The 72,089-nt window shown below is 42.8% G+C and overlaps 1 protein-coding gene across 3 annotated transcripts; it reads left to right on the forward strand.

Annotated features, from left to right (window-relative positions):
* The first annotated feature begins 15,997 nt into the window (after window positions 1-15,997).
* Window positions 15,998-47,197, forward strand: OTULINL (OTU deubiquitinase with linear linkage specificity like). 3 transcript variants are annotated; one of them, XM_005556602.5, is made up of 8 exons: window positions 15,998-16,115; window positions 35,838-35,997; window positions 36,085-36,116; window positions 36,223-36,314; window positions 37,057-37,206; window positions 42,141-42,269; window positions 43,579-43,848; window positions 44,649-47,197. In XM_005556602.5, exons 1-8 carry the CDS (start codon window positions 16,052-16,054, stop codon window positions 44,820-44,822), a joined length of 1,071 nt encoding a protein of 356 aa, XP_005556659.2. In that variant the 5' UTR covers window positions 15,998-16,051; the 3' UTR covers window positions 44,823-47,197. The 3 variants fall into 3 exon arrangements, with proteins under 3 accessions (XP_005556659.2, XP_045249486.1, XP_073849257.1); XM_045393551.3 differs by having other exon boundaries at window positions 43,579-43,737; XM_073993156.1 differs by lacking the exons at window positions 15,998-16,115; window positions 35,838-35,997; window positions 36,085-36,116; window positions 36,223-36,314; window positions 37,057-37,206 and adding an exon at window positions 38,619-38,776.
* The last annotated feature ends 24,892 nt before the right edge of the window (window positions 47,198-72,089 follow it).

Consider the following 72,089-nt stretch of genomic DNA (forward strand, 5'->3'; position numbering starts at 1 on the left):
TTTGGAGTAAAGATCTTCGAAAAGAAAAGAGACCTTTAGAATGTATTTCCTCCTGTGCAAGTGGATCCTGTGAGTTTTGTCTTTGAACTTAGAGGGCTCCAACTGACTGGAGGAGGCGGCCATAGGAGGGACTCTGGGATTGTGCCCAGTTTGCCAAAACAAGCCTGAAATCCACCCCCAAAACAAAGTTGAACTTCTATGGTCACTGACAGTTGTCCTTTTTTTTTTTTTTTTTTAAGCAAAGAAAGAAAGAAAGAAAGAAAAAAACCTTCATGCATAACTAGGATATTCGGCAACAGGACATAGTAATACTTACTCCAAAACTTACTCTGTTTTTCTTCTCTTTTTGTCATTGCTGAAATGTTTTATAAGACTTTGCTTCAGAGCAAACCAGTTAGAGCCAACCGTGGCCAGTTCCTCTCTGGTTTCCTGTAGGCCCGTCAGGGAGATCCCTGTCGCCTCTGCTCCCTCCCATCAGTGACACTCTTATCCTATTATAAACCCAGCCTGAAGTCCTTCATCTTTGCCCTGTGTTTTCTAGTGGTGGTGGGGGGGTAATTAGGACTCTTTCCTGCCCCACCTGCCATCTCTTTTGTTTGCCCAAGCTGTTCTCCTGGAAAACAGCAGATGGTCGGGGCAAGAACAATAGCTTCGTGCTGCAGAGGTGGCAATGAGGAGTGGAACGAACTGTAAATCCAGAATGGGCGTGGAAAGACTTACTTACCAGAAGGTAGAAGTTCACACTGCCACCTTAGAGTAGAAACCGCATGAAGCCTAGGTTCTACACCCTCCTCTTTCACAATCCGCTCAGGAGTGCCCATGTTGGGGGCAAGGTTGCTGTCACCCACTCTCAGTCTCCCCGGTAGCTGGGACTGACATCTCTTGCATCCTAAAACTTCTGTGAAATGTAAGCTGGTGAGAAATACATGGATTAAGGAAGGAATGATCTAATTTAAATGTAGGAAGGTTGAAAACAAGCAGGGTGGCCGGGCCTGGTGGCTCACGCCTGTAATCCCAGCACTTTGGGAGGCCGAAGTGGGCAGCTCACCTGAGGTCGGGAGTTCGAGACCAGCCTGACCAACATGGAGAAACCCTGTCTCTATTAAAAATACAAAATTAGCCGGGTGTGGCGGTGCATGCCTGTAATCCCAGCTACTCGGGAGGCTGAGACAGGAGAATTTCTTGAACCTAGGCACCGGAGGTTGCGGTGAGCCGAGATCACACCATTGCACTCCAGCCTGGGCAACAAGAGCAAAACTCCATTTCAAAAAAGAAAAGAAGCAGAGCCAGGGTACTGCTTTTGTGAGCTAAGAGAGGAGATGGGCACGGGGTGTGGTCATGGGGAATGGGAGGGTGTTAACTGTGCAACCTCACCTCCCTAAAGGGTCAAGAGTCTGGACTTCTTTGAGCCTTGCTTTATATTATGTGGCACCTATGTAAATATTGAGATTGTTTGCGTGTAACTGTTTTTTGAGATTATTGAATGGAAACGTGCGTGATTTGAGTCCATCCAATGCTGTAAAAGGATCCAGGCATTGATACTACAGACTGCAGACTTTAGTGGCAGCATCTGGGAGGAGATGAAGTATCCCTGAAGCCTCATGACCTCACACCTATAGGATGGAAACCAGGGCCACACCCTCGCTACTCTACCGTTTAGCCTTAACTTTAAACCAATTCATTTAGATTTAGCAGCGATATCTGAGTTATCAAGAGTCAGGAAAGGCTTCAAAATGTAAAACATAGGATTTGTTTATAGTAAAAACAGCTAACAATTACACAGTCGAGGGATGATCATGTGCCAGTCGTAAGTTTACATAAGTTAACTCCCAACAATCCTATAAGTATGTACTGCTATTATCCCCATTTTGTGGAGTTAGAAACCGAGGCAATAAGAAGGTAGAAGGGGCGTCGGGTGCAGTGGCTCACGCCTGTAATCCCAGCACTTTGGGAGGCTGAAGCGGGCAGATCACGATGTCAGGAGATCAAGACCATCCTGGCTAACACAGTGAAACCCCATCTCTACTAAAAATACAAAAAATTAGCCAGGCCTGGGGGCAGGCGCCTGTAGTCCCAGCTACTTGGGAGGCTGAGGCAGGAGAATGGCGTGAACCCAGGAGGCGGAGCTTGCAGTGAGCCGAGATTGTGCCACTGCACTCCAGCCTGGGCGACAGAGCGAGACTCCGTCTCAAAAAAAAAAAAAAAAAAAAAAGGTAGAAGGGCAACGAAGCTCCCTCTGGCTTCCTTTATAGGAGCACAATCCCATTCATGAGGGCTTCCCACTCCATGACCTAGTGACCTCCCAAAGGGCCAACCCCTTAAAACCATCACTTTGAGGGTTAGGTTTCAACATGGATTGGGGGCAGACACAAATATTCAGACTATAGCAAGGTGTCTGGCACATGGCATGGTCGGGGGGGCGGGGGCCTGCTGATTGGAGTGCTTACCTGAGCCTCTCCAAGTAACCCAGCCTACTCCCAGCATGCTCGCTGCAGGTTCGTCAGGCTTCTTACAATATGGCTCAGCAACCCAAGTGCCAGTATTCTAGAAAACAAGGTGAAACTGTATCACCTTTTATGACAGCCTCAGAAGTCACATGGCATCACTTCCTCAATACTGTGTGTATTGTCAACATAGTCACCAGCCCACCCAGATGCAAGAAGTGGGATTAGACTACACTTCTTGATGGGGGGTGGAGAGGAGGTGACCAGGTGGCATTGTAGAATGGCATTGGGATGGGAGATAGTGTTGCACCATTGGAAATGTGTCATGGGTCCGAGAAAATAAATGGGAAATACAGGATCTACTTGCCTGCTAAGAAAACCAATGGCCTTAATACCAAAAACAAACAAAATCATTCATTAAAATATTTGGGGAAAAGGCCAACTTTCCTATATTCTGACCTCTGTAAGGTTTTTTGTGAAAGCTCATAGAATAGGTAGAACAAGAGTTACAGAAATACAGCTAATGAGGCCCTAAAATATGTACTTTAAGCAATTGCAGACAGAGAAACTGAGAAATCTCAGGCCACCGTATTGATAGGAGAGAGCTCTGTAGATGGTGTGGAACATGGTTGTGTGAGAATGAATAGGAAATCAGAAAATGCCACCGGGTCAGAATGACAAAAGATGACAGTCTGAAGAGGCCCAGGATCAAGGTGTGTTCCTGGCCCTGGATTTCACTGATTCTCTGGTAAGGAGTAATTATTACTTAATACAAGAATAACACTATTAAATATGTAATTATGCTGACTTCATAGTATGCTTAAGTTATATTTTTTAGGACTACATGGATTTCTGTAGTTTCTGCTTGCCCATGATACCTCCCTCTTTCTTCTAGTAACAAACTGGGCTGTCCACTTGGGAATTGTTGATTGGTGAGCTGTCAAATGCAGGGCCCACCACTCTCCTTCTCTAAGTTCATGATCCAGGCTAGCTTCATACAATGGTATATGCAATAATTAGTTCAGAATTATATGTGTGTGTGTGTGTGTGTGTGTGTGTGTGTGTGTGTGTGTGTGTGATGTTTAACGGGGGAACAGAATCCTTTCTTGGGGATTACCATGGTTGCTTGGAGAGAGAATCTTCTTTTTTTGAGAGTGTGTGTGCTAAGGGTCAGAGGAACCTGGATGTGTTGAGAGACAGAGACTGCGAGAGTAATGACATGACATTGTCTGAACTTTGGGAAACAATTATGTCTGGAGCCAGAGCTACCCCTTGGACTTTCCAGCTAATCGAATCAATGCATTGTCTTTTTGACCTAGGCTAGTTCCAACTGGGATTCTCTCACTAGTATCCATATGGTCCTAATTTCCACATTACTATATAAGCAACACTCCACAGTGTGAATTCTGCCATTCTCATTCAAATCATTTGCCCTCATTGGTTTCTCCTCCTGGTGTAGTGAGACATGGTGCCCTACACCAGTGAGTTCCTATGTCCTAATGCCCGCATGATTCTGGAGTTCAGCCTGAGTAGAAAGGCAAGTTGCAGTCCTCTCTGAGGGTTCAAGCAACTCGAGAATATGTTCTTGGCCTTCAGGGCTGAGCTGATAGTATTACAAACGTCCCTTGTCTTACTAGCAGGACTCTAGAGGACTGGGATGATAAGGGGTTATGGGAAATGGTGGTAAGGAAAAAAGACTTGAGAATATCAAGTTCCTTAAAAATGGAAACCGTTTTTCTCTGGTGTTGATCTATGCACTCACATTCAGAGTCATTATTTTAAAGATGTTTAAATTTTTATGTAATGAGGTATCAGCCCTGCTGTGAACATGATGTACAGGGTATGAGGCTGACACCTGCCTCGGCCGCCTCCCAGGCTGCCTCCCCATCAGCTGGCAGTTCCAGGGCCACTGTCGCGATAAAGACCTCTTCTTGCATTTCTATGAAGCTGCAAATAAGTGGCTTTTAATAAAAGCTCTTTATTTCTTGCCTTTTCTTTCCTCTGTATCATTAAGTTTCACTGTATGTGCAGAGCCTGGTGCTCGAGGGAGGCATATTTTGGTTCTTATGCTTATCTGCTGACACATTTTAACGGAGGAATAAGATAATTGATTTATTCTTAAGGTCATGGAGGCCACTCCTAATTTTCTGTTATGTTTTTTTCAAAATGCATACTTTTTGAAATTTATATATATGTCTTATGTTTATATATACATAAATTTATACATATAAAATAATAGTACACACGATTTTTTAAAACATCTTTTTTTTTATTATACTTTAAGTTCTAGGGTACATGTGCACAATGTGCAGGTTTGTTACATATGTATACGTGTGCCATGTTGGTGTGCTGCACCCATCAACTCGTCAGCACCCATCAACTCGTCATTTACATCAGTTATAACTCCCAATGCCATCCCTCCCCCCTCCGCCACAATAGGCCCTGGTGTGTGATGTTCCCCTTCCCGTGTCCAAGTGATCTCATTGTTCGATTCCCATCTATGAGTGAGAGCATGCAAAAACCACATCATTTTAAAAAAACTTATAACAAGAAAACCCCTGAGCTTCCTGCTCTAAAATTTCACCTGTTTTACCTAGCTCTTATGGTATTTCTTTTCATATTTCTACATAATATACTCTTTCTATTTCTTATCATCTAAAAATAATAATTTATTTATTTATTTGTTTTGAGATGGTGTCTCGCTGTGTCGCCCAGGCTGGAGTGCAATGGCATGATCTCAGTTCACTGCAACCTTTGCCTCCCAGATTCAAGCGATTCTCCTGCCTCAGGCTCCCGAGTAGCTGGGATTACAGGCACGCACCACCACACTGGCTATTTTTTGTATTTTTAGTAGAGATGGGGTTTCACCATGTTGGTCAGGCTGGTCTTGAACTCCTTACCTCAGTGATCGCCTGTTCTTGCCTCCCAAAGTGCTGGGATTACAGGCATGAGGCACCACGCCCAACCCTATTCTTTATCATTTTAAACAGTATCTTTTGACTTCCTGTTACAATAGATAAAAATTTGTTTCTGTTACTCTTCCTTTGCCACGTTTGTCTCCTTTCATCTGACCAATGTAGTATGTCACAAGTTTTTTAACCTTATTATGACTAGCCGATATTGTCCATTGGTGAGCCAAGAAGCGTAATGTAATGTTTTCCTTTTTGTACAACTGTTTGTTCTTCCTGGAGTTTATTGTCTCATTTTGTTCCCACGCTGGGTTTTCTATGTACCCTTATTTAACTTTTTTCCCAAGTGTGTCATCAGCTCTACCAGGTACCCAGGATATTATTTTCTAAATGCTCAAATGCATTAATAAATAATCAACTTCATTTTTCTCCCTGAAGCCCTCCCTTCCAGACCCTTCTGGTTTCCTGTAACAATTGTGGCACTGTCTTCTGCGCACTCTCCTTGTCCATCCTCCGTGCATTATCAAGGTTCTCTGTCTCTCTCTCTGCATTACCTGGGTCTGTGTGGTGTCACACTAAACACAATAGGATGGCTGTGACCATTTTGGCCAAACATTCTCCCTAACTAGCAACCCCAGTGAAAAGTGACTTCTCTCTTCTTTTTTTTTTTTAGACCGAGACTTGCTCTGTCACCAAGGCTGGAGTGCAGTGTCACGATCTTGGCTCGCTGCAACCTCTGCCTTCCGGATTCAACCATGTCCCGCTATGTATTAGTCCGTTTTCACACTGCTGATAAAGACATACCCAAGACTGGGAAGAAAAAAAGGTTTAATTGAACTTACAGTTCCACATGGCTGGGGAGGCCTCAGAATCATGGAGGGAGGTGAAAGTCACTTCTTACATGGTGGCGGCATGAGGAAAATAAGGAAGATGCAAAAGCAGAAACCCCCGATAAAACCATCAGATCTCATGAGACTTATTCATTACCATGAGAACAGTAAGGGGGAAACTGCCCCCATGATTCAATTATCTCCCACTGGGCCCCTCCCACAACACAAAGGAATTTTGGGAGTACAATTCAAGATGAGATTTGGGTGGGGACACAGAGCCAAACCATATCATTTCCACCTTGGCCCCTTCAAATCTCATGTCCTCACATTTCAAAACCAATTGTGCCTTCCCAGCAGTCCCCCAAAGTCTTATTTCAGCATTAACTCAAAAGTCTACAGTCCAAAGTCTCATCTGAGACAAGGCCAGTCCCTTTCACCTATGAGCCTGTAAAATCAAAAGCAAGTTAGTTACTTCCTAGATACAATGGCGGGTACAGGTATTGGGTAAATACAGCCATTCCAAATGGGAGAAATTCTCCAAAACAAAGAGGTTACAGTGCTTACGCAAGTCCGAAATCCAGCAGGGCTGGCAATTTTAAAGCTCCAATATGATCTCCTTTGATTCCATGTCTCACATCCAGGTCACGCTGATGCAAAAGGTTGGTTCCCATAGTCTTGGGCAGCTCTGCCTCTGTGGCTTCCCAGGGTATAGCTCCCCTCCTGGCTGTTTTCATGGGCTGGCATTGAATGTCTGTTGCATTTCCAGGTGCACTGTGCAAGGTGTTGGTGGATCTACCATTCTGGAGTCTGGAGGACGGTGGCCCTCTTCTCACATCTCCATTAGGTGGTGCCCCAGTAGCGACTCTGTGTGGGGGCTCTGACCCCACATTTCCCTTCCGCACTGCCCTAGCTGAGGTTCTCCATGAAGGCCCTGCCCCTGCAGCAAACTTTTGCCTGGGCATCCAGGCTTTTGCATACATCTTCTGAAATCTAGGTGGAGCTTTCCAAACCTCAATTCTCGACTTCTGTGCACCCACAGGCTCAACACCCTGTGGAGGCTGCCAAGGTTGAGGGCTTGCACCCTCTGGAATCATGGACCGAGCTGTACCTTGGCCCCTTTTAACAACGGCTGGAGTGACTGGGACACAGGGCACCAAGTCTCTAGGCTGCACATAGCATGGGGACCCTGGGCCCAGCCCACAAAACCATTTTTACCTCCTCGGCTTCTGGGTCTGTGATGGGAGGGGCTGCCATGAAGACCTATGAGATGCTCTGGAGACATTTTCCCCATTGTCTCAGGGATTAGCCTTCAGCTTCTTGTTACTTATGAAAATTCTGCAGCCAGCTTGAATTTCTCCTCAAAAAATGAGTTTTTCTTTTCTACTGCATCATCAGGCTGCGAATTTTCCAAACTTTTATGGTCTGTTTCCCTTTTAAAATGGAATGCTTTTAACAGCACCCAAGTCGCCTCTTGAACGCTTTTCTGCTTAGAAACTTCTTCCACCAGATACCCTAAATCATCTCTCTTAAGTTCAAAGTTCCACAAATCTCTAGGGCAGGGGCAAAATGCCACCAGTCTCTTTGCTAAAACATAACAAGAGTCACCTTTGCTCCAGTTCCCAACAAGTTCCTCATCTCCATCTGAGACCACCTCAGCCTTGACCTTATTGTTCATATCACTGTCAGCATTTTTGTTAAAGCCATTCAACAAATCTCTAGGAGGTTCCAAACTTTCGCACATTTTCCTGTCTTCTGAGGCCTCCAAGCTGTTCCAACCTCTGTCTGTTACCCTGTTCCAAAGTCACTTCCACATTTTCAGGTATCTTTTCAGCAACGCCCCACTCTACTGGTACCAATTCACTGTCTTAGTCTATTTTCATGCTGCTGATGAAGACTTACCTGAGACTGGGAAGAAAAAGAGGTTCAATTGGACTTACAGTTCCACATGGCTGGGGAGGCCTCAGAATCATGGTGGGAGCTGAAGGGCACCTCTTACATGGTGGTGGCAAGAGAAAAATCAGGAAGATGCAAAAGTGAAAACCCCCGATAAAACCATCAGATCTCGTGAGACTTATTCACTACCACAAGAACACTATGGGGGAAACTGTCCCCATGATTCAAATTATCTCCCACTGTTCCCTCCCACAACTCGTGGGAATTATGGAAGTACAATTCAAGACGAGATTGGGTGGGGACACAGAGGCAAACTATATCACACTAATTTTTGTATTTTTAGTAGAGATGAGATTTCACCATGTTGGCCAGGCTGGTCTTGAACTCCTGACTTCAAGTGATCCACCTACCTTGGGCTCCTAAGGTGTTGGGATTACAAGCCTGAACCACCATGCCTGACCGCAACTTCTGTCTTCCAACATCTATATTCTAACCCCAGGGATGGATCCATTTGGCTCTGTGTGGATCAGCGGCCCCTTCTTGAGCAGAAGAAATAGGGGTACTCTGGTGAACCCATGACTGGCATCCCCTGTAAGAAGACATGGAACTAGGGAGAGGTGGGCAGTCCCTGAAAGAAAGGGGCTGAACTGACTCCCCTGGCATGGCCACTTCAGGGCTGAACCAAGAAAAGACAGATAGACGGGCATTCTCTTGGGAACCAGAGGGCCAGGATTCTACTCTTGGTTGCACCTACTGAGTCGTTGCATGACCTTAGGAAAATTAATTGGCCTCTTTGCCTCAGTGTTAATTTCTTTCAAAGGAAGGATCTATATTCAAGTTTGTAATAGAATTGAAGATTCTAAGGTCCTACCCTCTGTCCAGTAAGACACTATAATATGAAGGCTGCTCTGATTTAGACGTAGGCATAGGTCACAAGAAAATGATGGAAGTTGTTTTATTGGAAGCTTGTCCAACTCACACTAGGCATAGGTCACAAAACAATGATGGAAAATAAAAGTGAATCCAGAAAGTAAATGGTCCAATACAATAGTTAATATTGATTAAATTTTTACTATGGATGGGCCAGGCATTGTTAAAGGCTTCACTTGAATTAACACATTTTTAATTTTCAAGAACTCATTCTTGTTTTCTTTTCTTTCTTTCTCTTTCTCTTTATTTCTCTTTCTCTCTTTCTTTCTTTTTATTTTATTTTATTTTTTTGACAGAGTCTGGCTCTGTTGCCCAGGCTGGAATGCAATGGCGACATCTTGGCTCACTGCAACCCCCACCTCCCAAGTTCAAGCCTCGGTCTTCCGAGTGGCTGGGACGATAGGCACATGCCACCATGCCCTGGTAATTTTTGTATTTTTAGTGTCATCCCTTGGGATCCTCAAAAATAAATAAACCTAACTGGTGCAGAGGGTCACATCTCTAATCTCAGTGACTCTGTAGGCTGAGGCAGGAGGATCTCTTGAGCCCGGAAGTTCAAGACCAGTCTGGGTAACACAGTGAGACTCGGTCACTACAAAAAATAAACAAACAAATAGACAACTCAGAGAAAAAACAGCAATCTGGTTTTCTTTCTTTCCCACTCTTGGCTTTATTTTTAAAAATGGGTGGGGTGGGGGTGGCTAAGCCAGAAAGACTGCTGCGTGTTCTGCTTTGACAAAAACATAAAAAATTTGTTTTGTTGATTAATTGGAGCTGCAAGCCCAGTAAAGTAACCAAAAGGTTTTAGAGATTGTACCTCTCCATATATTTTTACTTAATTGTCAGATTATTTGGCAAAATTGTCTTTTCATTTCTACATTTCATTTGGCAAGGGTCCTGCTGTTCCTGAAATCTTACCAAGCTTACCAAGCATGAAAGAGGAAGTGTCATCCTTCAGAAGGCGAATTTGTTGACAAGGATGTCTGTGTACCGAGTCCACTTGTAGAGGAAGCCAAGGAATGTATGTGCAGACTCAAGAGCACGGTGAGGAGGAGGAAAGTGGGCAGTGGGATCTTGAAGAGACCTCAATCCCGTACTCAGCAAGCACACATTAAATGGCTACCAAGCATTGTGCAGGACACCAAGGGGAGGCTGGGATCTTTGTCCTTGCCCTCTAGGAGCTCACAGTCAAACATGGAGTATTTTTTGTTTTTAATTTCATTTTAATTTTTTTTGAGACAGGGTCTCAGCCTGTCACCCAGGCTGGAGTGCAGTGGTACACTCTCGGCTCACTGCAACATCCGCCTCCCAGGTTAAAGCGATTCTCCCACCTCAGCCTCCCAAGTAGCTGGATTACAGGCGCCTGCAACCACGCCCAGCTAATTTTTGTATTTTTAGTAGAGATGGGGTTTCACTGTGTTGGCCAGGCTGGTCTGAAACTCCTGACCTCAAGTGATCGGCCCGCCTCGGCCTCCCAAAGTGCTGGGATTACGGTCATGAGCCACCGTGCCCGGCCAAGAATTTGAACAAGTTACGTCTCAGAGTACTAGGTGCAGGGTACTAGGTGCAGTGAGAATAGCGGGCAGAGCTGGGACGGTGGAGAAGCCATCTTGTGAACTCCAGCTTGTCTTGGGTGGTCCAGAATTGCCTCCCCAAGGAGAGCAGGTTGACGAAGGACCAATGGGAGCCAGCCAGGCAAGGCGGGAGAAAAGCACAGCCCAGGCAGTGCAAATATAAGGTCAAAGGACAGAGGTGGTGAGTCAGTACAGCTCTATGCAAACTGCAGGCAGGACAGGCGTCAAGAATGTGAGAAGGAGCGAAGCCATCTGATTTGCTAAAATTATTTTTGAAAAATTAAGGAAATGCTAAGTTCTGGTCTAGACCTACTCAAAATCATGAAGTTCTTTTCCACACACACCACCCCCACATCTTTCAGTTCCCTTTATGGCTCTAAGCTGACCTCCTCAATCCCTCTGGCAGCTCCTAAGCCCTCTTGGCACTCCTCCAGTCACCATCTGCTCTTAGAAAGTGCCAAGGTTGGGTGGCACTGAGGTATGAATGACTGAGAGGATAGTGTTGTAATTTGGTTGACTGAGTATGGCACACATTCAAAACATGTTTTACAGTTATTTTATTATTAATAAAATTCAAAACACATTTTATTTATTGATTATTTATTTGTTTGTTTGAGACAGAGTCTCCCTCTGTCGCCCAGGCTGGAGTACCAGATCATATGGTTATTCTACATGTAACCTTTCAAGGAGCCACTACACTGTTTTTCACAGTGGAAAACATTCTCAATGTATGAGTGAGGGTTCCAATTTGTCCACATCCTCTCTAACACTTGTCATTTTCTTTTTTGTTGTTGTTTTTTGTTTTTATAATAGCCATTCTAATGGATGTGAAGTGGTATCTCATCGTGGTTTCAACTTGCATTTCTCTAATGATTAGAGGCGTGTGGAACATCTTTTTATGTGCTCATTATCCATTTACATAATTTCTTTAGAAAAATGTCTATTAATTTTTAAAAATTTATTTTTAGAGACAAGGTCTCATTCTATTGCCCAGGCCAGAGTGCAGTGGCATGATCATAGCTCACTACAGCCTCAAACTCCTGGGCTCAAGTAATCCTCCTGCCTCAACCTTCTGAGTAGCTAGTACTACAGGTGCCTGCCACCGTGCCCAGTTAAGGTTTTTTAGTTTCCACAGAGACAGGGTCTTGTTATGTTGACCAGGCTCCTGGCTAGTTTTTAAATTTTTGTTTAGGGATAGGGTCTGGCTGTATTGCCCAAGCTGGTCTCAAACTCTTGGCTTCAAGTGATCCTCCTATCTGAGCTTTCCAAGTACCTAGGATTACAGATGCATGCCACCATGCCTGGCTAATTTTTTTTTTTTTTTTTTTTTTTTTTTTTTTTTTTTTAGCGATAGGGTCTGACTGTATCACCCTAGCTGGCCTCAAACTCCTGGACTCAGGTGATCCTCCTGCGTCAGACTCCTGAGTAGCTGGGATTACAGGTTTGAGCCACCTTGCCCAGCCATGCAGGTTATTTGACCATCCTTTGTCCTTAAAACATTATGCCATCATTGTTGATGTCCATAAAAGTTAGAATTTGAGAAATCCTTATCTTTCCACTTCCTTCCTGCATTGTATCTGAGCATATGTTGCTTCTTATTCACACGAAGCCCCTGAATAACTACAAAAACTATAATACCAAAATCAGTCAGTGTCAACTTTTCTAATAGAGGACAGTATGTAGAGGTCAATAGGTGCCAATGGCAGCACTTAACTGAGCACTTACAAAGGGCCAGCCTCTACATGCAGTCACTGAATCAACTCTACAAGCCCCATTTTAGGTAAGTACTATTATTATTACTAATATATAAGTAAGGAAATGGGGCAAAAAGGGTTTAAAGTATCTTGCTCCAGGTCATCCAGCTAATAAATTACATTCTAGGATTTGAACCCAGCTGTTGGGGCCATTTGGAAACCATCCCCTAAAAAAATAACCTCCTAGGAACTCAGTGATTTTTTTGTTTTTCTTTTTGTGAGACAGGGTCTCACTCTGTTGCTCAGGCTGTAGTGCACTGGCACAATCTTGGCTCACTGCAACCTCTGCCTCCCAGGTTCAAGCAATTGCTGTGCTTCAGCCTCCAGAGTAGCTGGGATTCACCATGCTGGCCAGGCTGGTCTCAAACTCCTGACTTCAGGTGATTCGCCCACCTTGGTCTCCCAAAGTGCTAGGATTACAGGCGTGAGCCACCGTGCCCAGCTAGAACCCAGCGATTTTTGAAAGCCAACATATGATCTTTTTCTTGGATGAGCAGAGGCTAGAAGTGTGGGCCACCCTGCCACATGCCAGTCCAGGGCATGGGTGAGATGCCACACTTCCAGCATCCCAGTGTGAAGGTGAACAAATGCTGCAAGTGGTGTGAGGCCAAGATCCAAGCTGACATTTCACAGGCAACGCTAAGAAATCAAGTGGGACAAGGCTGCAATGGTGAGGGGCAAGGTGTGAAGCCTAAACAGGGAGGAACAGGAGAACCCTCAAGAAGGGGCTGGCACAGCAGGCACACAAGTAGCACAAAGAGCCCTGAAGCTCCCAGCAGGCCCTGGCAGGGGCTTCTGTCTATCCCCATACTGGGACCTTCAGGCTGCCACTAAACTGTACTTTAAAAAGTGGTTAAAATGGGCTGGGCGTGGTGGCACATGCCTGTAATCCCAGCACTCTGGGAGGCTGAGGTGGGCAGATTGCTTGAGGTCAGGAGCTCGAGACCAGCCTGGCCAACATGGTGAAACCCTGCCTCTACTAAAAATACAAAAATTAGCCGGGCATGGTGGCAGACGCCTATAATCCCGGCTGCTCGGGAGGCTGAGACAGGAGAACCGCTTGAACCTGAGTGGAGGTTGCGGTGAGCCAAGATAGCGCCACTGTACTGTAACCTGGGCGACAGAGTGAGACTCTGTCTCAAAAACAGAAAAAGAAAATACATTTTGCAACATGAACCTTGAAAGGCTCTGAATGTTCACATTCCATTTTCAGAGTTCAAATGGTCAAGAAAACCTCATAAAAACAACAACAACAAAAAACTCCAATTAAATATTTGCTGGGAACTACTGGCCAGTTTTTCTTTCTTTCTTCTGATTTGAGTCATATCACAACCCTCATGCAACTAGCTGGAGTAACCACTGTCCCTGGCCTAACTCACTCTGAGTTTTCCAGAGTCATAATCAGGTGGCTTTTGGGCACAACGCTAGGCACTGCCTGTTTTTGGTAGTTCTAAGGTGGATGTTTTGGCGAGCGTGATGATTTGCGTCCACATTTCAGCTGAGACCGTTGCTGCAGAGGTCTTTGTTCAGCATGATTTCCAGCTGGCCTCACACCACACTCTCAATTTACCCATTCATAAATATTTAAGCTCTGAGCCAGGTTCTAGGGATTCTAGATCAGAGTTCCTGCTCTCAAAGAGCTCATGATCTAGGTATTTTTAAAAAATCAATAACTTCATAATTGTGCAGACATGTAATAAATCACTCATGGTTAGACCAGAAAGCCAATTAGAAATCTCCATGTATATACATCTTTATATTTATGTGATGCTCATGTGCCAAGCATTATTGTGAGAGTTTTGCACATATTTAGTAATGTAACTCCCATAAGAATCCCACGGGGTAGATACTCGTAGGTGCTCCATTTTACAGATAAGGAAACAGGCACAAAAAGGTTAACTAACTTATGTAAGACCATATGGCTTGTATGAAGGGACACCAGGCAGTCTGGCTCCAAGGTTTGGTCATTAAGTACCACACTAAGAGGCCTCTCATTCAGCTTTTGGAGTAACAACCAACATTACAGGGTACCAAAATCCTAAATGTGAATTAATTGACAGGATTTTAGGCCAAGTACCAACAGCTGTGTTCATAAATATTATCTTGTGGGAGGAGGGAGGGGAACTGGCTAATTTGTTTTGTGGTTAAAGGACTAAGTAAATTTTGTTTTATTATACCACAAGAAATTAGCCCTGGTATTTTTAGTTTCTAGAATAGACAATTTGTACTTGTCACTGCTCATACACTTGTTTAGGTAACTTAGGCACAACAATTTTAAGTCATTTATTTTGTATGAGTAACGTGGCTCTATACACGCAATTGGTGGTTTATGGTTGTAGAAAACTACCCCTCAATGTTAAAAATCTGATTTGGATAAAAGGGATTATTTTCTAAACATGCAGCAGAGTTTGGGAACATTTTTATTATCTTCTGTGAATCATGCATTGGAGAATGGTTGGGCGGTTGAGGGTTCAGACTTAGGTTCAAACTATGCACTAGTACTTCCTGAACCTCAGTTTCCTGGTCTGTAAATTGGAGATAATAACAGTGCCTACCTCATGGGCAAGTGAGGATTAAATGAAGCAATGCATGTAAAACCCATATATTAAAGCATGTGGCCGGATGCCAGCTGTCAGTAAATGCTTGGCATTAAGTTAACTGTTGTTGCCGGGTAAAGAATCTCACTGTAGTGGCCAAAGACCTGTGTTCTGAGACTAGGGAAAGGGAGGAAAGCGATCCAATTACTTGTCGACATTGCCCTCAGGCTACTGAAGCCACACAAAATTCCAGGCTGTTTCTCACATCTTTCTTTAGTTACGGAACTTCTTTCAAAAGATGGCAAAACATTTCCCATGCAGTCGGTTGTCTCTGCAACTGTGTATCTTGGAGAAAGAGGAAGTGTTCACCAGGATTTTCATTTTCTTCCTTTTTCTTCTAGAAAAAAAAAAGGGGCCATCTGACCGGGGGAGTCGGGGGAGAACTTTGTGAGCGCCTTTTCATTGTTGGGCTGTCTATTCTACTGTTAACTACTCCCATATTTTTTCCTTTGGATAAATCATTCTATAAGAGGGCAGTTTTGTCAATAATGCACATATTCGCGCCCCCAAAGTAAACTGTGAGTTCTAAGTAAGCGTAACCCTGTTCTGCTGACCCAGGGAGAAGAAAGATTAGAAAATCTCCCCAGTCCGGTAAACAGGCCCTAGGCCGACAGCTCCATCTGGACTCCAGGCTTGCCCACCCCGGCCGTGACTGAGCAGGATAGCGCAGTAACCTTCTCGCGGGGGAAACCGCACCGACTCCTCGCCCTCATCAGCCGGCCCTCCGGGATTGTGCTTCCCACTCAACAGGCCTTCGATGTAAAGTGCCAGGGAGGCCGCCGGAACCGCCCAAGTGGAATTCCCAGCCTCGGGAACGCGCCTGGACCCCAGGAGTAGCTTCCCGCCCCGCGACCTAGCCCCAAACGCCTCCGCACATCTCTGGCCCGCGACCCCGACGGCGTGCGGAGGACCCGCCCCTCTAGGCTCAGCTCCTCCCCTCCCCGGCCTCTGATTGGCTGTTCGACGCGTCAGTCGGTGCCAATCCCCGCCCTGCGACTCCGCCGCCCTCCCCAGCCCGCCGCAGGGAAGCGAGCCTGGGCGCCGGCAGGCGGCCGTCGCGTCTGACAGACCACTGCAGACCTCGGGCAGAGGCCCAACGCCTGTCCGCGGCGCGGCCAGCATGGCGGCGCCAAGGAGCCCCACGCGGGCAAGGGAGCGGGAGCGGTCTCACGCCCCCGCCGCAGGTGAGCCTGGGGCCGGGCCGGGCAGGGCCGGGCAGGGCAGGGCCGGGCGGGGGGCGCGGGCAGGGACCGTCAGGGCGGGCGGGGTTGCGGGCAGCCTGGGACGCGCCCTCCTCTGTGGCCGCCGGTGCCGCTCAGCGGGGGCTAGGAGTCCTGGAGCCGGAGCGCGCCCTTGAGCCGGGCGGGAGTGGGGCGGGGCTGCACCACCACTCGGGGGTCGAGCCGGTGTCGGGGACCGGGTTGTATTTGAATAAGGGAGGCCAGGCAGCTTAGGTCGCTTGTCCGGGCGGGAAACGCAGGTTCCTGAAGGAAAGCCGGTCTTTGGGGTCGGGGTTCCCTCAGAGCCGCGAGGGAAGCCTAGGCAGCGGCGGAGGTCGCGCCCTGCGCCTGGGAGCGGGCCCGGGGTGAGTGGACCAGCGGGGCCCCGTATCCTCTCGGGGAGCTCGACTCGCTGACGGAGGGAGTTACGTTTCGCGCCCTGCTGGCAGAGGATGTGGCGCACACCTTCGCGGCACTCGAGACTTGCTAACAACACGGAATACTCTGGCTGAAAAAAAAACTCACCCAGACGGGACCGGGCGCGGTGGCACACGCCTGTAATCCCAGCACTTTGGGAGGCCGAGGCGGGCGGATCACGAGGTCAGGAGTTCGAGACCAGCCTGGCCAGCATAGTGAAACCCTGTCTCTACTAAAAATACAAAAAATTAGCCGGGTGTGGTGGCAGGCGCCTGTAGTCCCAGCTACTCGGGAGGCTGCGGAGGCCGAGGCCGGAGAATTGCTTGAACCCGGCGGGCGGAGGTTGCAGTGAGCCGAGATTGCACCACTGCACTCCCAGCCTGGGCGGCAGAGTGAGACTCCGTCTAAAAAAAAAAAAGAAATCACCCAACAAGGGCAGCAGCGCAGCCTGGGAGTTCAGGCACTGGGTCTTGAAGTCTTCTCCTGCTTCCTCGGTAGCAGGGTCCTCTCCCCCTCTGAAGTCCACATACGATGTCTTCCTAACCAGCCCCAAGAAAGCAGCATAGCTGCTTCTTGGTTTTGAAGGAACACATGCCCGTGTCTATATTTGTCTGGAGCCCACTAGTGAATTTTGCGAGGATGCCGGTTCCCAAACACAGAGTTTGGGCTGCAGGAACTGCACTGATTGTGGCAAATTGGCAGTTGCGGGGATTGCTTATGAATTGCTGTTCTTGGTCCCAGCATGAGCTTTTAATTCACACAGCAAACTGTTGGGTGCAGTGGAAACAGCACCTTTCTGGGAGTCAGAGGACATCATTCTGATGTGTCATCCATAAAATGAAGGCCTCCGGTTAGCTGATCCAGGCAACCTTTCCCAGTGGAGAACTCTGTCCTACCTCCCACTCTCAAAAGTTTGGAGAGTGAACTCATTTTTAAAAACCTTTCTGCACCTTGGGTTATTATAAAATTAGCCACATATTTCCTATGGGTGTATTCGTTTGAACCTTTTATTATGTTATTTTCTTTTCTCCTCCCTGCTGTAGTTTGGCAGAGAAACAAAAATTGGAAATGGAGGCAGGAGCACAGCTGGAAAGGCTGGTTTGGGAGGCAGAAAGGTGCCTACTCCGGGCTTAACATCATCACCCGGAATTTTTCCTTTCTCTGCACCAAGCTCAATGCATGCCAGTGCTGCGAGCCCGGGTAGGCATTCTTTCCTCTGCTCCAGTCGTGGGATCTGCAGTTGGTGTGCAGCAGAGGAAGAATGTGATTCAAGGATCAGATTATGGAAAACTTTTTTCTCCAAAACATAACTTCTGACGACTTACAAGCATAGCTTCCCTTCTTTGCCAGTGGTATTTGGCAAAACAAAAATAAAACCAGTTTTAAAATCAGTTGTCAAAGCTAGTATAGGGACAACTTTTTTAGCTTTTGAACAGCAAGTAACACTTCACAATAAAACCAGACAACAGAAGAAAACCCACAGAAGAGGTTTTTTTGTTTGTTTAATTTTTACTATTTCTTCTTTAAAGTGTTAGGGTATGTTAGGATATTGAGAATCGTGGACTAAGCATCTCTGCATAATATTATCCAGAAGACTGTGTGAATCAGAATGTTAGATGCATGGAAGAAGCATTGGAAGTTCACTTAGTGCAGTGCCCGGAGAAGACGCTGTCATCTATTAGGAAGGCAGGGCGAGATGGTCATAGAGTGGAATAAGCTCACAGTCACCAGCACACCTTAGGCAGACCACTGTGTTTGCAGGGAGAATGTGTGCACCCCACACTCTTCCTTGCTCTTCTGACATGTGGCCAGACTCGGACCATTAACTGCCTTGATTGGCTCAGCTCTGCTGTGGTTCTCTCCACCACTGTCCATCTGTTCAGTGGTAGCATTCACATTTCAGCCATGATTTCAGGAACCACAGGACTCATTGGAGGTTCTTAGGGGCTGGTGTTGGGGGAATAGGAATGCCCGGTTTGGAACAGTGGACCCACTCCAGCTGTACTTGGAGTTGCTCTGCTTTTTTGTTTCTGTATACTTTTATGTTTGTTTTGTTGTTTTTTGCTGTTCTAGGTAAGGTTTTGTTTGGAGGAAAGAGTTTAACGCTAAATCAGACATTTAAAAATAATGGTAATGGCTAATGTTTTTTGGTGCTTCTTGTGTCTTAGTTCATTTATTACATGGAAAATGCTTAGAACTGGTTGGTTGTAGTTCCGAGTAAGCACTCAAATGTTAGCTGCTGCTACTGTTATTAATATTACCTTCTACTATGAAGTAGCTGTTATTTTTTAATCTTATTTTAAGAAACCAAGTCGCACACAAACTTGTACAAGGTTACTCACCTCCCACGTAGATGTGTCTGCTAAATGAAAGGTGTATTCCTCGATATCCTGGATTTTGTTAATCCAAAGCCATTCAAGTAGGCGCAACTGTATGTATGATGCAGATGTTTTTGAGCCACCATAAGCAGCCTTTGGCCTGTTCCCATGGGCAGCGGCAGATAATCACCAGGCAGGCAGGTGAATTTACCTGGTGGAACTTCTGTGTTCAAAAGGAGAGTAGGCAGGTGGACCTGTTAATGACCCAGTGATTGGTCAGGTGGCAAGAGGAACGATGAGAAGTGTGGGCGCAAGCATTCTCTCCACATGGATTGTCGAAAGTGTGCTGAGAATTGTGACCTTATTCTAGAACAAGTGCCTTTAAGGTCTTTACTCTCGAGGAGGAGAAGAAGGAGTAGAGGGGGCGCTGGTGGTAGACAGTGTGTGCCAAGGAAAAGAGGCCTGAGAGCTGCTGGTTACAACTAGCAGCTGCTAGTTGTAACTGTCAAGAGAAATATTTCCCGTCTCTAAAAAATAGTTTGAGGGCTGTGGGGGAAAAAAGCACTGCAGTTAAAGGCACCCACAACAGAATGCTTAAAACCAAGTGGTCCATAGTTGATTTTGTTGTTGTTGTTTTGCCACCCGTTTGCCCTATTATACTTCTACTCTTACATTTCTATGAGATGAATAAACATCAAATAGAATGTAACTTTTTTGGTACCAAGTATTTTATCTCAGTAGAAAGTCTTGATTGGGTATTATTAACTTGAAAATGACCTTTTCTCTGGCTCGGGTCTCAAGGTAGACGTAGCTTCATCTGGGAGGCCTTGGCTGGCTCCCTGGCCTGAAGTGGGTGCTCTCCTATGTGCCTGTAGCACCCAGTGCTTGTCCCTGTCACAAAAATAGTTGGCATTTGAATTTTCTTTAGGGTGCTAGATGTGGAGACACTGACCACAGATAGTGTTATATAATCTTTACATTCACGACTCTGTGACACTCACAATGGCTACAGAATTTGCTCAAGGCTTCCACTAGTAAGTGGTGGCCAGGGTAAGCCTTGGCATGGGACTCCACTCATAACAGATTCTTAACAATCTGTCTGCTTCTGTCACCTGAAACAGAGTTCTGGCTTCCACCTGAGAGCTCTCCATAGTTTCCAAGGTTACCTTATCATATTTAAGCCGTTCTGAATTAAGGTTGGGTTAACATTTGCATACTGTTTTTATTGTTTGAGACAACTCTCGCAGGTCTGGGTACAGGAGAAGAGAGATTATGAAAAAGTTTTTATTACTGGGCTAAATTTCCTAGTTTAGTGGTTCCCTGTACGTAGCTATTAAAGCCTCTACTTAATTTTTGGAGGAATTATTGGATTAGTATATTTGGTTAGTAAATCCTTTCATTCTCTCCTGTCCGTGTGAGTCCTCTGGTACACGTTCAGCTACTTGGTAAGACAATCTGTTTTCAAAATGAGGTTGCATACACATTTATCTGATTTGTAATTAATTTAATGGAAGAACATTTAAATGGTACTTCTAAATCAACAGAAAGCTTTTGTATATGTTCTCATTTTTCCAGTAACCTTTTATGCTAGTAATAGTCCATTTTTCTACTTTCCCATTTAATTGGAGCCAGAATAGACAGGTGACATCATGTTTAAGAGGATGTTAAAATGTTTATGTTCCTTTCTAGGAGACAAAAGCCTATTGCCTGTTAGTACTATTGCTGGGATTCCTAGATAATAAACAAAAATCCCAGAAACTGTAGCACATAAAATGCTATGCTTGATTAATCTCTAAATTAAGAATTTAATAGTAAATCTTTTGTTGTTGATTTAGCCATATTACTATGACATCGAGTCTGTGGAATTACTGGATAAATAGACACAAAGTTACCTAAAATACCTCAGCTCTTTCTCCTCTTGCCGTATTATTGGTTATTAATGAATATTTGGGTGCGTCTTCTAGCAGAGAGAGTGATAAATACCTCAGCTCTTTCTCCTCTTGCCATATTATTGGTTATTAATGAATATTAGGATTAGTCTTCTAGGAGAGCGAGTAATAATGTAGTTGGAAGTCATTCTCAAGAGAGTCTTCCCTCAAATCAGAAGTGAAAATACCATTAAACATCAAGTATTTACTGTTTAAAAAAAAAAAAAAAAGAATCATACCTCCCTCTCCTGTACCCACCACGGTGGAGATGAGCTCTCATCTCTTTCTAGGCTTGGGACAGCCTCGGTGGGTACAAACCAGTTCCCAAATGGCTCAGGAATGGAGGTGGGCAGTGGAGCTGATGATGATGGAAGCTCATCAGAGCGTGTACTTTGAACAATCTGTGTCTGTCCTCTAAGCCAGGGCATAGACCTCTGTAGCATTTAGTCTCCAAGTTTAAGAGAAATGAACTAAATTCCTTCTTGCCTGGTAATGAATCTGTCCCTAGGTCTTAGAATAACACCTGATACTTTGGGGCTGTATTTTTTGACCTGTAATGACAAGGCCTCATCTTGCTTGTGAACTCTCCAGAGTTAAAGAAAGACTGGGTGCTCTGTGTCTTCCAGATCCACCACTTGGACAGGCTGAAATGCTGCAGAGCAAGCAGAATGGCTGATAGGAAGGGGAAGTGGAAGAGATGGCAAGCCAGTGCCAGCATGGGCTGAATGTAACCAGTCACTGTCTAGATAGGAAGGGCTGATGGCACTCATGTCAGTGGATGAGATCAGCAATTTGTCATTTTACTTGGCATTTACAAAATGAACTTAGAGTTTGGCTTGTAACTAAGGTTAGGTTGGCTGCTCAGCTTGAAGTGGAAACATAGCCAATGAAAGTATTAACATACATGTTGGGTCCCACAGTTTTGTGCCTGAAGCAGTGCAAGTCTTGGGCATATTGATTCCTAGGAGATCTAAAGAAAAATCCCTTGAAACAAGAGAGAGCTTATTAGATCAGTTTTATCCATGGTATATCCCTCTATTTTTGTTTTTTAAGTATTAAATATTTGTTAGACTCAATTTTGGTTAGTTAGCTGACTGTCATGATAGAGGACTTGTAGAGTCTATGCTTGGTGATCTACCTCATACTGTCTTGTTCTTCACACTTTACTGTATCTTCTCCCATATGTAATTGATTCATTTGTTTGAATTTTGGAGCCTATTACATCTCCCTTTCCCTCCCAGTCTCCTTGATGTTCCTTTTTCCTCCCCTTCTAGCAGTCTTTTTGAAGCTGATTATCACCATAGAGACCCTTGTGGAAAAGACTCTTTATTAGAACTAACCTTGGGTCGACTGGTTTAATAGATCTGTAGAACTCAGCTTGAACTTCTAAGGGTTGGGGTATTTGCTGGCATTTATCAAGATCTTACGTATCTTCCATACACACTTAGGGCATCTTTTCTGTGGTGCAAGCTTTGAGTAATGTTTTGAGTTTAGTTGAATGTCAGTTATTTCACAACTATTTCTACTCCTGTGCCTTGTGCCCCAACGTGGCTATTCCTCTAATATAACTCTGAAACATATTAAAATAAGGAGGCCTTTGGAGAATGAAGGGAAATGGCAGTTAATGGCCTGGCTTCCTTATGTTTGCTCACAGGGGAGGAAGCTGAGGTCCAGATGGCTCAGCTGTCTAGGACCAGACCCTGAGTTCCTGAGTCCCTCAGTTCCCTCCTCATTTCGCTACCTTGAAACCATCCTACTAGATGACCACTTCACATTCTCACTTCCTGCTTTATATTTATGTGGTGTAATTAAGGGAAGAGAAAACACACTGGTGGTTCATTATTTCTGACATACATATTAAAAGTCAGAAGGGACCCCCAGGATAGAGGCTCTTAGTTAGCATAAATGTGGTTGGGTAACAGAACAGCCCCAAGTAGGTGAATACATTTATTTCACTCACGTCAAAGAGAGGTAGCTCCCCAGGGCTGGGATGATCTCCACGGTGTCAGGGCCCCAGGTTCCTTCCACTTTGTTTCTCCACTATGCCTGGCTTCAATGCCCACTGCCACTTTTGGGTACAAGATGGCTGCTGGAGCATCAGCCATCACATTTACATTCCAGCTAATAGGGAGGAAAAAGGGCAAGGAACACACCCCTCTTAACAAGCCCTTTTGAAAGTTGCACCTTCCACTTCTCCTTGGCCAGAAGTCACTCACACAGCTGTACCCAGCACCCAGGGATTATAGAATGAGCCTTTATCTGAGTAGCCATGTGCCTGCCCAAAGTCAGGGCTTGATCTTGATGGGAGGAGGAGAGAACAGACCCTGGGAGAAGCTGGCTGTCTCTCTCGTGGAGACACATGGACGGGATCCTGATTACATGGATTCATTTCATTCATTCAACAAATATCTATTAACTGTCTCCTGTGTACTTAGGCACTCAGAAAGCGGAGTGAAAACAGATTCAGTCCCAGTCCTTAAGGCATTTACTGTCTACACAGGGAGACAGACACTAATCAAACACAAACACAATTGTGTAAACTGTGGCAAGTGCTGTGAAAAGGGCACTGTGTGCTGTGAGAGAGGAAAACAGGAATTTGCTCAAGCCTGGGGGTTGGAAACAGAGAAGTGATGTTTGAGCTGAGAGCTGGAGAATGAGTGGAATGAGCTAGGACATGGTTAGAAGGAAGAATGTTTCAGACAGAGTGAAGAGTACAGGCAAAGCAAGGCAGGGAGGCAGGCGCGAGCTCTAGGAGGAAGTGAAGGCATTCCTTATATTGGAGCAAGAGGAAGAGGTGAGAGAAGAGGGAGGGGTCAGAGTCAGACCATAACGGGGACTGGGTGTGGGTGACCAGCCGTCCCAGCTTGCTTGGACTGAGAGATGTGCCAGTATGTGGAGCTTTCAGTGCTAAAACTGGGAGAGTCCCAGGCAAACCAGGAGGAGTTGGCCACCTTCCCTGGAGGCCAGGGCAACGGTCAGGTTCCTTTCTTCATTATTTTCAGAGAAGTTGGTCGAGCATGGTGGCTCATGCCTGTAATCCCAGCACTTTGGGAGGCCGAGGTAGGTGGATCACTTGAAGTCAGGAGTTCGAGACCAGCCTGGCCAACGTGGTGAAACCCCATTTCTACTGAAAATACAAAAATTAGCCAGGTGTGGTGGCAGGTGCCTGTAATCTCAACTATTGGGAGGCTGAGGCAGGAGAATCGCTTGAACCTTGGAGGCAGAGGTTGCGGATCGTGCCACTGTATTCCAGCCTGGGCGACAGAGTGAGACTCCATCTGAAAAAAAGTTTTTTTTCAGAAAAGTTCCTTTTTAGATAGATGTAGCTTCCAGTCATAGAAAAACAGCCACTGTGACTAGTAAAAGTAACCGCTTACTTTGGCCAAAGGGAAAGGGGCACAAAACAGACGCAACACTTATTTTTAGTTGAATTACTTGACCAGTAGGATTTTTCTTTGTCTGGCCTTATTTCTCCTAATGGTAACTTTGGAAATTAATTGGCATCTGATGATGTATTTGAGATAGCAGAAGCAGCTAAGGGTAGAGGGTGCCCTTACTCCATAGCAGGATTTCTCAACACTGGCAACGTTGGAATGGCTGGGGAGCTTAAAAAACATACCTGGCCCTCAGCCTAATAAATCTGAAAATCCACAGGAGCCAGGGCCAGGGTCCTGGGGGTCTTGATGGAATGCAGATACTGCTTCCATGGGGTTTGAGAATCTGTAGTTCTAAGAAGTCCCCAGTGGTATTGATGTTGCTGTCCTGTGGACTTTGAGTAGCAGTGTTCTATAAAGTTTGATGAGCCACTGGTCTCCCTTTAGGAGAGCAGATCTACAGGCCCACATCAACATATATGAGTCCATGATAGGAGCAGGGGTAAAAGACTTAGGGCGGCGAGGTGGCCAAGGAGGCTTCGGCCGTGTGGTCCCATCAGCAAGATCACACTGAACCCAGGGGGGCAAATCTTGACTTCTCAGTTGGTCCCAGGGGATGGGTGAGAGGTTATGGGGTGAGTTGTGGCTTTGTAAGCCACTGACTGTCACTAGTATTCTTGGTTACAGAAGAACCAGCTCCTGAGGTCTCTAGCTAGGATGCGACCATAGGTACTGACCATTTTTTACCTTTCTGACAATTGGTTAGGGCTCTTTGCAGCTGATATCAGTGGCTAGCAGGATGTAGGTCTTTCCTACAAATAAGAGAAGCCATGGAAAGAGTTTTACATTGTAAAAGTTTTGCATTGTAAAGAGTTTTGCATAGGAGATGATACATCCATCGAATGTTTAAAAAACAAACCCACACTGGCTCTGGAGTAGAAAACAGAACTGGGGAAGGGAGACCCAATTGGAAGGATTAGTAACTATTAGGGATGGTGCCCAAATGATTCTGAGTAATGGAAAAGTCACCACCAGGGCAAAAGTGAAGAGTGACTTATCTCAAAGTATATCTTTAGTCAACGTGTTCATTAATGATTTATATTAGGATGTGGAAGTCTGATATTAAAGGCCTGAAAGTTGAACCAGACCACGTGCCACCGAAGCCCTGGCAGGTCAAAGCAGTGAGCCAAATCAGTAAATGAAATCTGGCAGATATAAATGTCAGGTCCTGCCTGGGTCTAAAGATCCCAGAACTGGCCCACATGATCTGGATAACCCTTTGTTTCCCTTCCCATGTTCTGAACTGACAGGTAGACACAGATGTCAGAGATTGAGAACATATTTTTCTAAGTCAGCTCAGTGACATAAAATCCACGTGTCCTAGTTGTGTGGCCACTTGGGCTTGCTAGCAGTGCCCAAGCTGAACTCCCTCCTGAAGTTCTAGGCCTCCCTCCCAAGGAGAGTGCAGGCCCAAGGACTCCTTCTGCACGGGCAGGTCTGTGGGGGCGAAAGGGGCTGAGCTGAGCATGCCATTTAAAAAAAAATCTGCCACTCAGATCAATCTCTCACCTTCAGGAAGGAGTAAAGGCGGTAGGAGGGGAGCCAGAACCCCACCTCCAGGAAGGCCTCTCTACCGGGAAACTTGAGGAGAGTGAGTGAAACCCCTGGTCCCTCTCTTCCCTTCAGAGATGGGGAGACACACCCCAGCACAGGTCCAAAGCGCTTTAGGCTGACAGCAGGTTGCATGTGAGTCAGTGGCTTTTGGGTTGTTTGTAGCTGTGCAGTACAATCATGGGCTGCATTGCTGTGAATGTATCATCTAAAACAGGGTTCAGCAAGCCACAGCCCATGAGTCATATCTGGCCTACTGTTTATTTTTACATGGCCTATGACCTCAGAGTGGTTTTCACATTTTTAAATGGTAAAAATGAAAATAATATGACTTCCTGACATGTGAAAATTAGATGGAATACAAATTTCAATGTCCATATATAAAGTTTTATTGGATCGGAGCCCTGTGTGTATTGTCTGTGGCTGCTTTCCCTGTGTAAGGGCAGAGCGGAGTAGTTGAGACAGATCAACTCATCATGGCTGATAAGACCTAAAATATGTACTCTCTGACCCTTTTCAGAGACTTACCCTTGATGTAGAATGAAGAAGGTGGTCACCTTGTTGAATTCTGTCCTGGGGATCACACCCAGGACATTGTCTTTGACAGGGGGTCTCACATTAAGTGTGGAATGAGTTTAGAGGAGACTGACCAGGACATTGAAGAGACTCCCCAAAGATACCATGTAGGGATTGGTTGAGAAAACAGGAGCTGTCTAAACTAGAAGAGAGAAAGATGCAGAGTAGAAATGATGGAAATGATAGAACTTCAAAGAGAATTACTCAGGGGAAGGCAGTAATGTACAGTGGTTAGTTCAGAGGGCACAACTCTACATCAGAACGTGGGGGTTCAAGTTCAGACTTCTACTTGTTTTCTCTGGGCTTCAGTTTCTTCACCTCAAAAAATGAAGCATTCCTGTGACAGCTCATCAGATTACCAGATCCACAGTGAATTAAGATTCAGCATTTGCCTTAGAGGTGTTTGCAGGCTAGTGGGAAACAGTCGTGAATACACTGAGTTGGCCTGCAGTGTGGACATATTGCTGAGGGAGCACTCTGGGAAGCCTAAAAGAACAAGTAGAATTCTGCCTTCAGCCCAAAGCATTCTGCAGTCCCATGAAAGATGTAAAAGGTCGTCATATGCAAGAGGAATCAGACTTGTTCTTCATAACCCCAAGCGATAGATCAGGGTGGTTACAGATCTGAACACCTCAGTCTCTTGCTTAAAACTCTCACAGCCTTCCCTTGCTCTTCAGTTAACATCAGCCTCTTGAACGGGACCTTCAGGCTTCTCCAGCATCCCCTCACTTTCCTTGCCTTGCAAGTTCCTGTCCAACCTTGGATCTCAGCTCAGCCTCGTGTCCTAGGGAAGCATTCTCCAACCTGGTTTAGGTCAGATTCCCTTGTTACAGTGCTTGTGGAGCTGCGTTCCTTTCCTCTGGAGTGTTGCCTCAGTGGTGCTCTGTTCCCACTAGGAGTCCGTCTGTCAGTCCCTGCCAGGAGGATCCAGTCTGTTGCATTTATAATTGTAGCATCAGCTCTTGGCACTGTGCCTGGCCTGCGGGAGGAGCTTAATCTATGTTCGTAGAATAATGCTCACAGTTGATCAATAAAGAGAGAAACATTCTAAAAAAGGAAAAAAGGAAATGGAGCCCACAGGGTGGAGCGAGTTCCCAGCTGAGAGGTATGTAAGCAGAGGATGACAGATGGTGGGAGATGGTAGCCAAATGGTTTATATTCAGATAGTGCTTTTTTGTTTAATTTTGTTCTAACCCTGTGCTATCACTTTTCAGCCATTGGGGTACCTTCTTGGGGTCATCAAGGCTAAGTGATTAGTCCTGTAGCTAGAAAATGACAGAATGAAGACAAGAGTCCTTTGCTCATTTTTGCCAAATGAGCTGTCTCTCCCAGGCTGGGGAGGCCTGTGTGGTTGGATAAAGCAGTGGCAGTGCTGGAGTTCTGTGACTCCACGGGGAAGGAATTACAACTTCCTCTTCAGTAGTAGCCTATCCCATCTATAGCTTTTGTGGTTTTATAGTTGGGTGGATTTTTAAAATGAGATGATTAGAAAATGAAACTTACCTGTAAAATGATGGGTTGCATTCAACACCTCTAGAAGATGTGCGCAGTTAAAAAGAAAAATGACTCTGAGCTATGTTATTATTTAAAAAACACACACACACGATCCTCTCAGTGTTTGGCCAGGAGCAGCTTCCTGTCGTATTTATTGATACTTTCAGTTTAGAGGGAGCCTTGGGGGCAGTGTGCCCCATCCTGGGGGGATGGTGCTGACAGCATAAGTGGGTTGCATGACAGCCTACAGTTGAATGTCTTAGTGGTCATGACTTTCAAGATAAAATCCTCCCACTTGGTGGTTCTCTTTCTCAGTGATATTGATCTTGTAGTTGTTGGCTATTGTATTCTACTAAGTGGAAGACTGTCATTTCTTACTGAGCAGAATTAATGCCTGAAATACAAAAGTTCAGAAGGTCCTTTGAGTTTAGTATTTCAAGAATTTATTAAGAGGGTGTTTTTTTCTTAATATTTCCCCCATAACTGGTATAAAAACAACCAACTAATCTATGATTTTGCAAGAACCAAGACAGTTTAAACTCACTCTTTCACACTGCTGTGCTAACTTCTAGAAATCTCTTGAATCTCCATGTGCTCCAAATTATTTAGAAAGCTTGATGGCCTAACAGGATTTGTTCTGTGTGTTTTTCCATCTGTTTGTGTAGTGCTTAATTTATTTGTTTAGACTAATGTACAATATTTTGCTTTATTCTTAAGCTGAGTTTCTCAGAATTAGACAATCAGTTCCCACACTGAAGGCTCCCAGCCTTTCCCTGCAGTCACACTGAGGCCTAAGGATAAACTAAAAGCCTCTGAGAGAGGTGACCTCCTGGGGAATGGAGGTGCTCACCCGACCAGCTGACAGGAGGACACTGTGTCCCCAGGCCAGGGGCTCTCTGTGGGCAGGGAGTGTGTCTTGCCTTTCACTGCCTCGCTGCCTGGCATCCAGCCCAGGGGGTTAAGAAGTGTGAGGAATTGGTGAGGGGTCTGGGGAAGAGAGGGGGCAGGCCTTCCCAGCCCGTCCCTGTCTGCCTGTTCCATTGGCTTTAGTTTATTCTTCTGTGCAGCACTTCCTGCCCTTGATTACAAATGACCCAAAAGCCATACTCACCTTTTCAAAGGGAGCAGGGTTCCATGGCACAGCTCAGAAAAGTGTGAAGTTTCCCCTGCACCTCAGAAGTGTCTGTGTCCTCTGCGTGCTCACCCACCCCCATCTTCCTACCTCTCTTGCCACAGAGAGGGTCCTTTCTCACCCCTCCCTTGAGTTCCTTCCTATTCCATCAGCCTCTCTTTACCACTCTCTCTTCCATCGTCTGCTAACTAACCATAATAGGACATTGAAGCAGATGGAAATACCTGTTGTGTTTATTAAATGTAGTACTTCTACCTTAAGTTATTTTAGCCAGGTGATTTCACTGTATGTATATTTCTTTACTTCCTCTGCTACCTCAGACATCTAAATTCAATTGCCTTTATGTCCTCCTAGCTCAGAGTTGATGTCCCCGCTCCCTGGCCTGCTCAGTAGCCCTTGAAAGACCACCTCTGCTTCAGGAGAAAGTCAGTGGGCTTGATGCAGGTGACAGAGTCTGTGTGTAGAGAGAAAGCGTGGAGGTACTGATATTGTATATACCATGAATAAGATCAGGAGAGGAAGTAGACGAGGTTGAGGACTATGCAGCTGGCCCATGAGGAAGTAGAGATAGTACAGATTCTGGAAGTTTGAGGCAAACCAGACGCTGCTGAGTTTCCATGAGATAGAGAGACTGTGATGTCCAGGACAGTAGGAGCCTCAGGCTCCTGGGGTAGAACTGCTGTTTGCACGATCACTCGGTTTCCGGCTTTTCAGTGTCTTTTAGTTTTGTTTTCAGGGTTTTGAGGTGTGTGTGTGTGTGTATTTGGTTTCCTGTTTTAATGTTTGAATAACTTCAGCTTTGGTATATTGTAGAGAATGGGAAAAAAAAAAAAAACCCTAAGTAGAATTTTACCACCAAAAACGGTGCTTTGTGTGTGTGTGTGTGTGTGTGTGTGTGTGTGTGTGTGTGTGTGTGGTTTTGACCAATAGTCTCATCTGCCACATATAGTCTGAGTAATTACAGATCAGATTTTAGTTTCTGATATTCGCGTTGTTGATTTCAGGAGGTCCTGGGGTAATTCCTCTAGGACATGTTCACTGCTGAAGCATTCTGCTTGTGTGGGTCGGGGTCCCAGCATGCATTAATGCTGATGACTAGGGAGATGTATGAGACATTAATGCTGATGGCTAGGGAGACGTAATACACTTTGCAATGTAACAGATATGCATTGTGCTGTATATATGGTCTCATTTCAGCCATCGCCCAAGTGGTTCAGTTCAAAAACATTGAAAAGAAATTTCATGTTTTTGTGTCTCTTCAAAGGCATTAAAGAGGATCAAATCCATAATTTCTGGCAACACTGCCCTTTTCCACTTCCCCTTGCAACTTCCTTGTGGACTTGTGAAACTTCACTGTGGACCTGAGGCTCCTACTGTCCTAGAAGTCCCCTTGTGGACTTTCTGGAGATTCTTTTTGCCAAAACTTTCTCCCTCCCAACACACTCCTTTTTGTTCTTTTTTTTCAAATGTAGAATGACTGAATTCGTGGAGGTGAAACTTTTTCTGCCTTCCTGTTTCTCTGAGTCCCAATCACCAAGCCTTCCACAGGCATCCCTCTCCGGGGCAGAGGCGAGAAAGCTGGGCCACGGACTGCAGAATTCTCTTTGGCAGGCTGGTGGAAGGGGGACCCCTGTGAGCCTTCTCATGTCCACAGTTTTATCTCAGTTGTATTTGGGGAAATGAGATTTGATGCTGGAGGTCATCAGAACTGTCATTATGACACTATTTTGCAAGATGTCTCATTACGGTGTTTTCCTCTGTATCATTTTTTAGTTGTAATTCAGTTATTAGCCTAGGAAGGAGAAATTTTTAAAAATTTTCATTTTCGAGAGTCTTAATTTACTTGCTATAGCAATATTAATTTGAAGATTTCCTCGGATCCCTAATTCAGAGGCAGGACAGCCAAGTGGTAAAGGAGGCAACTTCTGGCATCATGTCTTTGTTCATTTTCTGTTGTTGTAACAGAATACCACAGACTGGGTGATTTCTAAGGAAACAAGTTTATTTCCTGCAGTTCTGCAGACTGGGGAGTCCAAGAGCTTGGCAGGCACCAGATTTGGTGAGGGCCTTCTTCCTGCATTGTAATACGGTGGAGGGCTGCATTGTAATATGATGAGAGGATATTAGCACGCAGGTCAGCCACCAGTTCTGTCATGGGGGCCCCATGCTGATGGCCTTATCTAATCCTAATTACTTCCCAAAGGCCCCACCTCCAATCATCATATGAATTTTGTGATTAAGTTTCCAACACATAAAACCAACATGTGGGACTCATTGAAGACACATTCATACCATAGCATATCACATTGCTCTTGTTTTTGAATTCTGGCTCTTCTACTTACTGGCTGAGTCCCATTGGGCAATTATTTACTCTTTTCCCCCTCAAAGTTTTCTCTGCAAAATTAGGGTTACTAGAGTAATAACAATAAAAACAAGAATCCGTGTTTATTGGGTACTTATGATGTGTGTCAGGTACTGTGCAAAGTGCTTTCCCAACATTTCCTTTCAGTCTCACAGCGGCCCTGAGAGCTGGATCCTGCTGTGCCTCCTGTGTTGTGATGCGGTGATGATAGTAAGAGTGACTATGCACTGAGCACTCACTGTACACCAGGCTCTGCTATGTGCTGTCTTCATTCCTAGATTCAGAACTGAGGCTTAGGGAGGGGAAATCACTTGCCCTGTGCAGGGCCAGCATGGGGACCATGTTATTAGACTCTAGAGCCTTCTTACTGCCTGCTCCTTGGCATGGTCACAGGAGTAAATGAATGAATTCCTGTAAAACACTTAACATAGGGGCTGGCACATAATAAAAGCTTAAATTGTAGCTATTGTAGCTGTTGGTGAAGTCCTACTCTTTCCTAGTAAAACACTGTATTTCTTATCCTTTGATGCAGAAGCCCCACTTCTAATGTTATCAGTGAACAGCTCGTATGGATCCTATACATGTCTCTATGGCCATGGCCTGCTTCCATGTGACTTACAAGTCTTGCAGAGTACCCTCCCATCCACCTCCAGATGGTTCTCTGGTACCCACACCAGCACCTCCATGAATAGGCTCCGTGGCCCTTCTTGGCTGGAGTTACTTGACAAAACAATTGGACACATTGGGTAGAGGGAGACCAGGAGTGCAGGTGTGTGTTCTAGGTTTTTTTTTCTGACAGGTTGATCATATCACAATCTCTTGGATTGTAGGTGGGATTGAGATTTGAGGATAAGGGCATGTGCTAGGAAGAGTATGTGTGAGTGGGGAGAGTCTTGGTCTGTAGCGGGTCCTCATGGAGGGCTGGCAGCTGCAGGAGAGGCCCTGTGCTCAGGAGAGATGGCCCAGCTTCAGGATCTCACCTCAGATTCCGCAGGGGCTGGTTGGTAACTGCCAAGTAGTAGGTTCCTGGGTTGTAACTGCAGCAGGTTAGATGGAGCCTGTGACAGATGAGAGCATGTGTCCCTGGAGCGGGCAGCAGCCATCCCCACTTCAGTGACTGCAAGCCCTTCACGTCCACCCACAAGTGAGCACCACCCTGTGGAAAATAGGCAGATGCTTTCAGAAGGCCTTCAGAGAAGAAGAGATGTGAACAGCCATTATGTTCAGGAGAACTTTCCTTATAAATGGAGGCTAAAGTGAGAAATCACACCAGTACTGGGGTTTAGGAAAATACGTGCTCTCATATATGTGATGAGAGTCTGTGGCAGTATGTATCAAAATTGAAAATGTGCACACCCTGTGACCTGGAATTTTATTTTCTTGAAATTATCCTTTTAAAAAAGCTACCACAAGGACTGTTAGAAAAGCATATTTGCCGCAGCATTGTTTGTAAAAGTGAGAAATGGGGAATGATCCAAGTGTTTTATCAATAAGGCAGTGTTAGGCTGAGGCGGAAGGATGGCTTGAATCTAAGAGTTTGAGGTTGCAGTGAGCTGTGATCATGCCACTGTTCTCCATGCTCCATCCTGGGCAACAGCACAAGACCCTGTCTCAAAAAAAAGCAATGCTTATATGTAGGACAGTTTATACTGAAATATTATTCATCATTAAAAAGAATAATGTGGATTTATGTGTACTGATATGAAAAGATGTCCACCTTTAATTTTTTTTTTTTTTTTTTTTTTTTGAGACGGAGTCTCGCTCTGTCGCCCAGGCTGGAGTGCAGTGGTGCTATCTCGGCTCACTGCAAGCTCCGCCTCCCGGGTTTACGCCATTCTCCTGCCTCAGCCTCCCGAGTAGCTGGGACTATAGGCGCCCGCCACCTCGCCCGGCTAATTTTTTTTTGTATTTTTAGTAGAGACGGGGTTTCATTGTGTTAGCCAGGATGGTCTCGATCTCCTGACCTCGTGATCCGCCCGTCTCGGCCTCCCAAAGTGCTGGGATTACAGGCTTGAGCCACCGCGCCCGGCCGATGTCCACCTTTTATAATGAGAAAAAAACTAAAATCATGTTATAGTCCATTTTTCTAAAAAACGTTTGTACCTACAATAAAAGAAAGTATGTATCACGTGGGTAAAATTCTAGTTCTTCCATGAATTTAAAGCTTCGCTAAAAATATTTGCATGTGTCAGAATTTTTAAAGTTGAAAAATCAAGCTGAATTAATAAAAATCTAAATTATAGATGTAAAGGCAATATAGCATTACATTTTTAAGCTTTCACAAAAAGTTTTACTAAATGTCTAGGTGGGAATAAATATATAATGATTTGAATAGCTAATTAACTGTTCGGAAAAGATAAGCACTTGTTTTTGAAAATATCCTTTTAAGTAATTGTAAATGTATCTTTAAAATTTGCTAGTGTTGGCCGGGTGTGGTGGCTCATGCCTGTAATTCCAGTACTTTGGAAGGCTGAGGCAGGTGGATCACGAGGTCAGGAGATTGAGACCATCCTGGCTAACAGTGAAACCCTGTCTCTACTGAAAATACAAAAAAAATTAGCCGGGTGTGGTGGCGGGCGCCTGTAGTCCCAGCTACTCGGGAGGCTGAGGCAGGAGAATGGCATGAACCTGGGAGGCGGAGCTTGCAGTGAGCTGAGATCGCGCCACTACACTCCAGCCTGGGCAACAGAGCAAGACTCCATCTCTGCTAGTGTTGGCCGGGCGCGGTTGGTCACGCCTGTAATCCCAACACTTTGGGAGGCTGAGGTGGGCGGATCGCCTGCAGTCAGGAGCTGGAGACCAGCCTGACCAACATGGAGAAACTCTGTCTCTACTAAAAATACAAAATTAGCTGGGCATGGTGGCATATGCCTGTAATCCCAGCTACCCAGGAGGCTGACAGGAGAGTCACTTGAACCCGGGAGGCAGAGGTTATGGTGAGCTGAGATCGCACCACTGCACTCTAGCCTGGGCAAGAAGAGTGAAACTACATTTCAAAAAAAAAAAAAAAAAAAAAATTTGCTATGCTAGTGTTTTTTTCTTTATTTGCTGGCAGATTATTTCTTTATAAGTGTAAATATCACATCAAATATACAGATGATAAAATATGCCAAAATTTTAGATTCTACATTGATGAGTCTTTTAATATAGTTAAGCACTGGAATTTTACTAAATTATGTACTGTGGAGGAAATTATTTTGCAGTGAACCCCAGAGGTTTGGTCATTATTCAAAGTCCTCTTTCTCATTTGTACTTCAGCATTTTATGTGCTCAAACATAGTATAATTAGGAATCTACTGAACATAGCAAAATATTACAGGTGCACTGTTTGAACTCTCTAGGCCTGTTTTCTCTCTTGTCAAATCAGGAATGACGGTGTGTATCTTATGCAGCATCACAAAGGGATCTCATGACTCCTTTTAAGTGGTCTACTTTCTGGAAATGATATCTATGTGCCTGCTGTCTGAGTTACTTGCTCTGTGCTGCTTAAGTAATGCCATATGTTATGGCCTGTAATGGTTCAAACATATAAACGGGCAGAAGTGGATATTGGAGGCTGATAGGGTTTGGCTCTGTTTCTCCCCAAATCTCATCTTGAATTATAGTTCCTATAATCCCTAAGTGTCATGGGAGGGACCCAGTGGGAGGTAATTGAATCATGGGAGTGGTTACCCTCATGCTGTTCTCATGATAGTGAGTTCTCACGAGATCTGATGGGTTTTGTAAGGGGCTTTCCCCGCTTTTTGCTTGGCACTTCTTCCTGCTGCCATGTGAAGAAGGATGTGTTTGCTTCCCCTTCCACCATGATTGTAAGTTTCCTGAGACCTCCTCAGCCATGCTGAACTGTGAGTCAATTAAACTTCTTTCCTTTATAAATTACCCAGTCTCAGGTACATCTTTATTAGCAGCATGAGAATGGACTAATACAGAGGTGTCTCTGGAGGCATCTCTAGACGTCACGTGGTTTGACCGCCTTCAGTGTACTTGGGTCTGTAATTGTGCATGAGATTCAGTTCAGACATTCAGCAAGAACCAAGTGTGTGGCAGCCATTGTGCTAGTGCTTAAAAATTTTGTTTCACCTTTCTCTAGCAGAGTCAGTGTTTTCACACTCATTGTACAGCCAAGAAAATTCAAAAGAGGAGTTATGTTGCCATAGTCGCACATCTAAATAAAGTAGTAGAGGCAGGTTTTGAGTCTGAGAGATTCTGAAGCCCATCATACTCTTTATGTTTATTCTTCTTAGTTTTGTGGAACAAAGATGTTTTTATATATGATGCTGATTATGGGAGAACCAGGCATTTCTTTAATTTTTGGATTCAATTTTTAAATACTTTAAAAAATATTTACCTAAATCAGTGATAGATACTTTGCAGGTAAAATTATGCAATCTCTCTCTGCATTTTTTTCTCTTAAAGCAAACTTGTGTAATTGTGATGTGCCTTTTTTTTTTTTTTTTTTTTGTAATTTTCATAGGAAGTGACCAAGTTCACTCCTGGACGCTAGCTACAAGCCAAGCCTTAGACACTGTCTGGAGAATGGCAAAAGGCTTTGTGATGTTGGCAGTTTCATTTCTGATGGCTGCCGTCTGCTACTTCAGGAGGCTACATTTATATTCAGGGCACAAGCTGAAATGGTAGGTCACTGTATCATCCTTAAATTTCAAATATATCCTTACTATTCAAAGCAGAATTCTGATGTTATTGTTCTCTTTATCTTTCAGGTGGATTGGATATCTGCAGAGAAAATTCAAAAGTAATTATTTTCATTCATATATTTCTTTATTTTTAAGGTGCAGAGAGGGTTCGAGAAGGGAGAAGAAAGGGAAAATTAACAGCTTTTTATTTTTTATTTGGTCCAGGGAACCTCAGTGTGGAGGCAGAGGTTGATTTACTCAGTTATTGTGCAAGAGAATGGAAAGGAGAGACACCCCGTACCAAACTGATGAGGAAGGTGTGTCTGTTTTTAGAGGGTATGGGAGAAACAGAATTTGTCTGCCAAAATCAGGAAACAAACATTCCCTTCTGCTTTACTAAATCCAGAGATCCATCAATACCAAAATGTGAATCAAGTAACAACTGTGGCTCTAACTCAAAAGCCAAATGGCTGCTAGACCTTGGCTTTGGGCTTTTACCTGGAGCTCGTGCCCTCAAGGACAGGTCGATGAGGTCTGTAATTCCAGGAAACTCAGGCCTTGTGCCTTTTCAGCGCCCTCCTGGCCAGGCCTATTAAACATCCGCATGTGCAGTGGAGACTGTCTTTGAAAAGATCAGGCACGCTGATGTAAAATATTTTGAGGATTTTTAGAATTTTCATTGGACCAATCTTCATAAATATCCCCAGCAGTGCTGCCCAATCTTGCCACTAGCAAAAGCAAAAAAGGGTGGAGGGAGTACATATAAATATCTAGCGTGGTCCTAAAAGTATACAGAGTTTTTCACTGTGCTTAGGTCGCATCCATTATCTGCCCAAGGTGACCTTCCCCAGCTCTGCTTCCAGGATTTATCATCTAAAATAACACCTGTACAAATGAGAGTCACTTTAAAAGTCCATGCAGTCATATTCATAATTTATCATTGTTTCTGTTGTCCGCTTTAGTTGGGAGGAACACCTCACTGAAAATACAGTGAATTCACTTTCTTTATTTTCTTGTCTGGTGGAATTAATAAACAACTTTCTCTTTTTATGCTATTAGGCTTATGAGGAGCTATTTTGGCGGCATCATATTAAATGTGTTCGACAAGTAAAGAGAGATAACTATGATGCTCTCAGATCAGTGTTATTTCAGATATTCAGCCAGGGCATCTCTTTTCCATCATGGATGAAAGAAAAGGACATTGTTAAGGTATGTCTTCCCGCTGGAAATGTGGGAAATGTCATATTGACAATAACTGCAACTCAGGGGTTCCTAGTCTTTGGGGGCTTTGTATGCGGACGACCATGAGATTGAAAGGATTTTTTTTTTTTTTGAGACAAGGTCTCACTGTCACTCAGGCTTGAGTGCAGTGGGGTAATCATGGCTCATTGCAGCCTTGACCTCCTTGGCTCAAGTGATTCTCCCATCTCAGCCTCCTAAGTAGCTGGGACCACAGGTGCATGCCACCTTGCCTATCTAATTTTTGTATTTTTTTGTAGAGACGAGGTTCTGTCATGTTGCCCAGGTTGGTCTTGAACTTCTGGGCTCAAGTGATCTGCCCACTTCCACCTCCCAGAGTGCTGGGATTATAGGTGTGAGCCATCATGTCTGGCCAGAGGAATTTTAAGAGGCCATTTAATCCAGTCCTCTGTCTCTCATGTCAGTTGCAAATAAACCATCTCAGAAGATAGTCATTCTCTGCATTTGTTTTTAATGCCGCCATCTTTTCTTAAGGGGCATCTATTCTTTTTTAAGTCAGGTGATCAAGCAAAATTCACTTTTTTACTCTACAGTTAATGTTAGTTTTAATAAATGCATAGTTTGTGACCACCCCAAAGATTCTCTTGTATACTTTGGTAGTCCATCCTCCTCCTGCCCGAGCCCCTGGAAACCACTGATCTATTTTCTGTCCCTATAGTTTTGCCTTTTCCAGAACGTCATATAAATGGAATCATTCAGTATGTAGCTTTTTGAATCTGGTTTCTTTCACTTAGCATAATGCATTTCCAATTCATCCATGAATGTGTCCGTGAATTTGTAGTTCATCCTTTTTTATTGTTGAGTGGTATTCCTTTACATGAATGTACTATAGTTTATCCATTCACCAGTTGAAGGACATCTGGATTGTTTTCAGTTTGGGGCAACTATAAATAAAGCAGTTATAAATAGTCTCATACAGGATTTTGTATGAAAAATAGGTTTCATATTGAGGGAGTAAATACCTAGGAGTGAGACCACCGGCTTGTATGCGGGTTGCATGTTTAACTTCATAAGAAACTGCCAAGCTGCTTTCCAAAGTGGCCCAGCCATTTTGCATTCCCACCAACAATGTATAAGCAATGTTTCAGTTGTTCCACATTCTCACCAGCACTTGATGTCAAGTTTTTGTTTTTTAGCCATTCTAATAGGTGTGAATTGGTATCATTGTGCTTTTGGTGTGTCTTCCCCAATGAGTAATGATGTTGAGCATTTTTCATGTGCTTGTTTGTCATCCTTATTATCTTCTTGGAGAAATGTCTATTCAAATCTTTTGCCCATTTTTAATTTTTTTTATTATTGAGTCTTGAGAGTTCTTTATATATTCTGAATACAGTGCTTTATTGGATATACGATTTATAGATATTTTCTTCAGTCTGTGGCTTATTTTCTGATTTTCTTAACAATGTAAAGCAGTACTTTCTTGATAAGTAACCTGAGTTTTTATTTTAAATGCAGTATGTCTAATATAGGAACTACATTTAAGGATAGAGGAGCAAAGAAATATGAAGTGTGTGTGTGTGTAAGTGTGTTCAGTTTTCTTAATATCTTTTATTTAAACTTGTTTCTGTTAGTTCCATTTCATCTAGCAAATGCTTGTCAAATATATGCAATGTGGTAGCCCGGTTGCTAATTGCTGAGGATAAAAATATAAAAATACAACAGACGCCAGGTGCTGTGACTTATGCCTGTAATCCCAGCACTTTGGGAGGCCAAGTTGGGAGTATCTCTGGAGCCCAGTAGTTTAAGACCAGCGTGGACAACAGAGCGAGACTCTATATAGTCAAAAAATTAAAAAGTCTAGCATGACATGGTGGTACATGCCTATGGTCATGTTACTTGGGAGACTGTGATGGGAGGATTGCTTGACCTTAGGAGTTTGAGGTTATACTGAGCTATGATTGCACCACTGTACTCCAGCCTGGGTGATAGAGTGTGTATTAGTCTGTTTTCATGCTGCTGATAAAGACAATCAAGATGAGATTTGGGTGGGGACACAGCCAAACCATACTATTCCACCTCTGGCCCCTCCCAAATCTCACGTCTTCACGTTTCAAAACCAGTCATGCCTTCCCAGCAGTCCCCAAAGTCTTAACTCATTTCAGCATTAACTCAAAAGTTCACAGTCCAAAGTCTCATCCAAAACAAGGCAAGTCCCTTCCACCTATGAGCCTGTAATCAAAAGCAGTTTAGTTACTTTCTAGATACAGTGGGGATACTAGGTAAATACAGCCATTCCAAATGGGAGAAATTGGCCAAAACAAAGGGACTACAGGCTATGCAAGTCCAAAATCCAGCAGGGCAGTCAAATTTTAAAGCTCCAAAATGGCCTCCTTTGATTCCATGTCTCATATCCAGGTCACACCAATGCAAGAGGTGGGTTCCCATGGTCTTGGGCAGCTCCGTCCTTGTGGCTTTGCAGGGTACATCCTCCCTCCTGGCTGCTTTCACGGGCTGGTGTTGAGTGCCTGTGGCTTTTCCAGGTGCACGCTGCAAGGTTTTGGTGGATCTTCCATTCCAGGGTCTGGGGGGCAGTGGTCCTCTTCTCACAGTTCCACTAGGCAGCACCCCAGTGGGGACTCTGTGTGGGGGCTCCCACCCCACATTTCCCTTTCACACTGCCCTAGCAGAGGTTCTCTGTGAGTGCCCTGCCCCTGCAGCAAACTTCTGCCTGGACATCAAGGCATTTCTATACCTCCTCTGAAACCTGGGTGGAGGTCCCCAACCCTCAATTCTTGACTTGTGTGTACCCACAGACCCAACACCATGTGGAAGTTGCCAAGGCTTGGGGCTTGCACCCTCTGAAGGCATGGCCCTGCCTATACCTTGCTTGGCCCCTTTTAGTCATGGCTGGAGTGGCTGGGATGCAGGGTACCAAGTCCCCAGACTGTACACGGCAGAGGGACCCTGGGCCTGGCCCATGGAACTGTTTTTTCCTCCTAGGTCTCTGGGCCTGTAATGGCAGCGGGGCGGTGGTTGCCGTAAAGGTTTCTGACATGTTCTGGAGACATTTTACTCGTTGTCTTGGTGATTAACATTTGGCTCCTCATTACTTATGCAGATATCTGCAGACAGCTTGAATTTCTCCTCAGAAAATGAGATTTTCTTTCCTATCACATTGTCAGGCTGCAAATTTTCTGAACTTTTATGCTCTGTTTCTCTTTCAAAACTGAATGCCTTTAACAGCATCCAAGTCACTCCTGAATGCTTTGCTGCTTAGAAATTTCTTCCACCAGATACTCTAAATCATCTCTCTCAAGTTCAGAGTTCCATAAATCTCTGGGGCAGGGGCAAAATGCCACCAGTCCCTTCACTAAAACATAACAAGAGGCATCTTTGCTCCAGTTTCCAAGTTCCTCATCTCCACCTGCGATTACCTCAGTCTGGATTTCATTATCCATATTATTATCAGCATTTTGGTCAAAGCCATTCAGCAAGTCTCCAGGGAGTTCCAGACTTTTCCACATTTTCCTGTCCTCTTCTGAGCACTCCAAGTTGTTCCAACCTCTGCTTGTTATCCAATTCCAAAGTTACTTTCACATTTTCTGGTATCTTTTCAGCAGCACCCCAGTCCTGGTATCAGTTTAATGTATTAGTCTGTTTTCACGCAGCTGATAAAGACATACCTGAGACTGAACAATTTACAAAAGAAAGAGGTTTAATTGGACTTAGGGACAGTTCCATGTGTCTGGGGAAGCCTCACAATCATGGCGGAAGTCAAAGGAGCAAGTCACATTTTATGTGGATGGTGGCAGGCAAAAAGAGAGAGCTTGTGCATGGGAACTCCTCTTTTTAAAACCATCAGATCTTGTGAGACTTACTATCATGAGACCAGCACAGGAGAAAGACTTGCCCCCATGATTCAATTACCTCCCACCAGGTCCCTCCCATAACACATGGGAATTCAAGATGAGATTTGGGTGGGGACACAGTCAAACCATATTAAGTGAGACCTTGTCTTTAAAAAAGAAAACAAAACAAACCAACAACAACGGAGATTCCCAGGCTCAACAAACTGAGTAGGGTGGAAAAATGTATTGGATACCTATGATGGATTAGATTCTTACATTCACCATAATCTTATTTAATCCTAACAAGAGTCCTATAAAATGCACAGTATTATTGGTATGTTGCAGTGGAGGATGAGGCTACAAAGTTAAATAATGCATGCTGGTTAAGTAATCTCTCAGCTGGTGAGTGACAGCCAGGTTTGAACCACAGAGTGCATCATTCTAAAATCCACCTGTTCCCTGATGTAATATACTGCCCTAATATCATTTGATTAAAAATAATTTCTAAAGGGCTACATATAGTCAGTTTGGTAAATATTTCATCAAAAAAGATTGTTTCTATGGACACAATTCTATGTTTTCGTCACTTGTGAAATTGTAAGAATATGATGTAAAAATAACCTAAGGCACAAATCTAAAAGAAGGCAATATACTTACCTTTGCTATAGTCTTTTAAAATAAAGATTGCTAAATGAGATAAGATTAGGCCAGGTGCTGTGGCTCACACCTGTAATCCCAGCACTTTGGGAGGCCAAGGCGGGCAGATAGCTTGAGGTCAGGAGTTCGAGACCAGCCTGATCAACATGGTGCAACCCCGTCTCTACTAAAAATGCAAAAAATTAGCTGGGCGTGGTGGCTCATGCCTATAGTCCTAGCTACTCAGGAGGCTGAGGCAGGAGAATTGCTTGAACCTGGGAGGTGGAGGTTGCAGTGAGCCAAGATCACGCCACTGCACTTCAACCTGGGCAACAGAGTGAGATTCCATCTCAGAAAAAAAAAAAAAAAAAGATAAGGTCGTGTGCTGTGCTATACACCAAATTGTGTGTAATAAACGTTCATATGCTAATCATAGTTGGCATCTACTTCCTTTTCAAGCTTCCTGAAAAACTGCTGTTTTCACAAGGTTGTAATTGGATTCAGCAATACAGTTTTGGTCCTGAGAAGTATACAGGTTCGAATGTGTTCGGAAAATTACGAAAATGTGTGGAATTACTGAAAACACAGGTGAGTGTTTGCGGGGGAAATAAACAAAAAGACTAGGAATAAAAGCACATATCCCAGGTAGAGCCAGTTTTTTCTGATGTCAGGGACATTGTTTTATGTTAGGAAAGTAAGAAGTGCAAGCAGAAATGCTTCTAGTAACTGATGATTTCCCTCCTTATTCTTCCTTCTAAGAAGTGAATGAGAACAACACTGTTCTACATGATAATTAGGCCCTATAGGGTCGGGGGCTTCTATGGGCCGGCCTGCAAACCTTACCAATCATGTACCCTTGTTTCCCTAGAAAAATGTGGTGTAAGTTCCAGGCAAGGTGCTCAGAAATGCTCTTCTGGAATGCACTCCATTCATAACTTGGTAATGGCACAGACGTAATAATTTGACTAAGACTTCTTCCTGTCTTTCAATAATGACACAGATTTTGGATGATCGAAATGAATCCTGAGCCTACCGCTAGCTGGGTTACATTGGGAAATAACCTTTCTGGTCCATAGTTTTCTTATGTATTAAAGAGAAACATCAGTAGTGTGTGTCCATTATTTTGAGGATTTCTGTACCATTATTTTGAGGATTCAATGACTTAATACACAGAGTGTTTTAAACTGCACAGAATACACAGTGAATGTTAAAGCACGCTAGCACTATTCTCTGGAATATCCTTTGTATAACCCATCCGTCCTAAGCAGTTTTGGAAAACTGACTTGCTTTGTATTTTTACCTAGTAGGTGATACTTTTTGAAAAAAATATTTTATCTAAACCAATTTCTTATTGTAAACGTTTTGTAGTCAGCTTAGGCTTCTATAACAAAATACCATAAATTGGGTGGCTTAAACCATAAACATTGATTTTTCACAGTTCTGGAGATTGGAAGTCAGAGATCAGGGTGCCAGCACGGTGGGGTTTTTGGTAAGGGCCCTCTTCCTGTTTTATAGACAGCTGTCTTCTTGGTGTGTCTTCACATAGTGGAAGGAGAACTAGCTAGCTCTCTGGCCTCTTCTTATAAGAGTACCAAGTCCATTCATGAGGGCTCCACCGTCGGGACCCAATCACCTCCCAAATACACACCCTCTAATACCATCACCTTGGGATTAGGGTTTCAACATAGGAAGTTGGGGGAGACATGTTCAGTCTATTGCAGTATACTTTTATGGTTAAAAAAGATCAAATAGTGCCAAAAGATATAAAGTGAAGAGTTAAAGTTCCACTTTTTTCTGTTAATCTTTGGTTTATTTTATAAATACGTTAAAAGTTTTGGAATGGTGTATGTCTTCACCTTTATCCTTCTGAATTTCACTTTTACATCTATGTTTTTAGTGGACTGAATTTAATGGAATTAGAGATTATCACAAAAGAGGAAGTATGTGCAACACCCTTTTTTCGGATGCCATTCTGGAATATAAACTTTATGAAGCTTTAAAGTTCATCATGTTGTATCAAGTCACTGAAGTTTATGAACAAATGAAGACTAAAAAGGTCATTCCCAGTCTTTTTAGACTCCTGTTTTCCAGGGAGACATCCTCTGATCCTTTGAGCTTCATGATGAATCACCTGAATTCTGTAGGTGACACGTGTGGACTAGAGCAGGTAACCGGGGAGGAGTAACTGCTGATATTTGATTAAGGATGCTGTGGCACTATTTGAACACAGAGGTGTCTGAGGTTGACTTTTCAGTGGTGATATAAGCAACTGCACAGAGGTGGTTGATTGATATTATCACCCCTCATATGAGGAAAAGAAGACTAATACATTCATTTCTCTGTGCTGGCTGCTTTGTGTCTCCTCAGACCTATGGCCAGAGAACACCAATTCTGGGGGCCTTTCTGACTGCTCACACTGCTTCCTAGATGCTAACAGGTTCTCACATAGACGTTCACCAGGAAAAAGTCCAGTTGGAAAATGAGATAGTTTTGGGAAAGCTATTTGGTTACCTATTGCAGATAAATAGAAATTAATTGAAACTTTCTAAAGCCAGAAAATGCTTTTATCCCTCTAGAAAAGAGTTTCTTTTTTGTTTTGCTTTCCCAGAGGGTGAACAAAATTATCTGACATTTTTAAACAAATGGATATAAAATGATATATAACTGATTGGAAAATAATGTAGTTTTTATCGTGAGTGTTCTTTTATTTTTTCACTAATTTTTTTTCAAGTAGCTTTTTCCTGTGATTTTTACATGCTAGTCTACAGAGTTGTTCCTATGCTCGTTCCCCTTCCTTCCACACAATGAGCGTTTGTTCTGAACTCTGTGCCCACTCAGTGGTCTATGGGCAGGTCTGTCAACAAGCAGATGATTTCATAAACCGCAGAGGAACACTTCCCCCCACTGTGCTGGGAGGCAGGAATTTGCAAGTGTGTATCTGTGACCTGTCTTTCATCTCATCCACAGATCGATATGTTTATACTTGGATACTCCCTTGAAGTAAAGATAAAAGTGTTCAGACTGTTCAAGTTTAACTCCAGAGACTTTGAAGTCTGCTACCCAGAGGAGCCTCTCAGGGACTGGCCGGAGATCTCCCTGCTGACTGAGAACGACCGCCACTACCACATTCCAGTCTTTTAAGTCCGCTGGGGGCCGAACAGCAGTGCTCACCAGTGACAGTGGTCACAGTTGCAAGTAAAGTATCTCTCTGAAACCAAAGCTAGCATTTCAGCATGGAAGGAATTAGGACCTTTTCTCCAGGATTACAGGTACACTGGATACAGCCATGCATGGATGGTTTTCCTTTATTTTTCAGTGATTTCCTCTGAAGCAGCTGCACTGATATATTTGGGTGTTGGTGGCTTGACTTTGTCCATAAGGGGCGTGGCCACTTCACATGATGGCAAGCCTTTAAGAGCACAAAGAAGTTTAATATGGACAACAGCAGCAAAAAGCAAGAAGAAAACAAGTAGGGAAAAATGGCTAACCTGGAGAGAAAGAATTTCTTTAACCTTGATGTTCTTCATTAAAAATCTTATCTTGGACTGATTTGGGGGATTTTTAGAAACATGGCCTTATTTTATAAGCATGACTTTCCCAGGAATCTTTGTTATATTTTAATTTTTGATAACCATTTGGTTAAGTGTATGTGTGTATATATACATATGTATGTTTATATACATACATGTATCTATGTATAGTTTTGTATATACATATATACACATAGACATACAGAGAAATAACCACTACTTTGTAATGCTGTACAGTTTGTTTTATATTTCTTTACTTTTTTTGTTACTATTTTATCTGGCCAGCTTAATAGTTTTATTTAGATTTTAAAAATTCTGTAGATTAAAGCAAATGACAGTTATTGAACTATCACAAAAATATTAAACTGTGGTACATTTAATGTGTATTTAATGTGTGGAATCTCATTATGGTAGGCAGAATAATGCCCCATGCTCCCCAAAGATATCTGTGTCTGAATCCTCAGAGCCTGTGAAGGGCTAAATGGGTTAAATGGGAAAGGAGAATTAAGGTTGCAGGTGTAACTGAGATGCTAATCCACTGATGGATTTTGAAATAGGGAGATTTTTCTGGGTTCTCCAGGTGGGCCCAGTGTAATCAGAATGGTCCTTAAAAGTGAAAGAGGGAATTGGAGGAGTGTCGGAGTCAGAGGGAAATGTCAAATATGGAAGAACAGTTAGAGAGAGATGTACCATTGCTGGCTTCGAAGATGGAGGAAGGGTCCATAAGCCAGGGAGTGCAGACAGCCTGTAGAATTGAGACTGGAAAGGAAACAGAAACTTCCCCATAGCCTCCAGAAGGAACACAGCCCTGCCAACACCTTGATTTTAGCCCAGTGAAGCCTGTGTTGGACCTCTAATCTGCAGAACTGTAAGATAATAGATTTATGTTTAAGCCACTAAGTTTGTAACATGTTATAGCAACAGAAAACTAGTATTCTCAGGCTAGTTTTTGGTCATCTTTATTTTGGAAATACTTTTCTAGTTTAATTTGATAATTTTTATTTTGGAGGTACTTTGCTAGTCTGAGTTTCAGTGCATAAGAATAATTTTTAAAATCTTGCTAATTATATTTTACTTCAAAGTCACAAATCCCTTTCTAAGAATGACTTACTTCACGAGATATTTAGCACTAACATTTTCCCAGATGTTCATATTATTTCTGCCATAAATTAAAAGGGAGTGTGTTAAATGCTGTCATATCTGAAGTTAACATTCATATTCTTTTGCAATGGGGATGATCCATCGTGTGTACTACGTGAATCATGTCTGATGGTAGCTCGTTCCCACTGTCATTTTGTTTTCTGGTTGAAGATTAATGTGCTTAGCCACACAAACAAGAGTTCTTCATTGACCTCTACAGTCCCTGCCTGTTTGGAAACATCTATGGTTTTGCATAACCCCTGTCATTTAACTGACAGTGTTAGAAGATTTCCCCCTGATGTGTTACTGTAACCAAGAAAGCATGAACGCTGCCCTTTCTGGTGACAGCCTGCCATGGGCTGCTGTGGCTGATACTTATAGAATTGTTGCTCCGAAGTTTTGGCTCCACTTGAGCTGTCCAGGAGCCTACCTGGCATTTGTGTATTACCACTCACCTTGGATCTCCTTACCAATGTAATTATTTCCACATCAATCCAGGACTGAAAGGAAAAATTTTTTCACCAGGATTGGCAGCCTGTAGCTCTGTGACCTCAGTCAGCCCATCATGTTGTGGTGTGGTGGAGGGGGGCAAGAATTCTTTAGAGAACCAAGTTGTGAAAAAGATTTCAATCTAGTGAAAGTAAAAAGTCAGAGGACATTTAGATAGTTGCTGTATTTTGGGAAGATATCAAAACAGGTTCTTAGGGAGGAGGTATGAGGTGTTGTTTTGTTTTGTTTGTTTTTATTCAGTTGTATAATGAATATAACAAATTAAGTAGCCAGAAGGAGCTGCATGTAAATTAGCACCACTTTTAAATGTCAACAATAAATTTGAGGTGAGCTTCCTGTGTGATGCCGACATTTAAATGTCTTTCTAACCTTACATGTTTCAAATGGTGAGAGAACTGTAGCAAAAATGCAAACATAATGCCCTTGTCGTTTTTTGATTTTAGGATACATTTCTGTCTTAACTTTTGGCCTTACGTGTCCATACTGAGGGGTTGTATGAATATTAGTACAAGGATGACTTTTACTGTGGTAAAATATGCATAACATATAATTTATATTTTAACAATTTTTATTTTTTTGAGATGGAGTTTTGCTCTTTTTGCCCAGGCTGGAGTGCAATGGCACAATCTCAGCTCACTGCAGCCTCCACCTCCTAGGTTCAAGCGATTCTCCTGCCTCAGCCTCCCAAGTAGCTGGGATTACAGGTGCCCACCACTATGCTTAACTAATTTTTTGTATTTTTAGTAGAAATGGGATTTCACCATATTAGCCAGGCTGGTCTTGAACTCCTGACCTTGGGCGATCCGCCCACCTCAGCGTCCCAAAGTGCTGGGATTACAGGCGTGAGCCACTGCGCCTGGCTTTAACAATTTTTAAGTAACAGTGACATTAAGCATATACACATTGTTGTGCAACCCTCACCACCGTCCACTCTCAGAACTTTTTTAAATCTCCAAGGCTGATGTTTTTTCAAAGCAGGCAACTTTAATTCCCTACCTGGTACCTGGATTCCTTTTCCTTTTCATGCTATCTTTTCATCATACCCTTCTGAGTATTTCCTCTGGGCTTAAAGATCCTCAGTGGAGAAGTACAACCTAAGAGGGAGTTAGGTGACCAAATGGATCAGGAAAATCGTGTTTTATCTCCAAAGTAAAACTATAACTGTGGGTGGCTTCTGGACGCAACTTAGAATATTATCATCGAAAAGTCCCCAAGAAACTATTAATTCAGAACCACCCTGGTGACTTGAATTTCTTGAGTGTCCTCATGGTCTTGAACCAAAGTCATTTCCACCCAAGGGAGAGTCAGGTGAAAGTCCCCAGGGAATTTAGTCTAGGGGACAGGAGACCTCCAGACTAAGCTGGTGGAGGATGGGCTTAACCTCCAAGAGAGAGGAGCAGCCTGGATCAGGGGGCATTAACATGAATTTTCCCAGGACTTTTCTGCAAGTGGGTATTGGATGGAAATATTTGTTGTTCTCAGTCAGATGAGTTTCTCCTATTTTAGTGAGACCAAAGAAAGACAATTTTAATTCTGTCCAAGCTGGTCTTGAGGATGGGAAAAAAATATGTAACTTTTCTGAATGCTCTGGAAATGTTGGAATTCTACATCAAAGTATGTGACTGTTTTAAACTGATGACTAACCCAATATGTGAAAATATATACAAACGTGAATAAAGGGATGACTAATTCCAGAATTAGCAATCATTTTCTCTTAAATAGCAAATTCCTAAAGCTATATGATTCTGTTTGCAAGAATGTTTTTCACACTGCTTAATAAGACCAGTTACTGTGTAAAACAAAGAAAAAAATATATATATGTATTTTCATGGATCTGAAACTTTAACTGTCTATAGGGTGGCTTGTCATAGTTGAACATTATTTAATTAAGTTATTGACTATATGTAGGTATACTTTTCCCTATAGCCATGCACTTTTTAAAAGTTTTAATTATTTAATTGACAAATTAGCTATTCATTTTCCTTCAAATCCTATTTTTATCATAATGTCCATTTTACAGCTAGACACAAAATTTAGTGGGTCCAAATTGTTCAATCACTTCTGTGTTATTTGTTCAGAACAGTGGATCTTTCCTTAATTCATTTTTGTTTTAATCCCATCATATTCCTTTAGGCCAAGAAAATGAAAGCTCATTCGGATTATATTTATGCTTAATATCAACTTGGTTTAAAAGTGGACAGAAAAACACTCACTCATGTATTCAGCCACCCATGGACTGGAGTGCTCTGTAGAACAGCCTGAAGTGTACACCATGTCTCTGCACTTGAAGCTCATGGAATGTATTGGAGGAGACTCGAGCTCCATGTGGGAACAGTGTGACCCAAGAGCCAGCATGGAGGAGGGCTGTGTGAGCAGACTGCTGTAGAATGCTAAAGTTACCATCCTAGCTGGTGTCTTGTTCTGTTTAAAAAATCAAATTTCTGTATTTAATTGACGTATTGGTCCTTATAGTCAGTACCATCAGGTCTTAGATTGTTAAGCATTTTGCTGCCACCAGACCAGTGAGGATCACTCACTTATTTATAATGATTCTTGGGAAGTTTAGTCAAGAGAATATCCTTGAATAAAGAAGTACATGTTTGAAGTATTTTCATCATAGTCTAGGTGGGTTGTAAAACCCATTTCCACACGAGTATAAATTTAAAACAGAGCCGGGCGTGGTGGCTCACGCCTGTAATCCCAGCACTTTGGGAGGCCGAGGCGGGTGGATCACGAGGTCAGGAGATCGAGACCATCCTGGCTAACACAGTGAAACCCCGTCTCTACTAAAAATACAAAAAATTAGCTGGGCATGGTGGCGTGCACCTGTAGTCCCAGCTACTCGGGAGGCTGAGGCAGGAGAATGGCGTGAACCCAGGGAGGGGGAGCTTGCAGTGAGCCAAGATTGCGCCACTGCACTCCAGCCTGGGCAACAGAGCGAGACTCCGTCTCAAAAAAAAAAAAAAAAAAAAAAAATTAAAACAGAAACATGAAGGCGTCAGCAATCATGATTTTGTTTTGCTCGTTTACAAGTTTGAAAAGGTGCATGAGGCACCAATCAGTGACACTGGAATGCTTTAAGGATGGTTTGTGACTTTACCCCATTGTGCCTTATCATTTGTCAACAAACTCACTGGGCCAAACACAAACGGCTGAGACACTCCTGGCCCCATTTCTTGTCATCGCTGCCATCTCCAAAGACAGACTCTGGGAAGCAACCTGGAAACTGCTTCAAGTCCATGTCAGGTCATGGCTTTGTCCACTGCCCGGCATGTATCCGGACTTCCTTTGGGTGCCGGCTTTTCTGCTGGACCAAGAGATTCATGGAAAGAACTCCAGGGCAAGGTGAGGAGAAGCAGCTGGTACAGACTGACGACGAAGGAGAGGACCAGAAAAGCCGCTTGGGTGTGGTGGGAGTTTCAGTGTAATATGATTCCTAGTAGGCACATCTGTGACTCCCTGAAATAAAAAGGGGCAGAGATGGGACGCCTGGTAAAAATGGTGTTTGTTGTAACATTTTGGTATCATTGTGGGTAAGTAGGACAGACAAATGTTTACATCTCTTATGAAAAGCTACCTTTAGCCATAAACATTAAAAGGAAAACTCAGCATTTAAAAGGAAAACTCAATATTAAAAGGAAAACTCAAAGTGTTTTTGATCTGTGGTTAACTCATCTATCAGCAAATGGTTAAGTAAGTAAAATTAATTTTTCCATTTGGTGTGTATTTCACAGGGTAACAATGAAGTGCTCCAATCTGCTTGTGAGACCAGTTAGATCAGTAGTTGCATTTGGGACCGTTCCTCCTGTATGTCTTTATAAGCAAATTGAAACAATGTGTTCTTTGTACTATACCGAGGGACACACCACAGGTCCTCTTTTTAAAGCAGGCAATAAAATAGCTTTTTCCTTTTGAAACATTGTAAAACAGTGCTCTTTAAACTATCCGTGGTAAAGGATGAGTTTTAAAAATTCTAATCCTTTGCAGATTGGTACTTTCATAAATACAATAAAAATATAGTACCAAGATCAGATTGCTATAATAGTTTCTAAACACTTTCAGTTTCTGTACTTAATCTTGCAGTGTGGTAATAAAGACTTCCACACTTTAGTAGCACTAAAATATGAGTTTCAGGCAAGATTCAACAGATTCTGTTATTTGGTGGCTGAGATTTTGCCTAGAGTAGGAGGGCAGTGCTTTGGGGTTTTTGCTATTACTGTTCCAGCTAGGGCCACCGTATGGACTTGTGCACCCGCATCTTGCATAGTGGTCCTTGACTGAGGAGGTGACTGAAGCTGAGATCCTCTCTCCAAGCCATGGAGGGCTTGAGGTATCAACTGCCCCAAAGGAAGGATTGTCTTTTTCTACCAATAAAGCTCAGTCTAGGCCAAGCCCTGCGCCAGTGGGGATGCCTTTTCCTGATTTGCATAAAGGGCCGTATTGGCAGGAGGTCCCTGGATCAGCCAGATAGTCCCACTACCGAGATGCACATTGCAGGAAGAAGATACTGTCTTGAGAAGACATTCATGGGTTTCTCCAGTCCCTCAGAAAAAATCGGCAAGAACCTGCTTCAGTTCACAGTTCTTTGTGCTTAAGAAAAAGCATCACATTTTATTTCTTTACTGGATTTCAAGTTCCTTATGGGAACGGATGTGGGTCTCATATCGTTAGGACTAGAACAGTGCTCATATAAATGTCAGAGGAATTCCAAATTGCAAGTTGATGAGAACCAAGCTCAGCTGTTATTTCTCAAAGAGGCAAAGAATCTAACTGTGATTATGATCTCCGGAAATTTCCTTTTATTGATCCAGGACTTGAAGAGAGCAAGTTTTTAGATGTAGAGGACAGAAGCATATGCTGACATATCATCAAGTCAGGGTGGCCTATAGAATGGACAAAAGTCAAACCAAGTTTTGCTAACAGTGTATCTCTAGTGAGGTTAAAATTAACCAGGGCCATCAAGTTCACCTAGAAACAGGTTGCTGAACTGATATGCCTGTGAAAGAATGTTATTTAGTGGGATCACAGATCCTAAGAATGGAGAACCTTGAGATGTCCTGGGGCCTGGGCATGGTGGCTCACACTTGTAATCCCAGCACTTTGGGAGGCCGAGGCGGGCAGATCACTTGAGGTGAGGTGTTCGAAACCAGCCTGGCCAACATGGTGAAACCTCATCTCTACTAAAAATACAAAAAATTAGCCGAGCATGGTTGCAGGTGCCTGTAATCCCAGCTACTCGGGAGGCTGAGGCAGGAGAATTGCTTGACCCTGGAGGCAGAGGTTGCAGTGAGCTGAGATTGTGCCTGCCACTGCACTCCAGCCTGCCAACAGAGTAAGACTCCATCTCAATTGAAAAAAAAAACAAATGTCGTGGGAATGCACACACCGTGTTCCACTGCCTATGGAAGATGCCCCACCTTCACCCTCACCTGCCAGCTGCCCTTCCTGGGCTCAGTGGAGCCTCCATGCGGTTCCGGGTTGGAGATGCAATGTACAGTTGAGCTGGTGTGGCAAATAGGAAGCAAGAGCAGAGGCATGGGTGGCCTGGATCAGCAGAGCCATGGCAGGAACACTCAAGTCCATTCAAATAAGTATCAAATTGGAAACACAGGGACGCAGGCGACATGCACAACGGAAATCAGAAAAAAATGAGGACCCTAGAGGCTTACAGAGCAAAGTCCCGTTTGATGCCAAGTGGGATTGGAGGGAGTTCTTAAACAGGTGGCATTGGATGGTCTCTTTTCCACCAAACTGTGTATTAACCTGGACACATCCATCATCCTTTGGTTTCCTCACAGTTTTGACACTCTCTAAAAGACAAACTGCTTGCTTGGCATTTGCAGGCCTCAAGTATGGTGTGGCTGAAGAGGAGGCCCAGGTTAAATGTCTACACTAAGAAGAGCTTTGAGCAAATTCATGAATCCCAATTCTGTGTGTATTTTTATCGTGAATGACAAATGTTTATGAGCTTGTTTGTTTTATTAATATAATTAGGCTGGACATGGTGGCTCACGCCTGTAATCCCAACACTTTGGGAGGCCGCGGTGGCTGGATCACCTGAGGTCAGGAGATTGAGACAAGCCTGGCTAACGTAGTGAAACTATGTCTCTACTAAAAATACAAAAGTTAGCCAGGCGTGGTGGGTGGCAAGTGCCTGTAATCCCAGCTACTTGGAAGGCTGGGGCAGGAGAATCACTTGAACCTGGGAGACGGAGGTTGCAGTAAACCAAGATCACACTACTGCACTCCAGTCTGGCACACACACACGTATAATTAGTAGGAAATATTGCCTAAGCCTAAGTCTATCTTGTTAGAAATGCAAGAAATTTAGCTGGTGCATGCCTGTAGTCCCAGCTACTCGGGAGGCTGAGGCAAGAGAGTTGCTTGAACCCAGGAGGCTGAGGTTGCACCACTGCACTCCAGCCTGGGCAACAGAGTGAGACTCCATCTCAAAAAAAAAAAAAAAAAAAAAAAAGGGGGCAAGAAATAACTTCTAATATTCTTTGGGTTCTGTTCAAGCACTTTAGGTTGTGAGGGTAGGAAACCTCTTAAGTGAGTTGGATAGGGAGAATCCCCCACACCACCAGGGCAGGAAGTACAGCCAGTCCTCACTGGAAGTTGCCTGAAACCTGTAAAGTCAAGAATTAAGGTTACCGGCTGCATTTCTGCTGGTCCATGAGGTCTCACATCTCAAGATTGCTATGCCTTATGCTGTACATTTCTTTCTCCTTCCTCCTCACTTTGTCTCTGTCTTTCTCTACCTCTGTCCCCACTCCTCATCCCTGGAATGTGAAGTTGCTCCTACTACTGAACAGAACTGCACCTTAGTTCACTGGTTCAGATTCCTGAGAAGCAAAATCTGATTGGCTGAGATTCTATGGCACTACGGCCCTTGAACTACCTGCCCATCTCTAGACAATCATCTGTAGCCACAGTGTGGGGAAAGGGAGCCCTTAGAGCAGAACCACATCTGAAACCATATCTAATACATGTTAGGCTTCTCACCTTTCCCCTTTCATGATGGCAGATGAAGCCTGTTCAGATCAGTGCATAACTGAAATTGGCAGTTATCCAACTAGAATCCTCACTCATAAAGATGTTAGTTCATTTGAGAGGAACAAAGACAACTGCTTGGTGATACAATCTTAGGGTAGCGCTCATGCCAGGTTGCTCCTATGAAGTAGTAGAACATAGAAAAAAAAGCTACAGATGCCCAGAACAATCCCCTTCATGGGCAGGTTTGTTGTTTTTGGTTTTTTTAAATAGCTGAAAACATACTCATGTGCTGTTTTTAAAATTCAGAAAAAAGCTCTGTGAGTGTTACTCCAGTATTTTGATGGAAATGGATTACAGTTCCTTTTGTCCTCTAAACCTGAAACTAGGTACGTTTTCAGCCCCACTTTTGGTGGCAGCTGGTTAGCTCTGTTTGCAAAGCATTCTGGCTTCAGTACCTGAACTTAATGGTGCAGACGCTGGATCTGTCATTGTTAGCTTCCTTTGAGTTCCATGACAACTTCCTTAATTAGTTGTTCTCTTTGTGCCATGAGTAGTAAATTCTTACCGGCAGTGAGAAATTAGTTCCTCCGCTCTTAAGCATGAGCACGAAGGTCAGATCTCATGGTCTGAAGCTACGTGCACAGAATTCCCAGCAGCTCTTTCACGGCTAGTTTTATGTTTACTGTAATGAGATATTTTCCCCCCGTGCCTATTATGACTTCTACAGGATATTGTATTTGTTAAGGTACATCCTGGGTCCAGGGAACAGGACAGAGTGCCCAGACCCTTAAAAAGGTAAACCTGGTGGCTGTTCTTATTAGTCAGAGTTGCATTTGTGGTTTTGTAGACTTTGAAGTAAATAAAAACAAGAAATCTTTGGAGGGCTTCATAGTGAATATCAGAAAAGATAGTTTGGTATTGTAAATGGATAATGCCACTAACTGTATTTCTGGATCAATGTGTGTTGGAGACATTAAATTTATCTACATTCCAAAAGTTAACAATGGAACTAAACCAAGCCAAGGGGAGAGTTCTAGTTTTTTTGTTTTGCTTTGTTTTAAAAATAAATACAGAAAAGAGAAAATATTTCTTACAAGTTAATGATCAACACCTGGTGGAATGAGTAATCATGTTGAACAGTGCTATAGAAAGACAGTATCAAAAGCAGATGGACTTGCAGTTTCATTCGAATAACCTCAGTCTCCACGTTAAATAACTATGGGAAGGAGCGAGTACCTTATAGGACAGGTACTGTTGGTGCAGTACCCATAGTTACTCCAGCTCAGGAAAAAGGAAGTAAATACATATGGTGAAGTGATTTCAAATGGTTCCAAAGCCATTTCCTTACCTTACTCCTAAACTATCTGTAGATAATGGGACTTTCAAAGTCAGTTATTGTGTTAAACATGGGGCAGTGATGAAAAATTGTAACCAGACATTTTCAGATGGATGAAACCAAGTAGGCATTTTCAAATATGAACTGGAAAGGGACCTCTCCACACAATGCACTTAAAGAGGTTTATAAAGTTCCAGAATGTAAACAAAGGCACATAATGATGAGGGACAACCTCTTAAACATTCTAACAAAGTGTTCATTGTTTCCCACAGTTCCTGTGTATCGGCTGATGGTCCTACGGCTGATGGTCCTATGGCTGATGGTCCTACGGAGGTACATGGTTAGAGTAATCTGATCTTTGGTATCATTGTATCCTAACAGGGACCAGGAAGATCATCGTCATCTGTGGCAGACTAAAAGGCTGTTAAATATTTGTATATAGAGAGAATTAAGTATCATACTAAATTACAAACTTTGTGATTAATGATTGACCCTCTGATAGCTACTTTACAGGAGCATCCTAAACATTTCTCAGCATTCATCTTGTCACACTTTTGGTCATTCTATGTAACCGCAGCCAATCTCATATTCCACAGTCCTTTACAACAACTCTTTGGTTTTGAGCTTTATCATAGTGGAGATAGAATTTTATGAGTATATTGTTAAGATCGAGTCAGGGAACTTCCGTATTATCCTTTCGAGAGAATTGGCTTCCAAAGCGACTTTTCAAGAGATCCAGAAGGGTCATGCCTTAGTAGTAGAGCTAAACTATCCCAGAATAGAGGCTACTTCAAACCTACCCTCAAAACGTTTAAAAAGAAGCCATGAAAGAATCAAACAAATCTGATTTTCCAGTAACTTGTCTTCTAACAAAGCCATTCTTTAAGGGAACATGGCAAAGTTCAGATACTTAACTCAATGTTCACCAGCCAATAAAAAATTACTAGACATGCCAAGAAGCAGGAAAATGTGACCCATAACCAAGAGTTAAAAAAGAAGCAGTCAATAGAAAAAGACCCAACAATGGCAGACAATGGAATTAGTAGGCAAGGACTTTGAAATAGCTATTACATATATGCTCAATGTGTTTAAATATCTTTATAATCAGGAGAGATAGTGAAGATATTTAAAAACCAAATGGAAATTCTAGAGGTGAAAAATACAATATCTGAAATGAAAAATACGTTGGATGGGATTAACTGCATCTTCTATATGGAAAAAGAAAAGATCAATGAACTTGAAGTTGTAGCAATAGAAATTATTCAAACTGAAATAGAAAAGCAATGGAAAAAAATGGGGCCTCAGTAACTTGGGGGTAATTATTCTTGTAATTGCAGTCCCAGTAAAGTGTGTGTTTGGCGGGGGGATCAGGGGCAGGAAGGAGGCCGGGTGCCATGGCTCACGCCTGTAATCCCAACACTTTGGGAGGCTGATGTGGGAGTATACCTTGAGCTCAGGAGTTTGAGATTAGCCTGGGTAACATACCGAGACCTCATCTCTACTGAAAAAAAAAAAAAAAAAAATTAGCTGGGTGTGATGGCACACGCCTAGAAGTCCCAGCTACTTGGGAGGCTGAGGCAGAAGAAATACTTGAACCCTGGAGTTTGAGACTGCAGTGAGCTGTGATTGCATCGCTGCACTCCAGTCTACCTGACAGGCTGAGACCCTGTCTCAAAAACAAAAACAAAACACAAAAACATTGAAGAAATAATGGCTAAAAAAAATTCAAATTTGATAAAAACTATGATGAACTCACAGATCCAAGGACCTTCACAAAACCCAAGTAGGATAAACACACAAAAAGATCACACTGAACCATATCATACCCAAATCGCTGAGAAACAGTAATAAAATCTTAAAATCAGCCAGAGAAAAAAATGCATATGAGATACCGAAGAATAAAAGAATGAGACAGATTTCTTTTTAGAAATGATGCAAATCAGAAGATAATGGTATGACACCTTTACTGAATAAAACATTTTTTGGGGTCAATGTAGAATTCCACATCTAGCAAAACATCCTTTAAAATTTTTACCCTAGGCTGGGCATGCTGGTGTCTGAGTTAGGAGGATCACTTAAGCCTAGAAGTTCAATGTTATCGTGTGCTATGACTGTGCCTGTGAATAGCCATTGCATTTCAGGCTGGGCAACATACTGAGACCCCATCTATTAAATTAAAATTTCACCTTAAAATAAAGACTTTTAGGCTGGGCGTGGTGGCTCACGCTTGTAGTCCTAGCACTTTGGGAGTCTGAGGTGGGCGGATCACCTGAGGTCATGAGTTCGAGACCAACCTGGCCAACATGGCCAAACCCCATCTCTACTAAAAATACAAAGATGAGCCAGGCATGGTGGTGCATGGCTGTACTCCCAACTACTCAGGAGGCTGAGGCAGGAGAATTGCTTGAACCCAGGAGGTGGAGGTTGCAGTGAGCCGAGATCGCACCACTGCACTCCAGTTTGGGCCACGGAGTAGAACTCCATCTCAAAATAATAATAAATAAAAATAAATAAAAAACAAAGACTTTTAAAGACAAAAGCTGAGAGACTTTGTTACCACGAGATCTGCACTGTATGTAATATTAAGGAAAGTTCTTCAGGCAGAAGAAAGATAAAACCAGATGGAAACTTAGATCTATGCAAAGGGATGGAGAGCATAAGGAATGCTAAGTATAAATGTATTTCATTCTTATTTAAAAATTTATTTTAAAAGCAATTGACTGGCTGGGTGTGGTGGTTCACGCCTGTAATCCCAGCACTTTGGGAGGCCAAGGTGGGCAGGAGTTCAAGACCAGCCTGGCAACATGGTGAGACGCTGTCTCTACCAAAAATACAAAAATTAGCCGGGTGTGGTGGCATATGCCTGTAATCCCAACTGCTCGGGAGGCTGAGGCAGGAGAATGGCTTGAACCCGAGAGGTGGAGGTTAAAGTGAGCCGAGATCATGCCATTATGCTCCAGCCTGGGCAACAGAGTGAGACTCCATCTCAAAAAAAAAAAAAAAAAAAAAAAAAGCAATTGGCTGTGTAAAGCAAAATTAACAAATGCATAGTGGGGTTCATTACTTATGCTGAAATAAAATGTGTGATAACAATAGCACAAAAGATGAGGCCGAGTGTGGTGGCTCACTCCTGTAATCCCAGCACTTTGGGAGGCCAAGGTGGATGGATCACGAGGTCAAGAGATCGAGACCATCCTGGCCAACATGGTGAAACCCCGTCTGTACTAAAAATACAAAAATTAGCTGGGCATGGTGGTATGCGGCTGAAATCCCAGCTACTTGGGAGGCTGAAGCAGGAGAATCGCTTGAACTTGGGAGGTGGAGGTTGCAGTGAGCCGAGGTCATGCCTCTGTACTCCAGCCTGACAACGGAGGGAGACACTGTCTCAAAAAAAAAAAAAAAAAAAAAAAAGAAAAGAAAAGGGAAAATGGAAGTATACTGTTATAAAGTTATAACATTCAAATATTATTTAAAGTAGGCTTGGTACGTTAGGGATATGTATTATAAACATTGGCACTACCACTGAAAACTAAAATGTAGACATGTAGTTAACCAATAGCAGGAAATAAGGGAAAAAATGAACAAAGAACAGATGAGGTGAATAGAGAACAAATAGCAAGATGGTAGATGTAATCTCAGCCATATCATTAGTGTAAATTGTATAAATTCTCCAATTAAAATGAATGAATTTGATCCATCTGACCAGAGAGAATTTTATAATGTATTGTGAAATGAAAAAAGCAACTTGCAGAGTTATGTATAGAGTATAGTTCCATTTTGATTCAATGTTTAGAAAGCAACAACTGAAACTTCACCATACCTATATATCTCTGTATATATGTATGTGTACATATATATATACACATACATATCTACATGCACAGTAGCTTGAGAATGGAGAAAGCGTAGAAGGAGAAACATTAGACTGCTAGCATTATCTATGGGTGGTGGGACAGAGAGGGGAAGGAAAAAATAAAGGAGACTGGCAAAATGGAAACATGCATGACAAAATGTTACCCAAAAGTGTTAACTATAATATCTCTGTGACAATATGGTTAATACTAAAAATGAGTTCAGAACATAGAGCAGCAGTAGAACTTGACATGAACATGTGAAAACATTGAATTGACTTAGGATGGGGTCTTAGATTCTGGAACTTCAATGTAGTTTCAATAACATTGTATTTTATTAAAATTAAAACTAAAAATATGAGGTTTGAAGGTACAGAAAATTATGACCCAAATTCTTTTTATGTATTTTATAGTGTTCTTTGAATCTCTAGTTTTCTGGAGAGAAGGCAGAGACTCTGTGTAATAATTCTCCTAAGACAATGTTTCTGGCCTGTTAAAAATGCTTTAGCATTTTAGCTGGTATTGGCACACAACACTGGCTCCTATAAGTGGTCATTAAACATGGCAAGATACTCCACTGGAAGTGAGAAATGAATTGGTCAGAGCTCTTTGGTTGCAAGCAGCAGGAACTGACTTTGACTGACTGGGAAAAAAAAAGAAAAAAAAGAGAAAGGAAATTATTAGAAAGACCAGACTTTGAATTCAGGCAACTCCAGCAGGGAAGCAGCAACTCCAGGAATGGCCTATTGCTGGAGAATTCTGGGCAGGTTGCTGCCACTGGCATGAATGAATTCCAGTCTTCCAAATTTACACTGGCACAGATGGCAAAGCTGTGGAACACAGCACTGGACTCATCACATGCTCATTCTGTAGATAGACCAGGACCTACCAGGAGGTGCTCAGGACCCCTTAGGGTTTCAGTAGCAGGAGGGCTGCTACCTGTAAGTACAGTCCCACCAAGATTGCAGAGGGGGAAAGTTGTTTCCCGAAAAGAAAAATCTGAGTGTGCCCAAGATACACCTTTGTACTGGAAAGCAGAAGAGGAACCACAGAGAAAAATGTGCACAGAGATGAGTGTCTACCTGCAGTACATGATCCAATTGCATTCCTGAGTCTGGAGCCCAAACTGAAGAAGGCATGGCTTGCAAATGCTTTCATGCTATGAATCTGTGGGAATTGAATTTATGGTCCTAAGTCCAATGTAATAGACATATTATGGTTTGCCATTATCTTGAAGGAAGTTGATGTAATTTGTGTTGATGGCTTATATATAGGTAGTTTTAGGTACTAGGTACATTTTTTAATAAATTCACATTTTATTTTCCATCTCTCATTTCAAGTGTTACTATAGTATAAAATAATTGTTTTCTGATGTAGGCCTAAAACTAACCAGAAAAAAAAATTAATACATTAGTAAAACTGGGAAATGTTACTAACATATAATAAATGTTGCTGAGTGATGTGAGATAAAATGGCATGTCTGAGCCTCAGAGGAGGATATAGCAAATAGGCAAGTTGGGGGAAATCATTAAAGGAAAGATGTGCAGACTGCTGAGATTCTGTGCACTGCAAAAGGAGAATAGTGATCTTTCAGATAGGCTTAGAGTTTAAGAAAATAATAAATTCGTTACTGAAATAAAAGGTAAGGATTAAAGAATTAGTATGGAGTGGAAATGGGAAGCCTTTGCTTTTTGAAACATTTGGACTCAAGATCCATCTTCCAGACTTCCAAAATGTTAAGGGCTCCTGTTTGCGCCTTCTCAGAATGATGTGCTTTCTTTCTTCAGGAAGACAAGTGTTATTTACTAGTGTTTATAGCTTTTGTAATACTGAACCCCAGGACTCCCACGGAAGTGTGCTCTGACCTCTTACACAGAGTTCTTTCTTAAGCCACAGCAAAGGAAATAATGGACATTGAGAGGTCAAGTGTGTGCGTGTGCCTTCCACCCTGTGCCCTTTAAATATCAGTAATTATTGTTTTTCTTCCTGAAGAAGCAGCATCTGGTTGTATGGAATTTGGCAGAAGTAGGTATCCTGTGCTAGTTCTTTTGATATTTAAATATGAGCAAGATAGCTAAATGGCAACTAAATCTGAGCCATCTGAGGAGGAATGAGAGTAATAAAAACAACGAAACTGAACCACACACATTGAGTTAGATCTTTGTAGATTGTCTTGTCGACCTGCCTACCCCAGTCATATGGAAAAGAATGTGAGGATCAAAGAGATTACATGATTTGACACAATTTCACTGTTCAAACACTTACGGGACTTTTCTATACAATTTCTTGTTTTGAAGAAATACAGAATTATTTTACAAGTGTTATGTGGGGTTAGGATTAACATCCTCCTTACAGACAAATCCTTTTATGACAAGACTGATCAGATAGAAATATATATAGGGACATGTATCTGCAATTTTGTGTTGAACTTCAGCATTGGACTGCATTTAGGAAGGTGATGGATTAGATACATAGCTTGCAATTCTTTCATCATCCTTAAAAATGGGCCCATTTCCAGGCCAGATCCACAGCTATGTCTTGGGAATTTGCACCCATCTGAAGCATGCTGAAGAAGGGCAGGTATATGAAAAGATGCTCAACGTCGCTACTCATCAGGGAAATGCAAATCAAATCACTATGAAATATCACCTCATACTTATTAGGATGGCTATTATCAAAAAGGCAAGAGATAAATGTTGGAGAAAATGCAGGGAGAAGGGAACCCTGGTACAATGGTGGTGGGAATATAGATTGATGAAGCCACTGTGGAAAAGAGTATGGAGGTTCCTAAATCAAAAATAGGACTATCATATAATCCAACAATTTCTCTTCTGGATATATACGCAAAGGAGTTGAAATCACCACCTCATAAAGATATCTGCACTGTTGTGTTCATTGCAGCATTGTTAAATTTTCATGGTATGAATGGTCTTTAAAAAATAAATTTTATTGCATATATTTAAGGTGTACAACATGTTCCGAGATAAATATAGTAAAACAGTTACTATAGTCAAGCAAATTAACATATGAATCATCTCATATAATTACCCCAACCCCATCCCCCATTTTTTCTGGCAAGAGTTAAGTTTATATATCTGCACTGTTGTGTTCATTGCAGCATTAGTCACAATAGCCAAGATCTGGAAACAACCAAGGTGTGCATTGATAGGTGAGCAAATAAATGACACACACACACACACACACACACACACACACACACACACACAGAGAGAGAGAGAGAGAGAGAGAGAGAGAGAGAGAGAGAGAGAGAGAGAGAGTATTCAGCCTTAAAAAGGAAATCCTGGCATTTGCCACAAGACGGATGAATCTGAAGGACATTATGCTAAGTGAAATAAGCCAGACACAGAAAAATACTGCATGATCTCATACGTGAAATAAAAAAAAAAAAAGTCAAATACACAGTAAATAAAATGGCAGCTATCAGGGGTGTGGTGGAGTACAAATGGGGAGATCACAGGCTAAAAAGTAGCAGAGATGTAGGATGTAAAACAGGACTGTAGTTAATAATACTGTAATCAGGATTTTTACTTAAAGAGTAGATTTCAGGAACTCTTGCCAGAAAAAAAATGGGGGGGTGGGGTGAGGAACTATATGAGATGATTCATATGTTAATTTTGCTTTACTATAGTAACTATTTTACTATATGTATCCCAGAACATGTTGTATACCTTAAATATATGCAATAAAATTTATTTTTAAAAGGCCATTCTTACCATGAAAACTTAACTGAATGAATCCTAAACCTGAGTATATCCAGGACACTCATCTGGGCTTCTAATGTAACAAGATATTCTGTGCTCCCAAGAATAAAATAAATTTCATAATAATGCAATGGGATAACGTGTTCAAATGAATACAAGCAATAGGGATTATTTCACAAATACTGTCCTAGTTTATCAAACATGTGTAATTATCTACAAGTTTTGGATAAGGAAAAGAAGCTAATAGGGTAAGTGACTTGTCTAAGAGTATCTGGCATATAACAACGTGTTTTGTTAAATGAAGGGATTAATGGGGTAATGTAGCAGATTGATGCTATATCACAGAATGTACACATGAAAGCAATAATGGATGCCATTACGTATGGCAGTGCTGAAAAGAAGAAATGTGTAATAGAAATGTCACTTTTAGAAAACGCTGCAGAGTCTCAGTAGCTGCCTTTTGTATGCTACCTTTTGAAAGAACGGCATTTGCGAGGGAGCTGTCTGTGGTGCTGAACAGGATGCAACTACTAGGTCCGATGATGGCCTTCACCAATTTTTGTTCATGTTTTCTCCTCGGCTTCTGTTACCAACGAAAACAATATTCATAAAAATTAAAGTAATGTTATCAATTTTTTCCTTTTTAAGCTTTCAAAGAGATTTTAAAAATAGCTTTATTGAGTTTACATATCATTAAATTCACATTTTAAAACGTATAATTCAGTGGATTGTAATATATTCACAAAGTTGTGGAACTTTTACCACGATCTAAATTTGGAACATTTTTAGTACCATCAAATAAAGCTCTGTATCCACTAGCATTCAATCCCCATTCCCCAACCCCTCAGCCTCCAGCAACCACAAATTTACTTTGTCTTTATAGATTTGCCTATTCTGAACATTTCATATAGATGGGTATCATACACTATAGGGTCCTTCGTGACTGGCTTCTTTCAGGTAGCATAATATTTGGAAGGATTATCCATGTAGTAATATGCATCACTACTTCATTTCTTTTTACTGACAAATAATAGTCCATTGTTTGAACTTTTTTGTTTGTTTTGAGACAGGGTCTCACTCCACCACCCAGGCTGGAGTACAGTGGTGCAATCATGGCTCATTGCAGCCTCAACCTTCAGGGCTCAAACGAGCCTCTCACCTCAGCCTCCCAGGTAGCTGGGACTACAGGCATGTGCCACAACACGCGGCTAATTTTTTGTAGCAACGAGGTTTTGCCATGTGGGTCAGTCTGTTATTGAACTCCTGGGCTCAAGTGATCCACCTGCCTCAGCCTCCCAAAGTGATGGGATTACAGACATGAGCCACCATGCCCAACCGATATACTCCATTTTATTGATCTATTCGTCAGTTGATGGATATTTGAGTTGTTTCTATTTTTTGTCTATTACAAATAATGTTGCTATGAGCTTCCATGTATAAGATTTTTGTGGCCGGGCGCGGTGGCTCAAGCCTGTAATCCCAGCACTTTGGGAGGCCGAGACGGGCGGATCACGAGGTCAGGAGATCGAGACCATCCTGGCTAACACAGTGAAACCCCGTCTCTACTAAAAATACAAAAAAACTTAGCCGGGCGGGGTGGCGGGCGCCTGTAGTCCCAGCTACTCGAGAGGCTGAGGCAGGAGAATGGCGTAAACCCGGGAGGCGGAGCTTGCAGTGAGCTGAGATCCGGCCACTGCACTCCAGCCTGGGTGACAGAGCGAGACTCCGTCTCAAAAAAAAAAAAAAAAAAAAAGATTTTTGTATGGGGATGTTTTCAGGTCTCTTGGGTATATACCTAGGAGTGGAATTGCTGGGCTATACTATTTCTTTGTTTAACATTTTGAGGAACTGACAGATACTTTTCCAAAGCAGTGGCACTATTTTACATTCTCACATGTACAAAGGTTCTAATTTCTCTACATCCTCTCCAACATTTGTTATTGTCTGTGTTCTTGACGGCAGTCATTCTAGGGGGTGTGAAGTTGTATCTCATCATGGTTTTGATTTGCACTTAGATATTCCTGATAACTAATAATGTTGAGCATTTTTTTCATATATTTATTAGCCACGTGTTACCTTCTTTGGAGAAATGTCTATTTGAATTGTTTGCCCCCTTTTTTTGAGACAGTTTATTTGTCCATTTTCATGCTGCTGATAAAGACATCCCTGAGACTGGGTAATTTATAAAGAAAAAGAGGTTTCATGGACTCAGTTCCACGTGGCTGGGGGTGCCTCACAATTATGGCAGAAGACGAAAGGCACATCTTACATGGCGGCAGGCAAAAGGAAAAATGAGAGCCAAGTGAAAGGGGCAACCCCTTATAAAACCATCAGATCTTGTTAGATTTATTCACTGCCACAAGAACAGTGTGGGGGAAACCACCCCCATGATTCAATTATCTCCCACCAGGTCCCTCCCACAACATACGGGAATTATGAGAGCTACAATTTGAGATGACACTTGGGTGGGGACACAACCAAACCATATCAGATGGAGTCTCACCTTGTTACCCAGGTTGCAGTGCAGTGGCATGATCTCAGCTCACTGCAACGTCTGCCTCCTGGGTTCAAGTGATTTTCCTGCCTCAGCCTCCTGAGTAGCTGGGATTACAGACATGTGCCACTACCCAGCTAATTTTTGTATTTTAAGTAGAGATGGGGTTTTACCATGTTAGCCAGGCTGGTCTTGAAATCCTGACCTCAGATGATCGGCTTGCCTCAGCCTCCCAAAGTGCTGGGATTACAGGCATGAGTCACCATGCCTGGCCTCTTTGCCCATGTTTTAAAAGTTGGGTTATTTTTCTTTTTACTGTTGAGGTAAAAGAGTTATTTACATATTCTTATACAAGTCCCTTATTAGTATATGATTTGCAAATGTTTTCTCCCATTCTGTGGGTCGTGTTTTCACTTTCTTCATTGTGTAAAGGACTGTTTTCAAAGGCAATCTTTCTCTGATTCTTCCCAATCCTTTCCTCAGCAACTCTCCAAGGGTTTGTTAATATTAACATAGTGAGAATTTCAATATCTATACTCTGAGTAGCTCATTATAAAACAGGGAAGTCATTTCACTACATAAACATTGGGAAATACCATATGAAACAAAACTCTTAGTTTCTCTCTGGTAAAATACTTGTTTATGAAACTGGATGACACAGCATAAGTGACATCTGTACCTGCAGAAGAGGCGTGCCCCCAGCGCTGCACCTTTCTTATTATCTTGAGCCTACTTTCTTCTTAATAAAACAAAGTCTGCTTGGAAATGATAGTCAGAAAAAAAGCAAATGGAAGCACAGAACTGTTTTCTACCCTAACAAGTATTAAGCTCCTGTTTTCAAAATCTGTTATTTTGTAAGAAAATGTATTCCTTTCACACAGAGAGAAATTAAATTATTTTTAAAACAGAAACTATTACCTTTTGCAAGAGCTTTTCCCCCTTAGTGAAAAGCAGAATTTAAAAAATCACTAATGAGTTAACCAAGATCAGATTTATTGTCTTAAAACGTTCCCAGACAGTATTTACCCAGCACCTACATTAAGTTGAAAAATATCTTCTAATTCTCTTAGTGCTAAGCTGAAAATATATCTGGCTGTTCTCTACTATGGGCTTAAGGGAATGTTCTTCCTGCTAAAAACAAAAATTGGTATCAATGTAATTGAAGAATTATTTAAACTTCTTTTGTTTTGTTTTGTTTTATTTTTTTGATGGAGTCTCCCTCTGTTGCCCAGGTTATACAGTGCAGTGGCATGATCACAGCTCACTGCAATCTCGACCTTCCAGGCTTAGGTGACCCTCCTACCTCAGCCTCCCAAGTAGCTGGGACTATAGGTACACAGCACCACACCTGGCTAATTTTTGTATGTTTAGTAGAAATGGGGTTTCACCTTGTTTGCCAGGCTGGTCTTGAACTCCTGACCTCAAGTGATCCACCCTCCTCAGCCTCCCAAAGTGCTGGGATTACAGGCATAAGCCACCGTACCCAGTCTTCAACATTTAATATAAGATTTTAATTTGTTCAAAAGGGTAGATAATATTTTCCAAATGGTTATTGGACAGAAATGATTTTCAAATGGTTATTAGATAGAAATGATGGTGATATAATAGTTCATGGATCATTTCATTTACAAAGATCTGAAATTCCCATTCAATATTTAAAACTTTAAATAATTTTGCCCTAGTTTATTACAGTCAAAACAGCATCATCTGAAGTACTTTTTATATTTTATCCAAATAATTCCTGGGTAGGTTTATTTTTTTTAAATAAATACATAGTAGAAGTCAGAAGACCTGAGTTCTACTTTTGATATCACTAGAAGATAATTGAACTGCTGCTCTAATTTTCTCTTTTTTTTTTTTTTTTTTTTTTTTTTTGAGATGGAGTCTCGCTCTGTCGCCTAGACTGGAGTGCAGTAGCACAATCTCGGCTCACTGCAATCTCCACCTCCCAGGTTCAAGTGATTCTCCTGCCTTAGCCTCCCGGGTAGCTGGGACTACAGGTGCCCGCCACCATACCTGGCTAATTTTTGTATTTTTAGTAGAGGCGGGGTTTCACCACATTGGCCAGGCTGGTCTCCAACTCCTGACCTCAAATGATCCACCCACCTTAGCCTCCCAAAGTGCTGGAATTACAGGTGTGAGCCATTGCACCTGATCTAATTTTCTGTCTCTTGAGGATGCTACAGGAAGGATTAAATAAAGTTGGCCTTGAGCTTTTCTCTAGTGGTATCACCAGAATCACAGTTTTTGCTTTTGTTTTGCTGTATGTGTTTTGTTAGTTTAACCATGATTCATTACTGGGTTATGAGAATTGACAGTCTTCAACAAAAGCCTTTATATAACAGGGTAAGAGAAAGACAGGTTTAAGAGGTTTCTTTAGTTGCTACTTTTGTCATTACCCTGCCATACATTATTTCAGATATGAGAGCATTTCAGAAGCATGGGCTCTGCCAGCCTTCATCTCTTATTTGTCAAAAATCTTAGAGCAGGCACCACAGCTGACCATGTTTACCTGGCCTTCACAAAGCTTTTGGGAAACTCACTAGCAATTATTATGACACCTGGGGAAAAAAATTCCTATCAGCTGCGTGGTCTCCATAACTTCACACTGCTGGGATGTCTCCAAGGATAATAGTCATAAAGATACTCTGAAATTTTTACAGAGCTAACTTTCATTAAAAGAAAAAGGAGGAAATAGGCCAGGCATGGTGGCTTACGCCTGTTATCAGCACTTTGGGACATGGAGGCGGGCAGATCACGAGGTCAAGAGATGGAGACCATCCTGGCCAACATGGTGAAACCCCATCTCTACTAAAAATACAAAAATTAGCTGGGCGTGGTGGCGCATGGCTGTCGTCCCAGCTACTCAGGAGGTTGAGGCAGGAGAACCGCTTCAACCTGGGAGGGGGAGATTGCAGTGAGCCGAGATTACGCCACTGCACTCCAACCTGGCAACAGAGCGAGACTCTGCCTCAAAAAAAATAAATAAATAAAACTCAAACTCCAACTAAAACAAAACAAAACAAAAACCCAAAGAACAAGGAGGAAATTAAACTTCAATAAATTTTTATTTTCAGATGAAACAAGCAAACATTTACTAGTTACTTACTACATGCCAGGAACTGGGCTAGATGTGGATGTAAAGATGAATGATACAGTCTGCACTCAAGAGGAGATCACACTGTAATAGGAGGCCTAATGAAAACCAAATACTAATAAAGCAATGTTATACCAATCTACATTGGGAACCAATGGAGATGAGAAAAAAGTCAATCCTCATAGGGAGTGGATTGGGGAGTGGGATTGGTAGAAGTTAGAGTTTAAAAGGTAGCCTGGCACTTTGGGAGGCCGAGGCAGGCAGATTACCTGAGGTCAGGAGTTAGAGACCAGCCTGGCCAACATGGTGAAACCTTGTCTCTATTAAAACTACAAAAATTAGCCAGGCATGGTGGCACACACCTGTAATCCCAGCTACTTGGGAAGCTGAGGCAGGAGAACTGCTTGAGCCTGGAGGTGGAGGTTGCAGTGAACTGAGATCGTGCCACTGTACTCCAACCTGGCCTGACCGACAGAGCAAAACTCTGTCTCAAAAAAAAAAAAAAAAAAAAAAGATAGCCTGTACCACATTGTGAAGAGCATTACTAATAGTGAATGGGGAACAGTCATTTGAATCTGAAAGAATGACTTCAGTGGGAATTATGGGAGGTAGAATGAGATAAAATGAAAGGGGTGTGTGTGCTGTGGCGGTTGGTCACATGGGGTGTGTGTGCTGTGGTGGTTTGTCACGTGTGTGTGTGCTGTGGCGGTTTGTCACATGGTGTGTGAGCTGTGGTGGTTTGTCACATAGGGGTGTGTGAGCTGTGGCTGTTTGTCACGTGGGGGTGTGTGTGTGCTGTGGCAGTTTGTCACATAGGTGTTTGTGTGTGCTGTGGCGGTTTGTCATATAGGTGTGTGTGAGCTGTGGTGGTTTGTCACACGCTATGTGTGACACAGTACACACACACACCCCTATGTGACAAACCACCACAGCTCACACACCCCTATGTGACGAACCGCCACAGCACACACACCCCTATGTGACAAACTGCCACAGCACACACACACCTATGTGACAAACCTGTGCGTTCTGCACATGTATCCTGGAACGCAAAGTAAAAACAACAACAACAACAAACAAAATATCTGTCAGTCACTATCCCTTTATTCTCCTTCATTTTTTTCCCACTGAACTTGACACACACACATACACACACACAATTTCTTGTCTATTTCACTAGAATATAAGATCCATGAGGAAAGGGATTTTGCTTTGTTTACTGTTGTATCCCCAGGACCTACTATATGAAAAAATATTTTTGAAGGGATGCATGAAATAACTAGCTTAAGAGAGTAAGTGGATTGCAATATGATCAACTAAAATAGAAAATATAGAAAGGAAGGTAGACTTGCAAGAATAGGTGATAGATTCTTTTTGAGACATGATGATTTTGAGGTCCCACTGTGAATACATGGTTTGGAAGTTGTAGAGACGCTGGGGTTGGAGATTAATATTTGAAAGTCATGGGTGCTTAGGTATCAGCAAAAGAATGAATTCTGAATCAAGGGGACATGATAAACTGCGTGGATCTTAGAGAGCTGCATGAGAAATAGTTTGGTGTGACTCCTGGCCGTTAGAACTGCATTCTTCATTATCTGCCTCCATCTCATGGGATTTGTAGGTAATGCTTTACCGCTGGTAAGGCCTTGGGGAATGCTGTTCCTGCAGCCATGCCTAGTATACTTTGTCTTGTTCAGCTGAAAACTCCAGTTTGCTGTAAAGGTGACAACTTATATATACATTCTCAATTGTTTACACAGTTTTCATATTGTTTGCTGAGGATTTCTGCTCTTCCACGAGCCACTTGAAATAACTACTCTTTAAACACACACATACACACACCCATGGCAAGTCATGTGATAAACCTTGAAAGTCACAATGAATACAACAGGAATAAGTAATTTGAAATCTCAAGAGAGATTCAGTGGAAACAAACATGTTCCATAGTTTAAGACTGTTAGCAGGAAGCAATGATTTGCCTTGTTTTTGAGTATTAACTAGTAGAGCTCATACTTTTTGTTCTTCAAAATAGCAAGTGCAAAATGGTTTTGTAATAAGCACAACCCATGCCAGCTTCTATCTCAAGCCATTTTCCAGTGTTATTTTAGTGAAACGTTACCTGGAAGAGCTCTCAATTTGACTGCCATTATGAATGTATCTCGAGTTCTCATTCTTTTCACAGTGATTTCAAAGGTTTTACATATTTCATTAGCAAAACAAACTGTAGTATAATTCACTCCAACTGATTTTTAAGCAAATTGGAGTCTGAATAATACAGTGTATTAAATAGCATTGAGAGTTGGATACAGTGAATATCAAGCATACTATCCATTGCATCATATTTGTTATAGGCTAAGACTAGTTGCTATAGCCTAAGACTCATCTGTCAAGGTTCAAGTTGAATAAATTATGTTATTCAGTTACTACATATGTTCATTGTATTTCATTTAAAATGTGATTATTTATATGACTATTAAAATGTACTCTCCCAATAATCTTCATAGATTATATTCCTTTCAAGAAATGTTACCACTTGGCCAGGCACGGTGGCTCACACCTGTAATCCCAGCACTTTGGGAGGCCAAGGCGGGTGGATCAGGAGGTCAGGAGATTGGGACCATCCTGGCTAACACAGTGAAACCCCGTCTCCACTGAAAATACAAAAAATTAGCTGGGCATGGTGGCGGGCGCCTGTAGTCCCAGCTACTCGGGAGGCTGAGGCAGGAGAATGACGTGAACCCGGGAGGCAGAGCTTGCAGTGAGCCGAGATCGCGCCACTGCACTCCAGCCTGGGGCATGGTGAGAGACTCCGTCTCAAAAATAAATAAATAAATAAATAAATAAATAAATAAATAAATAAATAAATTAATTAAAAATAAAAAAAGAAATGTTACCACTTCAGGAGAGCCACCTCTGTACTTAGAGCAGTAGTTCTGAGCATTATACAAATGTCAGTTACAGTGTTAGACACTTTCAGACTGCTTCCCTCGACTGCCCTGCAGCCTTTTAAAGTTTTTAAATTTTTGGTAGAGTCGGGGTCTTGCCATATTGCCCAGGCTGATCTGAAACTCCTGGGCTCAAGCAGTCCTCCTGCTTTGACTTCCCAAAGTGCTGGGATTATAGGCATGAACCCCTGAGCCCACCCTCTTTCCTTCTGAAGGTTTCACCCACTTTCCAGACCGAGCCTTCGCTACCATCTTTGTCAGGCTGGCTGAAATCTGAGTAGAATGCTCAGGCTTGAAAAGGGATAATCTGACTTCTTTTCCAATTCACATGCCCTATGTACTGCATCACGCCCCAACTCTGGGCTTGGATGAAACACTGCATACACCATGCAGAACTGAATTTGGCCTCCTGAGTGGCTGCTGAAGGACTTGATGACACTATTCAAAAATGTGGACGAGTTAGCTTTCTGTGGGAAGACCCTTGATTAATAGGAACTAGGAAATAGAGGGAGGCAGGCAGCAAGATTCTCTCTCCCACGGAAACTCTGAGGTGCAGTTCTTCCTTGCAGCCCTTCTGGAGAACTCTCGTGTGCTAGGCAGCACATGTGGCTGAATGACCTGACATATTTGTGTGTCTGTTTTCTAAAGTTTTGGATGAAGTGGTAGCCAACACAGTAGCACATTGTGTCACTTTGCTTCAGCTCTTTTCCTTGCCTCAAATCTCTTTTTTCTCTCACTCTTTGTTCTGGGTTTTCATCTCTCAAAGTATAATGCTCTGTTTTCTAGA

This window comes from Macaca fascicularis, chromosome 6 (assembly GCF_037993035.2).
Source record: "Macaca fascicularis isolate 582-1 chromosome 6, T2T-MFA8v1.1".
In the NCBI taxonomy this organism is placed as follows: Eukaryota; Metazoa; Chordata; class Mammalia; order Primates; family Cercopithecidae; genus Macaca; species Macaca fascicularis.

What these genes read in the sequence shown, in the direction of transcription:
- OTULINL (XM_005556602.5), top strand. Translation starts at nt 16,052, where the DNA reads ATGGCGGCGCCAAGGAGCCCCACGCGGGCAAGGGAGCGGGAGCGGTCT. An exon ending in TCTGCAGAGAAAATTCAAAA is followed by an intron (nt 36,117 to 36,222) that starts GTAATTATTTTC and finishes TATTTGGTCCAG; the next exon opens with GGAACCTCAGTGTGGAGGCA. An exon ending in ACACGTGTGGACTAGAGCAG is followed by an intron (nt 43,849 to 44,648) that starts GTAACCGGGGAG and finishes TCTCATCCACAG; the next exon opens with ATCGATATGTTTATACTTGG.